The 69,908-nt window shown below is 50.9% G+C and overlaps 3 protein-coding genes across 5 annotated transcripts in view; 2 read left to right on the top strand and 1 right to left on the bottom strand.

The window, feature by feature from the left end:
• LOC141998641 (CMRF35-like molecule 1) overlaps positions 1-2,643 on the top strand; it is a 12,450-nt gene extending 9,807 nt beyond the window's left edge. For both annotated transcript variants that reach the window (XM_074971497.1, XM_074971496.1), the window contains exon 6: positions 1-2,643. This exon is cut by the window's left edge and continues 1,488 nt beyond it. The gene's annotated coding sequence lies outside the window, so the exon portion shown is untranslated.
• Positions 2,644-9,403: 6,760 nt separating this feature from the next.
• Positions 9,404-24,128, bottom strand: HEATR9 (HEAT repeat containing 9). Its single transcript, XM_074971793.1, has 16 exons — positions 24,032-24,128; positions 23,633-23,682; positions 22,248-22,417; positions 20,830-20,944; positions 20,512-20,568; positions 18,776-18,832; positions 18,093-18,153; positions 14,372-14,500; positions 14,022-14,245; positions 13,505-13,597; positions 12,776-12,895; positions 12,119-12,192; positions 11,081-11,132; positions 10,076-10,162; positions 9,898-9,989; positions 9,404-9,488 (listed from the first exon to the last, which is right to left on the bottom strand). The coding sequence occupies exons 1-16, from the start codon at positions 24,126-24,128 to the stop codon at positions 9,404-9,406; spliced, it is 1,563 nt and encodes a 520-aa protein (XP_074827894.1).
• A 6,018-nt stretch (positions 24,129-30,146) lies between these two features.
• XYLT2 (xylosyltransferase 2) lies at positions 30,147-55,332 on the top strand. 2 transcript variants are annotated; one of them, XM_074971579.1, is made up of 11 exons: positions 30,147-30,354; positions 41,935-42,406; positions 42,982-43,157; positions 45,384-45,586; positions 46,242-46,322; positions 46,686-46,902; positions 48,387-48,563; positions 49,357-49,619; positions 49,717-49,912; positions 50,924-51,257; positions 52,467-55,332. In XM_074971579.1, exons 1-11 carry the CDS (start codon positions 30,220-30,222, stop codon positions 52,787-52,789), a joined length of 2,577 nt encoding a protein of 858 aa, XP_074827680.1. In that variant the 5' UTR covers positions 30,147-30,219; the 3' UTR covers positions 52,790-55,332. The 2 variants fall into 2 exon arrangements, with proteins under 2 accessions (XP_074827680.1, XP_074827679.1); XM_074971578.1 differs by having other exon boundaries at positions 41,932-42,406.
• The last annotated feature ends 14,576 nt before the right edge of the window (positions 55,333-69,908 follow it).

Genomic DNA, 69,908 nt, shown 5'->3' with positions numbered 1-69,908 from the left:
TTAAGCCTCTTTCTTCTTGCAAAGGGAATTTGTGACCATCCAGAAACAATGGATTATTATAAATTATGTCTCACTGGCATCAATCATTTATACTGCATGACTAGCGTTAATCAGGCTTCCTACAGAAAGCCCAATGAGGGTGAGAGGGTCAAAAAGCAACTAAACATTGCCGCACTTGTTAATAAACATCTGGAGCCAGCCATGAATTTCATGCATTGCTGTGAACCGTGGGAAACAAAGGCTCCTGGAAACAGAAAGCATAATAAAAAAAGAAGATCTGGCTTGCGTTGGAGGTGCTGAGCTAAGGTGTATAAGATCTAGATTAAATTCCCATGTCCACCACAGACTTCCTCTGTAACTATGGGAAAATCACTTATCTCTGGGTGTCAGTTCCTCATCTACAAAACAGAAGTACTGCTACTTCCCAAAGATTTTGTGAGAGTAAATTAATGAATGTCTGAAACGCTCACTTACTATAAGGAGTGGGGTTGTAACAGTGTCAGCACCCATCTCTTGCGAGCGCCCCCTTCTGGGCAACGTATGCCTGTAATTACTCAGTTTTTTCACAGGGCAGCACCCACCTCTTCTCACAGGCACCCACTTTTTAGTTAGGTGTGAGCCCTGCTTTTCTTTGGGTTCTTACACCAGGGTAGCACCCGCCTCTCACGAGTGTCCCCCGGCCACTGGTTGTATCAGCGACTCAGCCCTCCAGCCAAGTCACACATACCATCCCCCCTTCCGGGGTATACAGTCTCTCTTTCTCACGGTCCTGGTAGGGGGCCCAAGCACCAAGGCTTCCTCCCCAGGGACACCTTCTTCTTTTACAGCCCAACAGGGGCCCATCTCAGCACCCATAGTTGGTGTCCTTACAGCAACCCTTGCTTGGGCTCAGTCTTCAACCAAACCAGCACGGTACCCTCGCCTGGTCTGGCTAAGTTCTGGGCTCAGTCCCCTGAGCTCAGCCTGTCCACAGTCCTGCTGCTCTTCCAGCAACCCAGACCTACATCCTCAAGCTCTAGGCAACACACTGCTCTCCTGCTGCTGCTTCCTTTTTTATGGCCCTTCTAGCCCCTGATTGGTTCCTCCAGCAGCCCCTCTGATTGGCTGCTTCTCTGCAGCCACTCTAGGCCACCTGGCGGACTTCTCTGCTTTTTGGAGGGGGCAGGGCAAAGCAGGGCCAGGAGGTCTTCAGCAGGGGGCCTCTAGAGCTAGTCCACCCCATCACAGAGGTCAATAAAAGTATCTAGATAGATAATTTGCATGCCACGAGGGATTAAATTAGTTTCTTAAACTAAGAACCCCTCAGCACTGTTAAAAATAACATCTCAAGTGCATGGATCATGTGACAGTCAGCAATGCTGATCTCTTGATATAACTGATTTTAAAAAAAGCATACAAGGTCTCTGTTAAGGTTTTGCGTTAGGCTGCAAGTTTGATAAAGTTTGGTACATGTCACGTCTTTGGTACCTGTTGGACTTGGAAGTGAAAGCCTTATGGAGTGTCGACGTGCATTATTGAGAGTGTTCTAGGCAATGTGAAAGTGGAAAGGAATGCAAAAGACATCTTTTTATTTCCATGCTCTAAAGGGGGAGGAGGGGAGGTGTCCTGATGCAATATTACCTGCCACTAAATATAGTTTTTCTTTGCTAATTATTTCTAGTACAGCAGCACTCAGAAGCCCAAATCAAGATCAGGGCCCGGTTGCACTGAAAGTTGTACAAATACAAAATATGAGCTTGTCCCTTCTCCAAAGTGCTTACAATTCAACTATGGGCAGGATGTGATAGGTGGATGTAGGGCAAAGCAGTGCTGGTCACAGACTAGACATTTTTCCCCATGAAAAATTTCAAACATAGACTTTGTTTGAACTTCTCCAAATTTCCCACAGGAAGCTTCAAACTGATTCAAAACAAGAATTTTCATTTTCAAATCAACAGTTTGTTCAACTAAAAGTGTCATTTGTTTGGTTTTTCTGAAAAAAAATCTAATTAAAAGGACATTTTAAGCAAAAGCAAAATTAAAATTTCTCTTTTCCTTTGAAATGTCCATTCAAAGTAAAAAATTTCATTTTGAATTTTACTGAAGAAACTGAAATCTTTCATTGGACTTTTCCTGTTACAAAACAGGATGTTAACATAACCCGCAGCCATCTTGTACACTTAGCCACTATAAGCTGGAAGCAAGGACACCACGTAGTCAGGAATAGTTTGACCTGGGTACAACCAAAGCAGACAAAATAGCCCCACAGCTTCAGTGTTTGTCTGTGAGGGTGAGAAAGTGACAGGGTCATGGGAATGAAAGGGAGTGTGAAGAACTGATCTTGGCTCTGGGTGTCTGTGATTATAAGTTTTGTTTTTTGCTGAGAGCGGCTTTACGGATAAGTAGAAATTATGAGGGATTTTTTTTTGTTGTGTTTTTTTAAACTGTTGCTAGAGAAATGGTCAGCCTATTAGAGATGTTCTGAGTTATTTGCCTTAAGTAAGGTATAAAAAGATTAGCAAATCTTCCCCATGGCTAGGAGGAAGGCTGGCCGCTGGAGACCTGCTACTGGACACCACCTCAGACTTTGGGTAACTATATCTGGGGTGCTCGCAACTATTGCTATTTTGTGTGTGTGCTGTAGACTCAATAAAAATAAGGCTTTGGGGATGAAAGCACTCGTTTGTACCAATCATTTATCAGACGGAGGAGCTGTATCCCCATTGATTGATTTCCTGCCAAGTGGATGTTTTCCCCCACAAGAGGCATAGTGCTTATGTCAATGTAGTTAGTGTGATGCCGTATCTGTGTAGACACTGCGTTACTTACATTGGCTGTCAGCTCTGAATGGGGTTACAGCTTAAGCCCTTCCCGCACCCCCAGCGCTGACAACCTGAGCAGTCCACCAGGCTCATAGCTGTGAGCCCCTGCTCTGGCCCTGACAGCCGGGGAGGCAGCTGTGAGCCCTGTACCTACAACTGAGGCTGTCAGCCTCAGGGCTGCAGGGCTCCAGCTGTCAGTGTCCCACAATGCCCCATTTCAGCCAGTGGAAAGCGCTCCTGGTGACGATGTGCTTGCACCAATGGAAGGAGCACGTGTGGACATGAACCATCGCTTTAATTACTACAGTGCTGTATGTCAACTTAACTCAAGTTGACTGAATTTTGTAGTCGAGACAAGCCCTCAGTCAGAGTTACTGCCCTCCCAGCCTTTCCCAAGAGAAGTGAGGCAGCTGAGACACTGAGAACCCTTACAACAAAGGAAGTGGTTAGGCAGCCACAAAGTTTCATTGCAAAGTCCTACTGAAGAAAAAGGGGCCCAGTTCTTTCTAGTAATACAAATAAAGATTTTCCTGCAGAGAGACTCACCTGGAGTTGACGTCCCGCCACCCTGCAGCGAGAGGCAGAACAATGAGAATTCTCCAAATTCTGGGTTGGATGTTTTTCCCAGGTAAGGCAGCAATGAGCTGCGTATGCACCAGCAGAAACCACCAGCGTTGTTCCTCCTCGGGCCCGTCGCACACGCACGTGTGTGTTATCGGAGAGCGGCTGCTGAGAATGGAAGAGGAATTCCAGGAATGGTCCTTGAGGCTTCCAATAAACCTGCAGGAGCCCCAATGCACTGCTCCTGGAGACTTGGATTTTGTACCTGCTTCTCCGGTGGGCCATGTATCATCTGAACTGCTCCTTACAGTTTATGCAGGAACTAAAGCTGCTCATTCACTAGGAGTTTTTTCCAGAGTACACCTATTGGTAAATTTACTGCAGGTTGGGCCTTCACATTTGTAAGTCACCAAAACATCCTAACCCCGCAGGGGAGAACAGGAGGGTCCTAAAGTCTCTGTTTGGCAATGAAGAGTTTGCCCACAGATGTCTTCCTGCAATGCTCTATTTTTGTCAGCAGGAGTCTGGGGGCATCCAGAAAGGGCAGCAGCCTGCAGGCCCCTTTTTCCCCCTTTTTTTTTTTAGCTCTAAGCGCCAGTTGCCAGGAGACTGGGATGTTCTCTCAGTGCAGAGCAGATACTTCTCTCTGGCTCAGTAATTAGGAGTTGGGGGAACTCCACTAGTGTCTCTCTCCCCTTAAGCTAGAGATGATGGATCTGCCATCAACCAGCATGAAAAAACAGGGACAGGGATCCCACTTACCCAGTTTCACATCATGGAATCAGAGAGGAGGGGAAGAGTAATGGATGTCTGCCCTTGACTGTGTGGGCAAGACCACAGGGTCGGCGGACGAGGTGAAGCAGGGCAGAGTCTCCAACAGAGACAATCACACCCCACCACTCATTCCCTGTGACTACGAAGAACCTGACACTGGGAGACATGGGGACCTACTGGTGATGGGGCCTACCCTCTACTCCAGGTTCCATCTTAGGGACCATCTAATCAGAAGCCAAGGTCTGTTCCCTCCTGAACCCTGCTGCCTTTCCCTGAGCTCTCTCCTACCTTCTCCTGAGTCTGCCAGCCCAAACTCCCTCCACCCAGGGAGGACAATTACTTCCCTGCAGGCCCCTTCTCTGGCTTTGTGAGGGACAGGCAAGGCCTCTACAGGTGATCTACTCTCAAATTAGCTGCTGCCAGCCTAAATCTCCCCCATTTGCAGCCTAGCTGGCTGATGGGGCCCCATTTGTCCTAATTCAGCTCTTGCAGGGCCAGTGTGGGGAGTACACCCCATCACACATCCTAATTAGCTAGGCAGAAAGAGAAGAGCATGCCTGCATACATGAGCGACCATGTGCAACATTGTCCACAACTATAAATATCTCTTGTGATGGTGTTCAGCCTACATCCCTGCATGAGGACCAGATTCAGGTACCCTTACTCACACAGAGTAGCAGCTTACTCCACAAGTAGCTCATCATGGATGTCAAAGGGCCTACTTATGGAGAAAGGTGCTACTCAATGTGAGTAAAGGCACCAAAATCTGGCCCTGAATTTGTTACACTTCAGGATTTCACTTCCTCTACACTTAATGTGTCAGTACATAGGAGCGTGGCTTGAGAGCTCTGGTGAGCCAGCTCAGCTCTGATCAGCCTGGGATTAGTTATGTGTGGATACAGTTGGATCATCTCAGTGTCAGTCGGTCCCATGGGACCAGCCATTACTAAGCAAATCCTCTAGAGTACTCTGCAGTAATTTCCCCAAATATTCCAGCGCAGCAACTGTAAGCTGTGATGCATTGGACCACTCCTGTGCATTGGTCAGTGCATTTCCTATGGGCTATTTTGCTGACAAGGGTCATTTTGAGTTAGGCTGTTGTGCCAGGTGGTTGGATTTAGCTGCTATTCCAAATCAGGGTCCGTTCTGAAGGCTACATCTGCAACAAGTCTAAGGAGAAGAACAAGATTAGTTCAAAGGGCTGTGTCTGGGCGGCAGTGGAAAAAATTGTCACTGACCAGATTAATAGATGGGGTTTGGGTTGGCATCTAAAGTTACAGAGGAGTCCTGCCATTTAGATCTCTGTAGCTGTTAAATCAGCAATTGCTCCTTACCTGTTGCTGTAACTTTGTTCTGATCTGTTTTCTGTCTCATCCAGCTCTTGCAGGAGAATCTATACAGAGGGACAAGAACATCAACCTACCAAGTTGGTAAGGCAGATCCTAGTATGTCCTGTTACTGTCCCATCTTAAATTCTGTCCTAGGAAAGTGCATCACATGTAGACCTGGGCAAATAATGTAATCAATGTTTTGCAGATACTCATTCAAACTTTTAAATTATTTTGCTTCAGATAGGTGAAGCAATGGAATGGGTTACATAGGGAGGTGGTGGAATCTCCATCCTTAGAGGTTTTTAAGGCCCAGCTTGAGATTGACAAAGCCCTGGCTGGGATGATTTAGTGGGGTTGGCCCTGCTTTGAGCAGAGGGTTGGACTAGATGACCTCCTGAGGTCTCTTCCAACCCTAATCTTCTATGATTCTATGTTCATGTCCCTTTAGCATTTGCTTTCTGCAAATATTCCAGGGATCAAGTTTACTACCAGGAATCTTTGACTAAAGATTGACTTTTAGCAAATGTCACAGACTATTCACAGAAAGCACATTTTGAATGAGCACTCCCAGACTTGCACCATGCACCCACCAGGATACACAACGCTGGATCCTTGGCAACACAGAACGTGATCACCAAACCATGGCGATGTGTAGGACAGCTCTCCAGTCACTAGGAAGTGTGCCAGATGTCTGCGCTTGTAAACAAACCATGTCCCAGGGCTCTGAGCCCAGCAGCCCACAGGACCTCACATCATGTCAGAGATGCTGGCGCATTCAACAGGGAACATTTCCCCATAACTTTACTGAATTGCATCAGAGCACCCCGCTCATTTCCAGCGAGAGAAATTGCAGAATGGAGAAGCCTAGATTCACACAGGAAATAATTTGGTTACTTAGATTCTGTGGGAACAGTAAGTGTAAAAGAGAACAGCAAGCCACAACACGATGGATGTGTGGAGGCTACTGCTGCACACATGTTGGGCGTGTAAGTGGTTTCATGCTATCAGCTGCCAGTAACTCACAGCTATAGCCCCCACTGTGGCTTACTGCTATTACAAGCCCACTGGGCTCATGGAATGTACCTTTCTGTTGTAAGAAGCATGCACTAGGGACTAAACACCTTAGGCTCAATGCTCCATTCACCCCAATGTAAATTCTGGGTGACTCTATTAAGGTCAATGGGCAAGAGTCTCCACAACAGTATGGTATCTTTGTACTCCTCCGTCAGAGCAAAGCTGCCCCAAAGTCAGCTGATCTCACTGTTGGAAGGTCATCCCAGCACAGGGGAATTGTTAGGTGATGTCAAGCTTATATTGAAGTGTTCTTATATAGTGGCCCTGTAACAGCTCTCACCTCGGGTCTGGTTGGGGAGCATGGCTTAGTAGTCATGACTGCAACCCCTGACTACCAAGGGGACTGTGGGGAGGGGAGCCCAGACCTGCCCACTCCACTGGGCTCCAACGCAGGGCCCAGGTTACCAGTAGTCTAGCAACCAAAAATTAAGGCTGTCCCCGAGCCTCTTCCCCTCCTGGGGTCAGTTTAGTTCCAGGCTTTCCCCTGGTGCGGAAATCCAAACCAAAATAAGTAAGGGAGGTTACTAATGTCCAAGATCCACAGAATACTTCCCTCTCAGGTTGTCTCTGGGGTGGGTCCTCCCTTCCCTCAGGAAGGGCCCCTATGGGCAGCTATTCCAGAGCCTTTAGGCTTTGCTCTGCTGGAGCTGTGAGCTGCAGGTCTGCTTACCTCCAACTCTGCCACCCAAATAAACTAATTCGCTGTCTTTTAATTCCCCCAGAAGAAGGAGCATTTGCTACGGGTGTGGCGGGGCGGGGCTGGCTGAGCCCAAAATAATCCCTTAACCCCTTGTTGTCGAATGTGGGGGCTTTTATACCCCATCACAGGCTCCTATATCAGTTTTCCCCCATCTCATTGGCATTTTTATCCACCTATGAATCACAATGGACTGGACTTTCCAAATCTTCCTGCGGAGTTTGCCTGAACAATACAGCAACTGTGCACACAACTTAGGAACGTGCATGAGCAACAGTTGGACGTGTTGTGTAAGCAAGTGTAGTATGGAAAGCACAATTTAAGTGCAAAATTGTGCCTGCCTTTTCAGGTGTGCGCCTGGAGGGTTTGACCATCAATCAGACCCACAGGGGGCAGGGATTTAGGGGTTCTTTCAGGATGGTGAAATGCAAGGGCTGCCCTGCTGAGAATTGCTACATGGCTGTATCTTCAGTCAGAAGGCCCATCCACCCAGAATGTGGCAATGCAGGGGGATGGACAGAAATACCTGAGTCCTAGGGGCAGATCCGTATTTATTTAAGCTAGGTGTGTAAGAACCTATGCACATGCCCTGCGCTGCGAATCAACCCCTTGTGACCCAGGACCAGCTGCCCCCCAAACAAGTGTCTTTATTACACTATGATATGAGGAAATTCCTTGCCTTTAAAATCTCTTGCAACTTTTAACTGCCCTCATCAGGTGGATGGGTCCCATGAGGAGTCACTCTTCTCCAGCCCAGCATCCCTTCCGGCATCAGCACTTATAATCTGAGTAAGGTGGACTCTGGAGTGCATCTATCTCATTGTACTGAACTAAGCTCATCTTTGTCTCAGGCAGTTGGGAACAATGCAGCAGATGGCAGCCCGGAGCATATGGTTCTAGATCCTCCTGCAGTCACTGACCAAACCCACATGCTTTCTAATTCCGTGAACCCTGGCAGTCGCTACAAGGAAATCCAGCCCCACTGTTGGGTAAGAAGAAAATGCAACAGCTGGAGTGAAGAGCTCAGGGCTGCAGCTAATTTAATATCACCCACTCAGGGCTGGAGGAGTCCAACACTTAATGAGGGTATAGATGGAGGTTTCCTCCTGGTGGAACACTCCATTGCAGTGGGGGATGGGATCGCCTTTAACCCTGCAGTGAATACTTTGCAAAGCACTTGGACTGGTTCTTTGGATGTTAATACGCAGCCCTGGGAGGTCTCTCTCATGCTGCGGATGCCCCACGTTCAGTGCTCCCCGCACCCACCCCTCACGCTATAGACTCAGGCAATACGATCCTCACCTGGATGTCATCTCTGAATTGTGTCCTGATTTTCTGAAGACGGCCCCATTTTTCAACAGTCTGCCCCAGAAACATGTAGCCTTCCAAAAGATGCACATAAGCTTTACGCCCCTCAGCTGCCCTCAGGCCTCCTGCCTAGCAAGGGGAGCTGCTGCAGACTCTGGGAAGCCACTCTCCTCAGCCCCTGGGAGAGCGGGGGCAGCAGAGCTGCTAGGCAGAGGCACCGGGTTGGCACCACCACTGCCCTGTCCCTGTAGGCAGCGCCCCCAGGCTGTAGGAGCAGGGCCTGCCCAGCAGCAGCACTGGGGCCAGGCCAATGGTGGCACCAGCCCAGGAGGTGGTGCATTTGTACACATGCTTCCAGGCTGGCAGATAGATGGGTCCATACAGGTTCTCAGACAGAGCCCCTCACCGCAGGATCCGAGGGTCCCATTCAAGTGTAGACTGATAAATGAAAGGGCTGATTCTATCCCCCCACACCCTTCACTCCCTTTGAGTAGCACCTCACTCAGTGCATAGTCCCATTGAAATCAATCGGAGTAGCAAGGTACTATCTAGCATGGGTGTGGGTAGCAGACTCTAGCCTTAACTACATCCTGCCAAGCGAGAGAGACTGGCTGCTGACCATGGTACCAAGAGGACGGCCCCCTGCCTCTAGGAACGGAGAAACACGCTCTACAAATGAACGCGCACACACCTGAATATTCCAATCTCCCAGCTCTCTTAGGAGACAAGATGCAAAACACACAGTCCAGAAGAAACCCCGGCTACAGAGCCTGTGTTTTAAATCCCATGTTCTCTCCACGTTAGCTACTCCCTCTGAGCTCACAGACAGGGGCAGACCACCCCCAGACAGTAGGGCCTCAGGAGAGCTGAGAGATCTGACGCTCCAAGCCTCTTCTAGCACTGGGGAGCTTCTGGAGGATCTTCAAAGCTTTCACACATTCTCTAAAACCAGAGAGAAAACAGAACGGTGAGAGATTGGGATGGAAAGGAGGGGTGCTGGGGAGAATTTGATTAGCCTCCTCCTTGATTAGCCCTCTATCCACACTGCGGAGATGTGCACCCTGCCTTTGGAGGCCACTCTTTTCATGTCCTTCATGTGTTCCCTGAAGCAACATGCACTTCTTCTGGGCTGGCATATGCCTTGCCCATTTCTTACCTAGCTCAATCCAGCTGAGTTTATTCACATCAATCCTGGTGCTTCATAGACCTGCCTCGCCACCCCAAAACAGGCAGAGGTGACCTGGAGAAGCGTCGCTGCACAACTCCAGCAGATCAACTCCTGAGGCACCTCACCCCGCAAAATCTCAACCCACTTTGGTCATTACCTCTGATCCCTCAATCTGCACTGTACCTGGCTAGAGCCCCATCTGTCTGTTCCTTGAGCATCAGGGTTTTCAGCACATGATTGTTGTTCATTCCCAGGGTGCAAAACGCTCTAATGACCTGCAGTGAGAAGTGACACACACAGAGGTGAGGCCTTTGCTCCTGGACACCAAGAACCACACACATTGCTGGAGAACATCACTAACCTGTATGCGAATGGCTGGACTGCTGTCTACCTCCAGCATTTCCAGCAGGGTAAAGAACACATGCTTATTGCGAAGACCAAGGACCCCCTAGTGAAAAGAGATGTGGAAGCAGAGCGTCACAGAGCATTTTGAAAGATCAAAATCCGGAGCAGTTTGATAAAAGAATCTAACAACATGATGATGTTTCCAAAGCTGATTAGGCACCACACTGTGCTTATAACTGGCACAAGTCTATAGTGCTCAGTAACATTACACCAGGGCTATTTTAATGAGTGACTGTAATGCTGGCGTGAGGCGTGAGATGGCCAGCTCTGGAGACCAAAGTCTTCTGTTTGTTCCCAAGACAGCTACAGCAAGGGCTGCATCCGTGCAAGATCCCCAGCATTGCTCTACCAGCGCACCTCAGTCCTCACCAGGGCCCACCTCCAGGGCTGAGGGGGTCAGCCCGTCTCCACAGCCAGGCAATATCTGGACTCTGCCAATGTAGGGGACAGTTCTGGAGGCAGTCTGAGATGTGGACAGTGTCCAGAAGAAAATGAACAGCCAGCTAACCGGCCAATGGATGGTAACAACTTTCACTAGCCAGTCGCCTAGGCTGTATTTTGTACCCTCAGGAGGCTCCACAACACAACTGGCCATTTCCGGAGCAAATCAGCCCCGCTGTGGTCTGGCCGAGCTGCTCTGAAAGCAGACAGGCTGCAGGCCAAGAGAAGGAAGCAGTGATGTACCAAGAGATTAAAACATGGCTCCCAAGTTAAAGGAAGTCATGTAGGGAGGGTGGAGCCCTAGTATGAGGAACCTAAGAGAAAGGAAGAGAGAGAACAGACTGGACAGCAAGTAGAGAAGGGATTGGAGCTGGAAACACAGGGAAGTGATGGCCAAATGAAAAGGCAGGTGGGGATCCAGCCCAGAGAGAGATTGCACAGCCCACTCATCACCCACACGCTGTGTCTAGGGTAATGTATGTCAGACATGTCTAGTGGTTCAGGACAGAACATGACTTACCAAGGAAACCACAGCCTGTCTTCGGCTCACCTCGCTCTTCTCCTTCAGCTGCCTGCCACGATGCATACGGCATTACCGGAGAGAAATGAGGCTATTTTGCCCCTCCCGCAGGGTTTAAAGGGAGGCACTCCCACTATGCTTTTGTCTTCTGCCTCCACTGTGAGGGGATGCAGTTCCCATCCTCTCTACATAAGGGGTCACTGTGGGCCTTTAAAACCCTGGTTTTCCAGCCTATGCTGGCTACCCTTTAGATTACACCGGAGAGTTAAAAGCCTGAGAAAGTCTGATCCTTTCCCCAGCCTTGTGTGTGGAGGGGAAGAAATCCGCTTAGCGTTCTCCAGCAATCTCAGCCCACTTTCTGTGGGGTTCCTGGATCTGGGCCTTAGATGGCTCCTTACTTTGGGGTAGCCCCCAGCCTCTCTGACAGCCACCCCCCTTCTGCCTGAGCTGCAGCCTTTCCTCCTGCTGTTGTTAGCCAGGTCAGTAGGAGCAGGTGAGGAGGTAGCTGCTCTGTACATTAAGCCCTCTGGGAGGAGATGCTTGGGAGGGGCGTGTCTTTAATGTGGTCTCAGATCATCCAAAGTGAAATTTCCCCCAGTTTGGTGACGTCCACCAACGTGATAATCAGAGATTTCCCCAGCCCCAACCCTGAAGGCTTGTGCTGTAACTCTGGGTGGGGCTAAATTTCACCACACATCCCCTGGGGAAAGAGGAAGAACCTGGCTGGAGGGCCAAGGCTGTCCCACCCGGGCCACCATGTCTGTGCTTTCCCTGGGCTTCTGCCTTGAAGTCCAGTCACCACTAGCCGCCGTCTGGCCTGGAGGAAAGGCTAAGCCTTGGAACCGTGGGAACCAGGAGAGAAGTGAATGAGCCAGTGAAAATTAGCCCACCAGGCAGGTTCCTAAAGATGTGGGCCCAGGGAAAATATCCTGGAATCAAACCCAGACCACGCCAGCGGCCTTTGGGCTTTGTTCAGCACGCGTGGTTGGACGGAAGCAGGAGAGGACTGGATCTCTGGCTCTTCTGCCAGCCACTTACTTCTCCACAATATCCCAGATTCGCCCCTTCATCTGCAGAGCTGCCGCAGTCATTGCCACAGTCTGTCTCACTACCTGTGAGCGGGAGAGAGATGTGGGTCAGGGAGAGAGATGCAGCGCAGGGCAAGGTGAGAACATTTCAGAGCAGGCGGCATGGTGAGGAAGGGGCTGTGTGTGCATGGCAGGGTCTTTATCGGTCAGCCTCAGCCCCAACATCTTTTCAGTGTTTTGTCGACCCCACATGAATCCAGAGTAAAGAACAATAAGATCAAGACTAAGATTAGCCTGAATCAAAGAGTAAAGAACAATAAGATCAAGACTAAGATTAGCCTGAATCAAAACCTGGCTCTGGGTTCTGGTGATCTGGATCCAAACCTCTTGGCTGGTCTCTGACTAAACCCCAGATTCAAATACTGCTGGATTTTGGATCCTGACTGTGTCTTGGGCCCATGTTTAAATGGAAGTGAATTCACTAGCACATTCTCATTACTGATGGCCCATTGGAGAGGAAGGTAGTTGGGGTGAAAGCTCCATTAATATCCCTTCTTTGGAGCAGAGAAAGCCAGGGGGTGGGTTCCTGGCCCTGACACGCTCTCTTGGAAAGAGACTCTGCTATTTAATTTCATTGTGATTAAATCCTCCATGCCCTGAGCCTCACCAGAAATGGCTCCTGGTGCAGCTTTTCCACCAGCAGCTGGAACACCTCCTCTTCCAAGCCTTCCTGTTGGATCGACTCCAGCCCGATGGTGCTCAGCAAATTGGCGGCATCAGCGCGATGCTGTGGGGAAGCAGCATGAAGAGAGCGTGCTGGATCAGCCACTCGTAGGCCCTTGGTGGCACACAAGCGGGAAGTGTTTGTGTGCACATGTTGGGGAGGAGCGGGAGGGGTCTGTGTTACAAGTCTCTCCAGGCTGCAGGTAGCAGTGCCCAGGCTACAAATCCTTGCTGGCCGTGCCACCAGTCAGAGAGGGCATTGCTGGGCCTTTCGCCCAGAAGGAGAAGCTGAGGCGGTGCCATCCTTGGAAGAATGGAGGCCCACTCTGGGTGTCCCGCTAAGCAGGAATCCAAGAGTCTCTCTGATTACAAAAGACTAGGAGATGTGGATGCCCCACTGGGCAATTAGGCACCAGGACAACAGCAACCAGATGTTTAGGCATGACCCTTAGGGGACCCTTAGGCATGGGGACAGCCAAAGCAATACCTGCTGGCCACTGGACACATAGCCAGAGTAACCAAGCCCCTACATATGGACACCTGGAGGCTCGCAGTGGGGCTCCTGAATATAGGACCCTGGAAATGGGTGGATTGGGAGGGAAAGAAACATTGGCAGTGGGTTAGAGTTCCTGACTCCCAGAGGATAAGAATGGTGGTAGCTTAGCCTCCTTACCTTGTACACTGGAGAATGGCGAAGCTGATCTATAACGGCCTGGATGATATCGGTGCTGACCACCATCACGTGCTTCACCAGCATGAGCAAAGCCTGCAGGGGATCAAGAGAGAAGGATCATAGACTCCGAGGAAGAATTTGGGCCTCATGTCTAAACCCGTGTATCAAGAACACCCCTCCAGTTTTGTACTTTGCGCTGTAACAGACTCTCCCATCCAAAGCCGAGGCAACCATTGGTAAAGGGGACCCTTTGGGAGGGGAGCGGCTACACGTCTGCAGAGAATGCAGAGAGGGGCGCAGCTGAGCAGATGTGCCTGTTGAGACAGACTGAGAGACTCCGAGGCAGTGGTGTCTTTGGATCCCCATCCTGAACCAGGTCATGGGTGAGGGAACAGTCTGGGACAACCCCGCCTCTGTTTTCATCTTCCCCAGGTAATGGAAGCCAATGGGCAAAGCATCTGGGAAAGGTTCATGGGTGGTCCTGGAGTGGACTGAGGAGAGGATGGAGGACAGAGACACAAATTCTCCTTATGTGATCAGGCAGGATCCGCACCTGCATTTTCTTCTTCATGTTCTCCTGGGTGAGGCACCTCAGCAGCGCGTCCAGGGCAGCGGGATTGGATGCATCCAGATACACCAAGCAGGTGGCTGCAGACAGGACCGAGTCATCTGTGCGGTCCTGTGAGGCTGCCAGCTGCTCTAGGGTCCCGATGAGCCTGGACTGGGCACCCACCACACTCCCTTGGGACAGAAAGGAAGAGCAGTGGTGTTGATTGTGTTTTATTTCATACTGGGGCTGGCGGGACTGGCACTTGGAAAAGGCAGAGCCTGAGCCCCTTGGTCCAGTTTCAGCAGGAGCCGTGACCTTGGATTCGGGCACTGCAGCCCACGCGTGCAAAGCCACCGCCAGAGCAGTGAGGAGATCCTTTCTCTGAGTCGGGCTTCCCTTCTTCAGGTGTCTGATCAGTTCCTTCACCATAGCAGCATCCAGGCAACCTGTCCCAAGCACAGCACAAAACCAGAAGGCAATGACCAACTCTGAACGCCAGAGCCCAGACAGCTGGCAGCTCGCTGGGAATTGGGTGCCAGGGGCAAACTCAGCAGAACAGCAGGATGGCACACCACTGATTACTGCCCATGAGCCATCTGACGCAGTAGGCTCTGGATGGCTCCTTGTGCAGGAATATTAAAAGGACTCAGGAGCAGGAAAAAGACAAGGGCCTCTCCAGCATGGGCTGGGGGGTACTGTCTGTGGAGAGGGGCTTAGGCTTGAAGGCTAGAGGCAGACCAGGGAACCTGCCAGATTTTGGTGGATGCAGGCCTCTCTCATCCTCAGTCCAAGCCTGCCTGGCAGCATGAACCCCATTCCCTTGTATGACTTTTCTACAGAGATGGGCCCAACGGCAGAGTGCATCTGGACCTGATCCGAACGTGGTGGCTCTGGCCTTTCTCTGTAATTAAACAGCAGCCACCAGACAGAGGGAACAGGCCTTCCTCAAGGCTGGCCCCTTTCACAATTCCCTCCTATCATGGGCCCAGTCTGCGTCAGGGGGAACCCTAGTCAGATGAGTCCCCTGCATGACCCCCTCGGGGATCCCCTCAAGGAGAAAAGGATGCGCACCATCCTGCACATTTCTTCCACACATACAGACTCCCCCCGCCCCTTCTGTGTTCTCCCTGCATCCCTCCTTCCTTTCCCTCCTCCATTCTATCCTTCCCTGTGTCCCTCCACCCATCTCCCATGCCCCGTCACCAGCTGGCCAGTTTCTACACACACGTATTCCCCTCTGTGCTCCTGGCAAACAAGGAGTGAAAAGCAGCACGTCTTGTCCTGTCCTGGCTCTCTAAGGGCAGGAAGGGAGCAGCCCTGCTTCGAGCCCCGCACTGGCTCCCAGGTTATAGTCTCCGAGCCAGATCTGATCCCACACAGCCATCCTGTGGTAAGGATGCATCAGCTCACTTCCCGGACCCTGCTCTGATGTGCGTCTCTGCAGGCAGGACAGCCTCTCTCCCTGTAACACAGTGATGGAGAAATCCTCCCATTCAGTCCCACAGAGCTACAAATGCTCCAGCCATAGGAGGGTGTGAGGGCAGGGAGCCTGCCCTGTCCAACAGCACCAGGGGCTGTAACACAGGCAGACAGGACTCACATTCCAGAGCGAATAAGAGCATCTGCAGCCTCCCCTGCCAACCTCCTGCAGAAGTTTTCCTAACCCACTCCAGGGGCTTTTCTCTCACCCGCTGACATCCTGCTCTCCGGCTTCCCCCGGTTACTCTGCTACAGATCCTGCCCCACGACCCTTTCGCAGACCTCCCAAATCCTAGTCCACAGCTCTCCTCACTCCCCCTAACAGGTACCACAGCATTCACACACCCCATCCCTAGACCTGCCTATTCACGTCTCCTGGAACAGACCTCTGGGAGCCACAGACTGATACAATATCAAGGATTCTACATGCATATAATGTAATTTAGTTAGCCCAAGAAATGTTCCTGAGGTACCTAAACCTCTCTTCCCTGGTCTCAGAGAGAAGGGCTGACTGGATGGAGAATATGTAGAGAGAAAGTGTAAGACATGTCATGTTCTTTGGGGGTGGCTAGTCACAACCAGCTTCTCTTTGCCTCTTGAGAATTTTGTGGCAGATCCCTGATCCACAAAGACAAAACACATGCCATTGTCCCAAATTCACCTGTATACACCCCTATGCTTAATAAATACCACTTAATACTTACATAGTTGTTGTCATCTTCAAAACACTGTATGGACAATAACTAGTTAACAGGCACAACACCTCTGGGAGGGAAATGTTATCCCCATTTTACAGATTGGAAAAATGAGTCCAGGAATGATTTGCACAAAATCATACAAGGAGTTGATGATGGAATTTAAAAGGGTTCCTGGCTCTTGCCCTTGTGTTTAGGCAACGGCACCATTCTGCCCACGTATTACAAAGAGACTCGTCTCTCCAGAGTGAAGGGTGAAATCAGAGTTCAATTATAAGCCCAATGGTTACCCCCACTTCTCTAAACTCGGGGAGGGAAAGCACTGTTGGCTGAAAAATGTGGATGATCGGAGATAGGGTGGAGTAAAACTTTGTCCATGAATGCCAAGTAATTTAATGAGATGATAGTCAAGTTACAACTAGATGAAAGTTAGTCTCTGCACAATTGCACGAGTATCTCATGGTTCTTCAGCCCTTTAACTTCCTAACAGCAACGTTTACACACAGCAGTTGTAGATCTCATTTCAATAACAGTTCAGACTCGTTTTCCCTAGTGAAAAAGGCTGATCAGAAATCTTGTCTAAACCAGTGGTATGACACAGGAAAGGCTGGGTAAGAAGGATCAATAATACAAGTGGTTTGTGTTGTTCTGTGGATACAGGGATGGAGCCGCAGTTGGTGTGAATCAGCTCCCCTGGAGGGAGGCCGATTTCCACCTCCTGTATTCTCAATGCAGTAACAGGAAGATATTACTTACACAACAGTATTAGGTACCAGACTGTTCTTTATGTGAGGTCTCCTTAATCTGATAATTAAAATGTTACCATTCTGCGGTTAGAAGAGGTGTGTGTGCAACAGACCTTGAAGGGTATTGTTCTGGAGCTTGGTGCCAGGCAGCTGTAGTTGCTATAGAGATATTAGTGCCGTGAATATGGAAACAAGCCTTTGTTAAAAAGTTTCTCCCTGGAACTCAGAGGCTGGAGCGCTGTACTGTGTTTTTAGTGGCTACATTTTAGGGGTCAGTGTAGAATTAGAATGTTCACATGTCTAGATGTGTGTCGGTGCATGTATGAACTATGTGGGCTTTAGGGACCATAATAACACTAACGTGTCTTTATAATAAAACATAGCTCAAACGTATGGTTATAGTACGGCATCGCTCCAGGGCAGAGTTAAGGTTGGGTGCCTTAACTGTGCATGTCTTTTACGTGTAACCATGACTCTGAATTTCCTGCGTTTGTAAAGCTTGGTTGCACAATAAGTACCAGTTACATTCCTATAATATTTCGTATCTTTAATTTACTGACACATACTCTCAGCCTTAACTCCATCTTAACGTAGTTTGTTTTTACCTTGGAATTGCCGTAAGTTTTCATTTCCAGACCTTTGCACTAGGTAAGTGTTGCTGATTGGATTTAAGCAAACATTTCTTGGTGTTCATGATTTCTGACATGTATATTACTTACTGTAACAACCTTAATTTTAAGTTACCTACGTTTTTTGGCTGGGCGCATTGGCCCTGTACTGTCTAATGACGTTGCTGTGCTCTGCAAGACACTTCACCGACATCACGCACACAGCTTCATTAGCATGCACAGCAAGTTAAGAGGGCTGCATTCCTTTGCATAGTTACATGTATGGATTACAGCCATTGAGCATTACACTGGACAGCCTGAGACTGTGAAGACTGATGCTGTCAGAGGGAATGAAAGAGCAGGCAGATCTTCCTCTCGCTGTAGAGGGATTTATGCCCAGTAGGTGCCAACAGGCCAATACCCCAGCGTCTAATCACCTTCCCTGATCCCTGGGTCAAAGAGCTTGGAGCTGCTGCATTGACAAGAAAAGTGACTAGAAGAATCACTCACCAAATAAAACCAGGGTCCTAGTTACTTCATATCGCACAGGCTGACTCCTGCATACCTGGAGCTAGAAAAAACAGATCCCTTTAGCAGGCCGGACAAAAGCCACTTAGCACCGCACTTCCTACCCCTGCAATTCTAACCTTTTACACAAGTTTTCTATATTAATTTGGGCATCAATATCCCAACGACTGAATCTCTCCCCACCCTAATAAATCTAGTCTGCGTGCCCTAGGGTCTGCTGTCTCCCTTTCCCTGATAAATCACTCTCCCATTTCCTGAACTCTGGACTAATCTAGTCACGAGAGTGCAGCCCATGCACCAGCCTGGGGGATCCAGCGCCAGCTCAGGGATGTTATGTAATAAGCGATGCTGGCTGAGCCATCTTCCTCCCCTCGGCCCTGAGTTTCAGATCATCTCCTGCGCAGCGCGCCTCCCCTTCCCACACCAGCTGTGTCAATCCCGTGACTTTGCAGTGCCACGAGTCTGTTCCTCTGACCCAGACCCACATTATGAACTGGGCAGCAGAGTGCATGTGAATGGCACTTTAGCCATGAGTCGGCTCTCAGGAGGAGGAAAAGGTCAGGCCCACTTCTTGGTAATGCAGCGACAGCGTGAGGCACTAAAGCTGAAGTCATTATTAAAAACACATTATAAAGAGAATGAACGTCCCTACGGGTTATACCTACAGTGTTGTGAAGTGCAGACAGCACAAACTCATCAGTGATCCTAAGGCAGCCCAGGGCCTAAAGAGACAAATGGCAGAGAAACAAATCTTCACATCGGAGCAATCATTAGAGACGTCTGACCCAACTCCCAGTGACACTCAGCCCAGCCCAGTGTAAAATCAGAGACGACAGACAGTACGACAGCGGCCTTGAGTTGAGCACACAGCAGACTGCAGTGCAGGTCTCTCACGAGGCCCAGGGGATGGGAAGTCAAGGGTCTCCTGGCAGTCATCGTGGCCTAGAAAGAAGCCTTGAGAGTGGGGTAACATTCATCAGTTACCAGGACCTTGGAGAATGCTTCCAGGGGTACGTCTGCATGGCAATAAAAGACCCACAACATGGCTGCGGCTGGCCCAGGTCTGGTGACTGCGGCTCATGGGGCCCAGGTTGCGGGGCTAAAAATTGCAGTGTAGACATTTGGGCTCAGGCTGGATCCTGGGCTCTGAGACCTCACAAGGTTGGGCGGCAGGGGGGAGCGTCTCAGAGCCTGGTCTCCAGCCCGAGCCTGAACATCTACACCGCAATTTTTAGCCCCACAGCCTGAGCCCTGCGAGCCCCAAACGATTGACCTGGGCTCTGAGACTCCGGCGGCGGGTGTTTTATTGCAGTGTGGACGCTCCCCAGGTGACTGCTGTGAGTGACTGCAGCTAAGCCACAATAAGACGAGTGTAGGAGGGATTCTGAGCATGTAAATAATATTGTTAGTCGGGATAACGATACTTCCCAGCCTCGTGTGGGGTAAGAGAAGTTATTTAATGATTATGACGGGCTGCCTTCTATGAATTGACGATTGACACATTGTTCAATTTGAGTCCTCCAGCCTGTCTTTGTGCCTGGGATTTCTCCTGCTAGCTGCAGGAATTGCGGGGAACCTAGCAATTGCCAGCTCCTGCTGGGTGAATGATATTACCTGCTACTTGTAGGGCCATCAGAGGGATTCTCCCTGTCTCTGCCACCCGTGCTGATTAACTTCATTACAATGCAACGTGATCTATATTAATGGCACAAAGAAAGACCCCTGGGAATTCCAGGGCTCTACTCCGCGCTGATAAGGCCGCAGCTGGAGTATTGCATCCAGTTCTGGGCACCACATTTCAGGAAAGATGTGGCCAAATCGGAGAAAGTCCTGAGAAGAGCAACAATGATTAAAGGTCTAGAAAACATGACCTCTGATTGAAAAAATTGGTTTAGTCTGGAGAAGAGATGACTGAGGGGGGGCCATGAAAACAGTTTTCAAGTACATAAAAGGTTGCTACAAGGAGGAAGGAGGTAAATTGTTCTCGTTAGCCTCTGAGGATAGGACAAGAAGCAATGGGTTTAAATTGCAGTAAGGGAGGTTTAGGTTGCACATTAGGAAATCTTCCTGTCAGGGTAGTTAAGCCCTGGAATAAATTGCCTAGGGAGGTTGTGGAATCTCCATCACTGGAGATTTTTAAGAGCAAGTCAGACAAACACCTGTCAGGGATGGTCTAGAGATAATACTTAGTCCTGCCATGAGTGCAGGGGACTGGCCTAGAAGAACTCTTCAGATATCTTCCAGTCCTACACTTCTCTGATTCCCCCTCCCCCTCTCACTGCCTGGAGGCTTGTGATTTGCTCCAGCCATAGCTTCTATAGGACTCAGCTGGAGTGGTTTATGAAACATGACTGAGGTTAGTTACACCCTAGACAGTGAGGAACGAAGTCCCGTACGTCACCTGAGCAGCGTAGATTTGCTCTTGTTCCACAGAAGAAGCCAAGCTCTCTGTGAGCTCCTGTGGGCACACAAAGGCAAGAGAGCTCTGATGTGTTAATGGATTCACAGCCCTCCTGCGAATGTTAGCTACATACTGCAGAACCTCTCATCCCTTCTTGTGGAGTATCTGTACCCCGGATGGAACATGGTCATTCGCACCACCAAGTACTAGTGGTGACTGGTAAGGAGAGGAAGGAAGGTCTGGTGGCTAAGACACAGGACTGGGATAGGGAGACCTGGCTGGCACCCCTTTTGTAAGCCATGATTTTTAGTGCCTGACCTTTATTCTTTCCAACTGCAGCATCTTGATCCTAGGATCTGTGTCCTTCCATTTAATCTTCGCTGGGTATAAACTGTGGATGGACTTTAGCAACTTTGAGAGGACAAAGTCAGGCCTGGCCACAGAGAAGAGGAGAAATCACAGGTTATTTCTCTGCTGAATTTCAAGCATATGTAACACCTGTTGTGTTTCACACCTGGCTTATGGAGTCATGGTATCTGGAGGATCCATGCAGCAAAAATCCATACCTGTCCTGGGTGCAGAGCTCCTAATTACATCCCATCTGACACATCCGTGATCTTGGGGTGGGATTAATTAATTGTATTAGAGCAGTGACTGGAGGCTAAGATCAAGCCTCCACTGTGCTAGGTGCTGTACATTCACATAATGATGAAAGAATCCCTGCCCAAAGGTAAATAACTGAGACAGAAAAATCAAGTCTTATTCCCCCCTCCTCTCTGTAGAATGGGAGAGCATCTCCCTCCGACATAGCTACTGTTGCTTGTTGAGGGTGGTACAATTATGTTGATGGGAGAGCTCTATGTCGGCATAGAGCGGCTACACAAGAGATCTTACAGAGGCACAGCTGCATCGGTACAGCTGTGCCTCTGTAAGCGCTCTAGTGTAGACATGGCCTAAAACAGGGGGCACATTTGACCGGACAAGTGTCCCGTTAACATCTGTTCCATTGCCAGAAGAGCCTTGGGATCTTTAACCCCCACAGAGATGTTGGCTTCACATCAGATCCAGCAGCCATAGCACTCTGGATCCCCTTAACGCCAGGCTGGAGCAGGGGTTGAGTACTGACTCCGAAGAAAGAATGCTACCCACCAAGTTCTCCCACAGCACACCACACACCAGTGCCCAGGACGGCTCCAGCTGGTGAGGCACAAAGAACCCTGGAATACGCCCCCAGGAATGCTAGTGGCAAACTTGTGTGAGGCATGGGCATATGGGGTTTGGAGGGTGCGTGGCTCAGTCAGCAACGTGGATTTTGGAAGGCAGGCTTGGCTAACACACCCCTGCCAGGCAGGATGTAGGCACACACTGCAGTGTAGATACACCTTAAGTCACTAACATCATATCCCGTGGTTCACAGCAGTTCCCTAGAGCACTGGTTCTCAACCTTTTTGATACTAGGGGCCGGCTTGCTGCCTTCCGAAGCTGGGTGAGGGAGAGCTCAGGGACTGGCGCCCGGACATTGAGAGACCCTGCCCTAGAGGTCTCCTCTCTAAGTACAGCCCCAGCCTAACTCTTCTCAACTTGCGAGACCACATGGTAGTGAGTGAAGAACACTGGAACCACAAGCGGAAGTTAGACAGGCAGAATGTAACTGCTCAGGCTGGAATAGGTCCAGAGCACAGGTCAGATAAACTGAGCTCTGCTGGAAAGTTAAAACCTGCCATTGTGTCTCTTACTTTTTCTTCTCCATCATTGACTTCTTCCTTTGGGCCATAATCTGGTATGCAGATCGCTGCCTCAGGCTAGCCAGCCCAGGCTGCTCCACTATGGAAGGCTGGTTAAAGCCATGCCGGAGGGGACTTTTCCTCCACACGGATGGGGGAAGTGGGAGAATTTCACAAGGAGTCTGAGGAAGGAGAGAATGTTGTTTAATAAACCCCCAATCGATTTCATCACCAGGATGACGAGTTACATGAAAATGCCCAGTTGAGCCATAGGAACAAAGCAAACAGCCCCAGTTGTCTGAAACGTATTTCACAGGCTGGTGCAATATTTCTGCATCTGTGACTGTGGACTGGGGCTTCTAATACTAAGCGCTTTTATAAACTCCTTCCGCCTGAGGCTCTAAGAGCAATTTACAGACAATAACTAACTCTAACTCTCCCAATACCCTTGGGAGGGAAAATGTTGTGTTCATTTTCATGGTGCCCTCTGCCCGGAATGCCATCTGGGATCCTCTGGGCCTCTCAGCTTCATTCTCCTCCTTTAAATCCCTCATCAGGACTCACTTTTTGAGTCAGCTTTTCCACACTGATCTCAAATGTGGTGTCGTGCACGCCTGCCTGCTGGCCAGAGTTCGCTCCCTTAAAATTATAAGCTTACATAGATATGCAGAGGGCTGAGTTCCATTGACTTCCAGTGGGACGACACCTCTTCCCACCCGCTGAGGATTTGCCTTACCGTACCTACAAATCCTATACACCAACCACAGATATATATTTTAAAAGACATTACTAGGATGTAAATGTAACAGGTGCTCCATTCCCATGATGAAGAGCTGAATGTAAATCACTACACAGATGCCAAATCCTGCCTCATGATCTTTTACCATCATAGTCTTTGTCCTTCTCACCCGCCTCGCCCTGCACACCCCTTCTGTTTGTCCTCCCTTGCTGTGGTAAGTCTACCCAGATTGTAAGCTTCTCAGGGTAAAAATATCTCTTTTCTCCATCTGTGAAGCACTGGACACTTGTGATGCTTTAGAAATAATACCAAGTTTTAGGTACAGGTAAACTGAGGCACAGAGCGGCTAAATAACGTGTTCACAGACACTCAGCAAGTCAATGGCAAGGGCAGGAATGGAACTCAGGAGTCCGGTCAGTCCGTCTGATCAAACAAGTATGCGCCCATGGTGTTATCACTGCACGGGTGAAAACAAGACTCACTGGTACACTATTCTTTTCTCCGGTATTTTGCTCCAGCCCCCACCAGGAGGGAAGCCAGAGAACTCTTCCTGTGGGTAGGGAAGGAACTTTAGGAAGAGACCCATGAATGAGGCCAATTCTCTTCTCTGCAACCATGAGATCTAAGCAGGCACCAAGAGCAGCAACAAGGACCATACCTGGTGGCAGGAGGGCTTTAATACCCTGAACTCCAGCTCCTTCTTGCCAGCTGAGAAAAGGAAAAATATTAAATTACCAGGATAGCGGCTGGATGTTGGGCTCCAGTCAAGACCCAACCCCTCCGTCAAGACTTATCACATGACCTCCTGGTCCTCAAGTCCTCACCTGCTCCAGCCTAATGTAGCTAATCCCCATAGTAAGTGACAAAAGTATACATTACATGAAGTAGCAAATACACTAGTGCTAAGACCACATTGGTTCTCCCCATCCCTGGCAGAGCCCAGCCCTGAGAATTTACTCCTTATCTTTGTTTAGTATCTATACAGGGGAAATCCAGCACCACACCACAGAACAACCCTGGGTCTCATCCATGCTCTTTTCCCAACAATGTAATTCACCTGTTGTCTCTTCTCGCTCAGTCATGGGGCTGCAGGACACCTTTCCTAAGCTACTGGCGCCTTGAAGCCTCTTTAAGGGCATCTTTATACCTCCCATTTCTGATCCTCCCTGGGAGCCTCAAAGCAGCTCCAGAGAAGTCCCTGCCATTGATCTAGTGCGCCATAGGCTTATGCTGTGGGAGAGGCAACTGATGGACAGAAATGCAGTGACGGGACCCCATAATGCTGCTGGGGATTCGCTTCTGGGCAAGAATCCCTGGAGATGGCTTTAGGATGATGTCATAAGAAGTGGTTACGATGACATCATCACATTCCTCCACCTCCTTAGTCTCATCCAGCAGGGTCTCTTCCAGGGACCATGCAGGCAAAAGATATTGGCAAGTAATAGCAGATATGAGAGAGAGAGAGAGAGAGAGAGAGCGCAAATCCTAAGTAACTAGGGGTCAAGGAGCAGTCAAAGCAAGAGGAGGGAGGCATGGTAGCCACCAGGATTTCGATACTCATTATATGGAATGTGTTCTCACAGCTCCCATTGTCATTTGCCAATATGGGGGTTGTGGGGGCGGGGTACAATGGTATCTGTAGAAATATAGACTATAGAATATAGAAATGTAGAGGCATCACTGTCTAGGAATGACACATGGGACTGTAAACGCCTGAATTCTAACCTCTTGGGCAAGACGCTGCACCTCTCTGCAACTCAGTTGCTCTGTGTGTAAAAGGGGAATAATGGGCCATGAAAAGCGAGTTCTAACACAGCTGGACAGCATTTCTCTGTTTGTAGTGCAACAACTTTGAAATGCCAAATCTGATCGATTCCAAAATGTCAGGGAATGTGGTAGGCATCAGTGGTGACAAGCCTATTGATCTGAGTGCAAAGCAGAGTCCTTGAAAAGCCTGATTCACAGGCAAATCAGGGCCCCCAGACAGCTTGGTTCTGCAGGCAGAGGAATCTCTGCTGCCCCCTGCTGCTGTCTATATATTCAGAGGCAGCAGTTTACCTTGTGGCATGGGGAGATTATCTGTTGCCTGAACTCTGTAACAGAAATAAGGGAGCCTTACAAGGAGGATTTGTAGCCTTTTTAGACCCATTTTGCACTTGCTTTGCACTAGTGCAAATTACTGCATTAGGAGCAGGGCAGCAGAGGATCAGCCTCCCTGTCTGTAACAAAGCCAGCTTCTCGTGCATGCTTTCACCAGCCCCTTCACTGCACTCTCTCAAAATAGGAGACAGCAGCCTCCCTTGCCCTAATCAGAATACTCTTTGGCCCTCTCCTGACTCGGCTTCCCCCCAGGTCAGAGCCCAGTGTGTGTCCTCCAAGGGGCTAATTGCGGGTGATGAGTTCCCAGCCCACAGCTCCGGCTCTGAAGAAAAGCAGAGTACGGACACAGTACGGAGGAAAGCACATGGTGAAGTTGGATAAACAAGAACAGACCTAACATGGGCTCCGATCCAGTTCCCACTGAAGTCAGGGGTGGGGGAAGCTACAAGTGACTTTAATAGGCCCAGGCATAGGCTGTAGAAACACCCTTAAGACTGCCCCCAACCTGTGTCACAGAATATTGCTTAAGAAACCTGAACACCTTAGATAAGAGCGACTCCTCTTTGGGGCTCCCAGCTGCAAGCTTTTGTATGGGGTCGTGAGCCTCACATCCCAGGCTGCATTGCAAACCCCCTGGACGGCTCTGCATTCATCCAAGCTCTCTCCCGGTCCCAGGGAAGAGAGTTCTTTGTTTGCCCAGCAACCCAGCTGGGCTCCTGAGGTGACTGGTTACATGTTACATCACCTCTCCCAGAGCTGCTCACTCTGACCTGTGCTTTACCATCCTCTACCTCCTCTGGAAATAGCTCCTTCCAAAGGGGGTTCTCTTAACTGCACTCTTCCTCCCACCAGGGGTGGGCAGTTTCCCTTTCTCCCCCTCCCTGCCTGGCTTCTAGGGTCTTAACAACCCCACCATAACACCTTTGAGACTGGCTTTTGTTTGACATAATTATTCTCAAACCAAGCTTGTCTGGGCTTGTCTCCATACATTACCCTTGGAGACAGCCTGCTGCTGCAGGATACCAGAGAAGCATAACCATAAATCAGCAAGTATTTGTAAGCAGGAGGACAGGTCTGTCAGCATAATGAAAGCAGTACCCTAGAGCAATGATCCACCCCAGTAATTCTCACAGGGAAAAGAGCCCCACCAGCTGATGGTGGAAAGATATGGGGGTTAAATCCAAGCTGTCCATGTGCACCTGAATAAATCAGCTGCAGCCAAGCCTGCTTAGAATCAAATCCTTTAAGGCGCTGGGGGCTCCCTTCAGAAACAAAGCAACAGGTGTCTGCTAATCAGAGTGGAGGTGAGGGCATGCTGGGAACATGAGCTGTGCACTGGTGCAGAATATCCTTGTTTGCTGTTTATAGACTGTTAAATTGTATGAAGGGCTTGCGATGAGAGATTTTGCTGCTTTATGTAACACTGGGTATAATAGAAAAGGAAAATCTGGTAAGTAAACCTGAAACCCCAGGGAGGGTTTGGTTCTTGTTTAACGTGGGCCAGACTTGTCAGTGCTCAGCTCCCGCAACTGGGACTAGCTTTGCAACAGCTCTTGGCTTCTGTTGGTGGGCCCCGTGCCTTCTGAGTGCACCCTGCCAGGTCTTGGGCCCTGAGTTTTCACCTTTCTGGGGCAGAATCTTGTGATTCTCACTCTCCGACTGGGCCCAGCCCCCTGTGTAGCAACCGTGACTGCTCAGCAGGTCCGAATGGGTTTGGCTACCTGTGGTTCTTCCCTTTGGGAGCTGTGACCCAAAACAGCCTTCTTAACACAACATAGGGTTTACTCTTAACAGTGGCAGCACAGCATAACATGAGAAAGGGGCTTTTTAAAACAATAGACGTCTGTATGCATCTCTTACCTAAAGGTTTAGGTAGGTTTATTTTACCCCTGGCCTTTAAAGGCTCGGGGGTAGACTGCTCCCCAATGGTCTGACTCAGTTTCCCCATTAATTGCCTGACCTCCTCAAGAGAGTGTCTGTATCTTTAAACCCTTGAGAGGCTTTTCATCCTCTTCCCCCTGCCTCACAGGGGTTGAACTCTCCTGGGCAAAGTTTGTCTGGCAGGCCCTGCAGGGGACCAAGCTATGGTACCATAGCTTGGGGTAGTGATCAATGGCTCCATGTCTAGTTGGCAGCCGGTGTCAAGTGGAGTGCCCCAGGGGTCGGTCCTGGGGCCGGTTTTGTTCAATATCTTCATAAATGATCTGGAGGATGGTGTGGATTGCACTCTCAGCAAATTTGCGGATGATACTAAACTGGGAGGAGTGGTAGATACGCTGGAGTGGAGGGGAGGGATAGGATGCAGAAGGACCTAGACAAATTGGAGGATTGGGCCAAAAGAAATCTGATGAGGTTCAATAAGGATAAGTGCAGGGTCCTGCACTTAGGATGGAAGAATCCAATGCACCGCTACAGACTAGGGACCGAATGGCTAGGCAGCAGTTCTGCGGAAAAGGATCTAGGGGTGACAGTGGACGAGAAGCTGGATATGAGTCAACAGTGTGCCCTTGTTGCCAAGAAGGCCAATGGCATTTTGGGATGTATAAGTAGGGGCATAGCGAGCAGATCGAGGGACGTGATCATTCCCCTCTATTCGACACTGGTGAGGCCTCATCTGGAGTACTGTGTCCAGTTTTGGGCCCCACACTACAAGAAGGATGTGGATAAATTGGAGAGAGTCCAGCGAAGGGCAACAAAAATGATTAGGGGTCTAGAGCACATGACTTATGAAGAGAGGCTGAGGGAGCTGGGATTGTTTAGTCTGCAGAAGAGAAGAATGAGGGGGGATTTGATAGCTGCTTTCAACTACCTGAAAGGGGGTTCCAAAGAGGATGGCTCTAGACTGTTCTCAATGGTAGCAGATGACAGAACGAGGAGTAATGGTCTCAAGTTGCAATGGGGGAGGTTTAGATTGGATATTAGGAAAAACTTTTTCACTAAGAGGGTGGTGAAACACTGGAATGCGTTACCTAGGGAGGTGGTAGAATCTCCTTCCTTAGAGGTTTTTAAGGTCAGGCTTGACAAAGCCCTGGCTGGGATGATTTAACTGGGAATTGGTCCTGCTTCGAGCAGGGGGTTGGACTAGATGACCTTCTGGGGTCCCTTCCAACCCTGATATTCTATGATTCTATGATACCAGTGTGAATCTCTTCATTGTTTGCCAAGAGCTGTGAATATCAGGCACCATCCCACCTCCTGGAAAACCTGACAGGGAATTAATAGAATGCATACAGTAAACAACAAGCACCCAGATCAGATGCAGGATTCATCCCATATCGCCAGCTCCAAATCTATCACATTCTCAATAGCCAGTAAAAAGAAAAGGAGTACTTGTGCCACAAGTCCTCCTTTTCTGTTTGCGGATACAGACTAACATGGCTGCTACTCTGAAACCCGTCAATAGCCAGTGTGCATGTATATTTTTCCCCAGTGATCTTGTACCTGCCCAGTAAGTAGTTTATGGGCCAAGTGCTCTTGTATTTTGAGCAGACAGCAGAGGAAAGTGAATGCCAATGTCCGAAACCATGGTGGAAATGCTTGAATGTCTTGCTATCTAAGTATTTCTAATATGCTTATCATCATAGCATCTAGGCTGCAATGTGCAAATAAGGCCAGACCAAGCAAAACTAAATACACAGCAAGCAGAGGGTGCTGGTATGCAAAGGGGATTGTTGCAAAAATCCAGTCGCAAGTCGATGGTCCATTCACTTCTGATCCCTACACTATGTGCTTCTCTAATGCACAGTGCAAACGGGATCAATGGCTGTAGGAGGGCTGTTACACACGTTAACAAGTGATGTGCTGGGTTCCTTAGAGACATAAAGACTGCATTATTTTACTCTCTGGGCTTCTTCTGTTGAGGGTGTAGTGCTCTGCCTCTTCCCTGACATCATGCCTGCCCCTTTAGCCTTGAAGCCATCCTGCTGTGGACTCGGACGCTGAGAGCCAAATCCTGCTTGCGTCGACATCAACGTAAACTGGGAGTTAATGCCACTGGAGTCAGTGGAGTAACGTTGGTGTAAAGGTGATGGAACTGAGAGGAGAATCCAGCCCAGGGGATCTAAACTCTGATTTGTTCTATGTTGTACAAGCTGCTTCTCAGGAATATTTCTGTGGGTTTTGGCCAATTGCACATTTTTCTGCAAAAGGTTGTGTTAGGGCTTCGTGACTTTTCAAAATTAATTGCCACTCGTTCAGCACGATGCCCAGCTAAAGTTCAGTAGGTTCATTAGCGAGTTTCCCTAAAGGGCTTGGTATGCTTCCGAGACAGATGTGCTGATGGGTAGATAGTCAATTTTCCCAATTATTCCCTTACCTGCTGTTCATCAACACCTCCTCTGACACCGTCTTCATTACTCCTGTGCTTTATTTTTTCTTGCTCAGGAACAACTTTGCCAAAGCCTCTTGCAGCATTTGGCCTCAGAATGGCGGAGGACCAACCCATGCCCTGCTAAGTAAAAGAGCATGGGAGACTGATCGTGAAGCAGAAATGTCTGGAAATGTTCACTTCAGGAGTTCCTGACGGATTGCTCCAGCAAGGAGCAGAATCCCGACTGGAAGCGGGAATTCTGACTCCCAGACCCATGATCTAACTTGCAGTCAACACTGTTGCTCATTGGTCATTATTACTTTGGAGGGACAGAGTGGCCCTCCAACCCCACAGGTATCCCAAGATCTGCAGGAAAATCCCATCGCTCTCGGGCAACAAGCATGGGGTTGGAGAGGGTGACCGGACAGCAAGTGTGAAAAATCGGGACAGGGGAGGGGGGGTAATAGGAGCCTATATAAGAAAAAGACCCCAGAATCGGGACTGTCCCTATAAAATCGGGACATCTGGTCACCCTAGGGTTGGATAATCTATGCAGAGGACCCATCCCTATGTGCTGCTGCTTATCTGCCTCCTCCCTGAGGAGCTACACGGCGTCCTTTCCCCACCCCCCGGCAGTCCCTGATCCCGGGCACGACTCGCCAGCCCCTTTAAGGCCTTGGGTGGAGGGGGGAGGAATCACATGCATCCCCCTCCCTTTCCCCAGTTCCCCCAGCGTGCTCGCGCCCGCCGCCGCTGTGCGTGCTCGCGCCCGCCGTCTGCAGGGCTGGCTGGCTGGCTGGCGCGCTCCCGCCCGTGCCCCGCCGCCTGGAAGGAAGATGGTGGCGAGCGCCCGGCTGCAGAAGCTGGCCCGCCGCTACAAGCTGGCGATCGCCACCGCGCTGGCCATCCTGCTCATCCAGGGCCTGGTGGTGTGGAGCTTCAGCAGCCTGGAGGAGGACGACCACGGCGAGGTAAGGGAAGGGCGGGAGGGGGCTCGGCTGGGGCGGGAGGGCAGGGGAAGGGGGCGAAGCCTGGGGGAGCGGGGGCAGGGCAGATATGGGGTGGGAGGGGTGCATTCGGGGCGGGGTGGGGGGCAGTGTTGCTGTGCGTCTGGGCGAGGGGTGGGGTGTGACAGTACATTAGGCACTGGGGTGGCTGATGTGGGGGAGATGGTGCTTTGGGATCTGGGGCATCTGCTAGGGGGAAGAGAGCGCTCTAGGGTCTGGGTGGGGGGGCTGCAGTACATTAGGATCTAGGGCTAGCTGGCATGGGGTGATTGCATCAGGCTGCGGGAGGTTGGGTGTTACAGCGCCGATGGTGTATTAGGGTCTTGGTGGGTTGGACGTTACAGTGCATTAGAGCCTGGGGGTGTCTGAGCTGGAAATGTCTAGTTCTCCCTGTATCCTGATACTTTGCAGCACAGTGCATCAGGGTCTGGGAGCGTTGATGTGGGGGGTTGACCGTGCATTAGGATCTAGGGTGACTAATATGGAAACTTGCTGTAGTGCATTAGGTCTTGGGGGCTAGATGGGGTTGCTGCTGTGTATTAGGATCTGAGGGAGTGATATGGGGCGGGGGTGCTCTAGTGATTTAGGATAAGTGGGTGGGACCTGGCTTGGGGTAGGTAGAACTGAGAGTCTGGCGTAGGGGGTATGTTAGGGTGCAATAGGGTCTGGGGGACGTTACAGTAAGTTAAGACTCAGAAGGTCTGATCCAGAGAAATATTACCATATATTATGATATAGAGGATCAGATGTAGTGAGACTGTCAGAAATCAGGGCTCTGATGTAAGAGCAGGGCTGTTAATATACCATTAGTTGGAATCTTACATTGTCCAAGCAAGGGGGGAGTTCACCATGAATCTTGTTCTGCGAGGCTGATATGGGGAGGAATATTAGTATGTATCATGATGGTATCATAATACCTTGCAGTTATATGTTGCCTTTCATCTGAGATGTTCAAAGTGCTTTATGAATCCAAGTGAACTTCCCTCATCCCCTTTTTACATCTGGGGACACTGAGGCAAGGACAGGTGAAGTGGTTTGCCCAAGGTCACGTACTAAGCTGGCGGAGAATAGAAGCCCGTTCTCTGGACCAGACTGTCTCATCCTTCACATGAAGGTTTTGACCTCTGGGTCACTCATTCAGATGGGTCTATTTCTTACAAGAGGATGGATTGTGTGTCTGCCTGTTGTATCTGGTCAAACCCAGATCAGGTCAGTTGTGACTAAATCCCAGTTGTGTCAGACACCTGTGATTGAGTTGATGGTCTCAGTGTAGTTTCACACAGCCAAGTGTCTGCCTGAGAACTGAGCACCTTGCTGGCCGTCTCATTTGGGAGGCCTGGAACTGTATAGGCCACAGAGACTTAACCAGCCTCTTCGCCGTTTAGATCTAAGGATGAAGCGTATCTGGGTCAACCTGAGAAAGTGCTTGCACTTGCTGTCTGTTGTTGTGTTCCTGTTATACAGCTGATTAGCGGTTGTCTGTCCAGGCCTGTCAATCCGACACCTTTTACAAGTACTAAATTCGCTGTGGGGAGGACCAATATACTATGATTTAGTGGTAAAATCTGGGATGGGGGAGATTTGAGGGAGGGCAGGCTGAAGAACTGTGTAGTGCCCCAAGGACGAAGGGCGTGAGCTGGGGATCATGGGTGTATGCTGCGGTTGAATTACAGCATAGCAGCATTCTGGGGACAGCAGAAATTAGAAAGCTGTGATATCTGGGGGCACTAGGATTCCACCTTTTCTTTAAGGAATGGATTTTGTGCCTTTTCTGGTGCTTGGTGGGGTGGAAGTGGAGGGGAAGTTTTCCAGGAGTTCACAGTTTTTCATGGGACTAGCAAAGACGTGGTCAGCTGTCCTTGGGACTTAGCAAAGACATGGGCACTGGGCAGAGATGCAGAAATAGTTGTAGGATCTGCAATGGTACATGAGAGATGTATGGATCAAAGTATTTTTGGAAGGTAAGCATGGCTTACAGTTGTCACACTTCCAGCAGTCTAACTTGCAGCTGTGCGTGCCCTGTCGTGAGTGATGCTGGTTGATTTGATGGGTGGACGGACAGGAAGTGAGACCCCTTCATGTGCTGCATCTACCATGCATTATTATCTCCATGTGCCAGAAAACCAAGTGGCTTCTGGAGCCTTATGGCCCAGAAAGACTTAATTGAAGCTATGGAATAAAAGTTAGTGAAAGAAAAATCTCCCATGCTACTAAGACATTGGGAGCCTTGCGAGGTGGGGAGCGGGAGAGATTGGGACAGAATTGGGGATTCTTGAGCTGCAGATTTGGCTCTGCCTTTTTGGTCTTTTCTTAACGAGCTAATGCTTGTAAAGCACTCTGAGAACTCCCTAGTGTTAATAATATCCTGTGTCTGTCTGTCTTGTGCCTTTCTCCGGAAAGAAATGTTTAGTCTCCATTCCTTCCAGAAGCCTCTTCTCTTGGCTTTTATACTGGGTCAGAATTTACCTGATTCCTGTACATCCCTTCCCAAAATCAGACTGGGAAATTGGCAGGTTTTGCTGATGCCCAGGGTCGTCTTGTCTGGAAACGTGAGGTGTGGTTGGCTCAGTGGTCTGGTGTGATGGACATTAGGGGACAGGTGATCTAGTTCAGGGGAAGCAAAAGCCGTCCTGAGCCTTTGCTCAAAACCTGAACCTGTTAGCAGGTTCCAGGGTAGTTCAGTTAACTTTTCTTAAAAAAAGCTTTTCACTTCCACACGCCTCTGCACTTCCTGGTCGTGGCTGACACTGGAGGAGCCACAATACCAGGGTATTTCTGGCAAAGCTGAAAGCAACAGAAATCTTCCAGGAGATCCTGTGCTCCTAAGATTACCAGCCAATTTTTCAGACCTGAAGGGCTTGGAGAGTATGGGTTCTTCTAGTTGCTTAATCAATTAAAACCTTTTCATTCTCCCAGTCCCTAATGAATGTTCTGTCCCAGTATTGCTGGCCCTGTCCACATCTGCCAGTGGTTGTTTGCTTTGGTCCTTAAAATGCCCTGGAGCATCGGGAGCTGTTTATTGCAGCAGCAAGAATCAGACTGTTTGCAGCCGAAGCCCGAATGTGAAGCAGCGTTTTCCCCCCCCCGCCCCCTGATGAGTCTGAGTTTACCCAGGTTTCAGAGTAACAGCCGTGTTAGTCTGTATTCGCAAAAAGAAAAGGAGTACTTGTGGCACTTTAGAGACTAACCAATTTATTTGAGCATGAGCTTTCGTGAGCTACAGCTCACTTCAGTGAGCTGTAGCTCACGAAAGCTCATGCTCAAATAAATTGGTTAGTCTCTAAAGTGCCACAAGTACTCCTTTTCTTTTTGAGTTTACCCACTGTGCCATCTAGCTGCTCTCAAAGCAGCTGCTTATAGCTGTGGTTGTTCTGGCAGGAAGCTTCCCTTGATGTCTCTTTCCTCTCTCCTTCCTTCCCAGCTCTTTTTGCTCTGTTTTTCAGAGAAGGTGTCACACAGATAACTCTAAATACAGGGCATGGGGGAGGTCTCAGCCAGAGACTCAATATGCAAACAAGGTCGCTGGCTTTTACTGAATCTGTCTGTTCAGGGGTCCAGTACGGCCATCTTTACAGCTCGCTGACAGGGGTGCAGGTGTGAGTGGCTGTGTAGGGAAAAGGGAAGGAGAGCAGCCCGGCCAAGACATTCCCATAAAGAGTTTGCCCAGGGAGGGAAATAGCCCTAATCTCAAAGTGACTTACCCAAATGAGCCAACGCTGTGGCTGTTTGCTGTTTTCTGCTGGGGAGAACAAGAGGGCTGCGGCTCTTGTTGCTGATCCCAGGGATGCACAGTCAGCCAAGAGCTATAGCATAAGCACTCAGTGTTCAGTTCCTGTCTATGTCCAAAAGCAACATATAAGGCACAGCCCCCTAGTATGAAGGCCCTACATCACCCAGGGAGCCAGCAGACCCCTTCCCAGAGCTTTGTTACCCCTCTGGCTAGATGGCAGCTGCAGTTACTGTCTTCCACACTTTTCCAATCAGACCCAGAGTAAGGTTTTGTCATTGTTGCCCACCCTGAAATTGCAGTGCTCACGGAAGGTGTTGGGTTGACAGCTGTGGGCACTGAGGGGCTCTGTGCACACAGCAGCTACTGTACAGTGCTGAGAACAGCAGTGACAGCTTCCTCCAGGCCACCTGGCCTGCATTCCTCAACCCTGGGTAGGAACAACTGTAAACTGAAAAATGACAGGTTTCAGAGTAGCAGCTGTGTCAGTCTGTATCCGCAAAAAGAACAGGAGGACTTGTGGCACCTTAGAGACTAACCAATTTATTGGAGCATAAGCTTTCGTGAGCTACAGCTCACTTCATCCGATGCATTGGGTCATTCCAGATATTGAATCTATTTCCCCATGTTAAGTATCCTCACACCTTCTTGTGAACTGTCTAAATGGGCCATCTTGATTATCGCTCCAAAAGTTTTTTTTCTCCTGCTGATAATAGCTCATCTTAATTAATTAGCCTCTTACAGTTTGTATGGCAACTTCCACCTTCTCTGTGTGTGTGTGATATATATATATATATACATCTTCTTACTATATGTTCCATTCTTTGCATCCGATGAAGTGGGCTGTAGCCCACGAAAACTTATGCTCTAATAAATTTGTTAGTCTCTAAGGTGCCACAAGTACTCCTGTTTTTTTTTTTTTTTTTGTAAACTGAAAAGTTAGCTTGGCCTCCGTAGCACGTGCAGTCCTTGGCTTCTAAGCAGGGCCTAGCCACAAGGGATTGCAGAGATGACTGTCACGATGTGGGTATCTGTCTGCTAGGAACTGGGCCAAGACCACCTCCTTTCACATGGGCCACTGAACAGCCTGGGCTCCATGCAAACGAGAGGTTTAGAGATGAAAAGCCTTGTACTCTGTTCCCACTCCCTGGGCAGCTCCCTGTCACATTCCCAACCCACTGAGTATCTAACCCACTCAAGTATGTATCCTTCTATGGGCATCATGCAGCTCTCTGGATTATTATATTTACTTGGGATTCCTCCAAATTGCAATGCAGATGCAGCTGAAGTATTGCTCTTAAAGTCACAGTCTGCCCTTGGATGCACATACACGTTTCCCCTAAAGTTAACTGGGGACTATGTGCATACAGGTCGACGGCAGGGTGGCCCCTTTAGGAGAGTTCAGGCTTGAATGTGTGGAAGGCTTGGGTAAGCCACAGAACATCCTTGTAAATGCGGAGGAGGAAATGTGATTTGGGAAAGGTCCATTATGTCTGATTCATTTATTTAATCTTCCCTCTTGGCTTGATAATCCTCAATCCAAATGGATCTAGGCTTTGACTAAACAAGGTGTTTGTCTCACACCCAGCACAGTGAGATCAGGAAAAAGCTCTGTCTAAAATGTCCTTCTCTGTCAGTGCACTTATAACAATCGCACAGATCTTCTCCAAAGAGCTTGCTTTTAAAGAGACACAGCGGAGCCCATTTTAGGCATAAGATTGAGGGGTTCAGAGTCGTATACATTAATGGGAATTGGGTTCTCAAATGTCCTTGGTAGCTTTGAAAAATTTCAGCATAGGATTTTAGTTCTGTAGTGGAAAAAAAAACCCCTCCCTCCCGCCTTTGTATTTAATTCTTTCCCTGTAGTGGCTGCAACCCAAATGCAACGTCACAGGAGGCTTAAAAATGGACCAGTCCTGTTTTCATTGCCCAAACTGAAGGGAACGCACCAAATAAAATAAAAACGAACAGTTGGCATCAATGGTGAAAAGTAAATTAAATTTGAAATCAAACATTTCTTTAAACCATAATGATGTTCGTAATCCAGGGGAGGAAATGTGTTTACAAATGGTTTTCTAAGCTGACTGTTTTCCTCTAAATCTCAGAATGCAAAAGACCCTTTCTAGGAATATTTCTGCGTCAGCAGTTCTCATGACATATTTGTGAATGACCTGAAGAAATGCGGAGCAGAATTGAATTGCTCCCCTGCTCTGACCATATGCAAATTGTTCAGCCTCCAGAACCCCCAAGCTGTGGAACAGATGAGGAACGTGGGTCTTGTGCAGGTTCTGGAATCTGGGGAGTTATCAGAGCAGGTGTGCCTAGGCTAGTAAATGTCTTTTGTGATGGATCTCCAATCCTCATCCAGTATTAGCTTGCCTCGTGGGGGTACGTATTTCAAAGCAGGCAGGCCCAGAAGCAGGAGGGGCAGAAGTCAGTTGTGCTACTGATATCAGGACTTGTGCAGACTGAAGAGCTGTAATTGTCTTATTATATTCCAGTAGTGTCTAGAGGCTTCAACTGAGATCAGGGCCCTGTTGTGCCAGGTGCTGAACATACACACAGTAAGAGAGAATCCCAGCCCCAAAGATCTCACAATGCAAATAGGCTAGACAGACAAAGGGGAGCAGAGTGATTATCCCTTTTCCTGTTCCCCCAGGAACAGAGGATGATCAGAAGGGAATGAGACAAGGAAAAATCAATCCTTTGAAATACCAAGTTGAAACAAGATCTTTATTTCCTTAGTCATTCCGCCACTGCAGTATCTTTCTGTCGCTCTGGAGGAGGGGAGTTCCTTGTGGGCAGTTTCCATGCCGCTCTGGATTTTGTAGGTGTCGTGTAGATAGCTTGGCAAGGGATGTGCTAGAAACGAGCCTGAGAGACTGTCCCTTTGTCAGCCTTTCGTCGTACCGGTCTCGCTGGCATCGCGGGTCGTGATCTACTACAGCACCAAGCGCTCTGCTCCTTCACACGCCAGCCTCACAGCATGTAGGTTGATGAGAAAGAAGCCTAGACCCAGAAGGTGGGGGGGTGGGGATCCTAGGGAAATGACCTCCTGGCAGGGTACAGGAATTTTGGAGAGGGGGGGCATAGACAAGGAGCTCATTCTGGGAACTGTGCCAAAAGTTCTGCCGAAGTTTTAAATACAGTCGAGTGACATGACTGGAGTAATCTCCTCCTTTTCACTTCCTGGCTGGGGTGGAAGGATCACTTCAGTATGGTGCAGTAATTAGGGACTGTTGGGTTCATTAACTGGCCCCTCGAGGAAGGACAGGGGCATTTCTTCTTATTTCTGCTATTGAGAAGGAGAGCTGGGCACGCTCTGTCAGCCGTGGGCCAGACCACAGGCTCCTTCTGGCCGGGATGAATCCGACTGTAACTATGTGGTGGCATTTCATGAGGTCTGTGCTGAAAGCACAGGAGGAGGAGAGGAAGAAATGGGGGGAGCAGTGGACAGATGTCTCAGCAACATCTCCGCTCCCTGCCGTGTCACTGGAGCTCTAGTGTGCAAGGTATGAAAAACAGCTCCATCCTGAAGGGCATAATCAGTCGGAAGGTGATACTCAGGGCCCGGGTGTGGGAGACTGAAGGGAGCATGGCTGGGAACAGAGATGGTTCCACGGATGCTGCTGGGAGCTCAAATCTCAGAGTAAACAGAATGATTTTGCTCCTGATGCCTTGAAAGGGGAAAAGGAAAATTCAAGCCAGTCTGGGCAAGAAGTTCTGAAATCTGCCCTGCACGCATTCCTCTGCCTTACCCTCATCCCAGCCAGTTCCAGGTGCGTCTCCTTCCCTGCTTGCTGGGTGCCAATGCTTTCTCTGGCCTCCTGGAAGCAGAGCATCAACTCTAGAATGTGGAACACCTTTGCTCTTCGCTTGTCAGTCTCCTCCCGGACTCTCCGCTCCTGTGACTCTTGTACAGAGAAAACAGGCTTTTAACTCTCCGAACAGATGGTCCTGCGTGGTGACTAATGAACTGTTATCTCTGCCTGTTCTGGGCTCTCAGTGATGCATGCTTGGAGTGGGAGATGGGGAAGTTTTAAACCTTCCTCGCGCTCATCTTGCTGAAAGAGCATTGCCGACAGATGCATGTTAGAACTGACCAGTTGGTCAGCGCCTCTGATCTTTTTACTAGCCGTGTGATCCCTGCGTGGCTGGGGAACAGTCTCGCTCAGAGAACTGGTTAGTGAAACAAAGTGGCTTGTTGATACGAGTGAGACCTCGGGGCTTTACTTCAGCTGATTTAGGAACTGACATTTGCATAGCCAGGTCTTGGAAGCTGCTTGGGTTTCCAAGCCCCCATCTTTGTTCCCCCCATCTCCCTTGGGTTGGCCCTTCCCAGCAGACTACTCCAAGTAAGGAAGCTGTTAAAGGACACTGCTTGCATGAAGTAATTTGTTTGATCTCTCAGCCTGGTGACGAACCAATGCATCAGCTCGGCAATGCTCTTCCCACACGTCAGCGCACAACATGTCTGTAGCTGCCCCACTGCATTCTGGGTCTCCTGAAGCATCTGTCCTGTTGCACCTGGCTCTGTGGATGGGAGATGCAGCGTTGGGGTAACTTTCAAATACAAAGCAAAGTCTTGTGGGGTCACACCGGGACTGGCGGAACTGGGACAGCTGCAGCGCTTCAGGCTGCCTGTCCATGCCCTTATCAGCCAGACCTGAGCTCATGACCTTACTCTGAGGTGTAATCAATACTTGCCAAATGCCGAGGCAGCTGCTGTTGTGGGTGGAGTTGAGGCATTGTCCAGGCACTGCAGACTCCGCGTGTTCCAGCCAAAAGGCTTCAGCAAAGCTCACTGGCCTGTGGTAGCCAAGGAAAGTGTGTCCAGTCGCTCCAGTTGTGACTCCCCTAGCACAGCAGAGCTCGATGGTGGACCCACTGATTCACCCGCTCTCTCTCTTGCTGTTACACCGGCAATCCATCGTTTCCTTGGCACAGGAAGTATTGCTAACAGACTTGTGTCCCCTGTCCGCATCCTGCACTGACATCCCTTTACCTTCAAATGTGGTACAGCCTATCGAGACCTGACGGCTCTTGCAGTAGGCAGCTGCTTTAGCATTCACCTGGGAATGGCCCTGCTGGATCAGCCCAGTGGACTGTCTACTCTGGTGGCCGGTCTCTGACAGTGGCTAACATTGCAAAGCAGAGAGGCTGCCGTGGTTCTGGCTTCCCAGCCCTTATGTCTTATTCCCTGTTCTTACCATCAAACTTCACTGCCTCCAGGAGTGATTGCCTCCTCTCCCCAAGGCTAAATCATGTCTGCTAATCAGCCAGCATGGCAGAAATAACTCTGTGTAATTAACATCGCCCTTTACTCATCAGCTTGGCTCCTTGGGAAAGTTTGCTCTGGGGATTTTCAAAGCAGCTGGAGATCCCAGCTTAAAAGCTAGCTTCGGTGAGCCAGCGCTCCTAAAGAGAGGAAGTGTGGTTAAAGCACATGGGTTCTAATCCAGCATGGACAAACTGTGTGACCTTAGACACAGAGATCAAGTAATTGGCCCACTAGCCCATTGGTAAAATAATAACCCTTTGCCAGGGCTTTGTACCTGGAGATCTCCAAGGACACACTGCACGTTAGTATTATCTGCATGTAGACTCAGACTTTAAGGTCAGAAGGGACCATCATGATCATCTAGTGTGACCTGCATGTCACAAGCCAAAGAACCTCACCCATCCACTCCTGTAACAGACTCCTAACCTCTGGCAGAGTTACTAAAGTCCCCAAATCATGATTTAAAGACTTCAAGTTACAGAGAATCCACCATTTACTCCAGTTCAAACCAGCAAGTGACCATGCCCCATGCTGCAGAGAATGGCAGAGACCCTGAGGGGTTTTCGTCAGTCTGACCTGGGGGAAGATTTCTATGGTGATCAGCTAGACCCTGAGCATGTAGGTCAAAGCCACCATTCGGACCCTGGGAAATAATTCTCTATAGTAGCTCAGAGCCCTCCCCATCTAGTGTCCAATCTCCGGCTGCTGGAGCTAGCAGTCACAGATGAGCCGTATGCCATTGTAGGCAGGCTTGTGATATCATCCCCTCCATAAAGGTATCAATCTCAGTCTTGAAACAAGGTAGGCTTTTTGCCCCTGCTACTCCTCTGGGCAGGCTGTTCCAGAACTTCTTTTCTGATTATTAGAAACCTTCATCTAATTTCATGTAAGAGATGAGGAAACTGAGGCACTGTAAGAGTTGACTTGCCTGAGGCCCCCCTGGAAGTCGTGGCAGTGTTAGTTAGGAACAAAATCCACGCCTGCTGGCTCTGAGTTCTGCACGTCAACTCTGAGACCACAATGTATTTATAGTGTGTCCACCACAGCAGTTCCTGGATGCCTGCCTTCCCTGGTCCTGTCTCCCTTCTGACGGGATTGTGAGGGATGTTTAATGTCTGTTCAGCACATGGAAAATGCAATTGCTGTTTATGTGCAAAGCTGTGGTGGTGAGTGCTCAGAGGGGAAGGGTGGGCCTGTGGTTTTGCACTCGACTGGGACCTGAGAGATCTGGGTTGTGTTCCCGCTTCTGCCACAGACTCCCTGTGTGATCTGGCTGAGCCTCCATTCCCCGTCTGTACAATGGGGATAATAATACTTCCTTTGGCTAGCTGGATTGTAAGCTCTTAAGGGCAGGGACTGTCTCTCACTGAGGGCAGGTCTACACTACACACTTACTTCAGTATAACTGCATTGCTCAGGGGTGTGAAAAATCCACACCCCTGACCGACATAGTCATACCGACCTTAACCGCCCGTATAGGCAGCGCTGTGTTGGCTGGAGAGCTTCTCCTGGGCGACACCGCTGCCGCCTCTCACAGAGTTGGAGTTACTAAGCCGATGGGAGCGCTCTCCCGTCAGCTCGGAGTGTCTTCACCAGAAGTGCTGCAGTGGTGCCAATGCACGTTTGTCATGTGGGCCTGCCCCGAGAGTGTGTACAGCACCTTGCACAACGGGGCCCTCTAGGGGTATGTCTACACAGCACTGTAAACCCAGTTCTATGGGACCTGCCCTTGTTAAGTTGGTGCTTCCAAGCCCACGCTTGAGCATCCACACAGCGTTGTACACCTGGGCTTCCAGTTGCGGGACCCCGGGCCTCACAGCCTTGCTAAAGCATCCACGCTGCACTACGCAGACCTTCCGACTCGGGCGTGCAGTTGGAGCTGCGTCCACACTGCAAAATGACAGGGCTTGGACCCAGGTCTCAGCGCCACTCCCCTGGGTGGGTCCTAGGACCAGGTCCTGAGGACTTGCTGACCTGAGTCAAACTGATTTGTATGTGGACAGTAGGGGGGTTCAGACTCAAACCTGAGTCTGAGTAGACTCAGCATAGACATACCTTCGTGTTCCCATGGCACCTCATAATTATAATAACGAGAACAGGAGACTGGGTGTTGGGGCTCCGGAGTTCTGTTCCCCGTTCTGCCACTGACTTGCTTTGTGACCTCAGGCCAGTCACTTATCCTCGACCTCAGGCCAGTCACTTATCCTCTTTGGACTTGGCTGTACTAAAGCTTTATCTCAAGGTCAAGATGGTCTTCCCCCACCCCCACTCCCAACACAAACATCCCTCAGCTGTGTGGGGCTCATGGCAGAAGTCAGAAGCGGTGCCTCAGTTTCCCTGTGTATCAGTGGGGCTGCTCAGTATTCACCCCCCTTGCAGGGGGGTGAGATAAGTGCATGTCTGCAGCATATGCTGGGGTGGAAGGCTCTGTAACAGGGTGAGCTGCTGCTCACAGTAAGGAAGCTGTTACAAGAGATATGGTGATGCCCAAGTTAACGTTTTCCCTCTGTTTTGTGTCCGATCAAACTTGGAGAAGGGACGGCAGAAGAAGGCCAGGCTGCCCGAAAACAGTGAAGGCTCCAAAGATTCAGACAGCTCAGCCAGTCGCCGGGGGAGCGCGAGCCGGAAGCATGGGCGGTGGAAGGGCCGCCCGGAAAGCCCTGGAGTGCTGGTGGCCAAGGTGGTGAGAACCGTCACCGCAAAACACAAACCTGGGCGAAGGCTCCCCGCCGCTCGGGACGACTCTGGCAGGAGGAACCGGACAGAGCTGCGTGGGGATGCCCAGCTGGCCGTCTTCCAGCACGGCGACACGGGCAGCGTGGAGGGGGCTCCCCAGCCCACCGAGAACAGCTTCGCCCCCAAGTGTGAGATCACGGGCAAAGACGCCCTCTCGGCGCTAGCGAGAGCCAGCACCAAGCAGTGCCAGCAGGAGATCGCCAACGTGGTGTGCCTGCACCAGGCAGGGAATCTGATGCCCCGCTCTGTGCCCCGGCACTGCCAGCTGTCAGGTGAGTCTCTCCGAGATTGCCGGTGAGCATCAGCAGAGCCCCCAAAGGTGGTAGGTAATCCAATGCCAGCCTATTCGCCTAAGGGATCTCCCTCCTAAGCGACGCTACTTTTGTCTGGGTGGGTTCACTCACTACAAAGGAAAATCACAAATGCAGCCCACCGTGTTCTGCCTTGTGCCCATCCACCCCCATTGTTAATAGAGAAGATTGTCCCATGGAGATTACACATCCAAGCAGGCCGTGTTGTACTTACTCAGCATCCTGGCCACGTTGGATGATGGCACTCGGAGTCCTCACAGCCCACCTCCGGTAGTGGAGATGGGGTGTGATTGCAGCCTGCTCTTCTGGCAGATCAGGCGTGTCCCTGGGGACTGTGGCAATCTGAATTTGCAGCCCTAGGTTGGGAAGACGCTAACACCAGGGCTGGGCAGTAAGGGAACTCTGTAGTCTGCAGTAAGAGAACAAGTGGCAGAGGGGTCTTGAGCGGTGGCCGCTTCCCTTCCTCTCTCCCGCACCGAGAGGGTGAGCTGAGCCCAGCTGCTGGCTCAGTGAGCAGCTGCTCTCTGTCCCCGCAGGGAAGGTCAGCCCCGTGATCCAGTGGGACGAGAGCAAGACACAACAGGCCTCCGCGAGCAAGCCAGTGCGGGTCGCGTACATGCTGGTCGTTCACGGGAGGGCCGTCCGCCAGCTGAAGCGGCTCATCAAGGCTGTGTACCACAAACAGCACTTCTTCTACATCCACGTCGACCAGGTAGGAGACGGGGAGGGGGGTTCGCGGCTGGAGGGGGCGGGTGGAGGCGCTCGGGTGCAGCAGCTGTGCTGGCGGTGGAGGACGTGCCTGAAGTTGGCAGGACGCAATTGTAACGACGCCCTTGCTTGGATGGGCTGCAGGGACTGAACCCTGGACCTTGGGCTCTGAAAGCATCAGCCTCTACTGCTGGAGTTAAGGGTCAGGTCTGCTAGCTAGGGGGCAGAACAGACTTGGCTAAGCCTCTGTACATAGTGTAGCCAGTAAAGGGGGACAAAGAGCCCCACTGTATTAGCAGGGGTCACACAAGGCACCCCCAGGAGCACGCATGCTGCAGAGACGTCCCCAGGTGAGCCCACGGCAGGAGTGAGTGTGGGTAGCACATGGGTGGCAGGGCAAAGGGGAACATTGGTGCAGGCGGGGTTGGGGAGGACAAGGCACTGGGGTGGGCACAGAAGGCTTTTGTGCTAAGTCGGGAGGGGAGGAAGGAAGGGGTGAGGGGCCTGTGTGGGTAACGTGCTGGCCGCGTCTGCGGGGCACGGTGCCCTGGACCTTAAAGGAGAGGGAGGCCTGGCCACGTTCTCTTGCTCCTGATCACTGTAAAGCAGACTCTTGTGGGCAGAGCCATTGGGCCCCTCGCTGGCTGGAGGAACCAGCTCAGCAAAGCAGCAGGGTAGGAACAACTTTGTGGGATGCAAATGAAGATTGGAACGAAGCGTGTGACCTGGGACAGGGGCTGTCAGACTCCTAGCATGGAGCCCGTCTAAACAGAGAGAGTGCCGCGCAGGCCCCTTCTCCGCTCCTAACTCCCCATGGGCCTACGATAGCTCCCCTGGGAAATGAATTCGTGGGAAATTTGATCTGCCCTGTCACGTCTGCCCCGGACCCTGGGATCCATTCCCTTCCCCCCGCCCATGCCAGGGGGCTGGATCCATTCCTCCCGCCATGTTCCCCACCCCCATCTGTGGCAGGGGGGCTGGATCCATTCCTCCCCCTGTGTTCCCCCCATCTGTGCCAGAGGGGCTGGATCCATTTCCCTGTCCCTCCTACCTGCCTTGGGAAGGCAGTGATCTGTTCCCTGCCTCTCTCACAGCTGACCCTCCATGCTCTGCTCTCCTCCCACAGATCTGGCTGCCTGTCCTCACCAAACTCCCCTCGGGTGTCCTGTCAGCTTGGAGGTTTCCACTCCGACAGGAGACATTCCACCCCACTCTCCCCAGCTAGCCTGGGGCAGGCTCCCCTCCCCAAATCCCCCGGCCCTTTGCTCTCCAATGAGCCCTCCCTCCGTGGAGAAGGAGCCCACTGAGGAACTCTCCCCCTCCTGGAGAGGAAATGAGCATTTTCTTGCTCTGGTTCCTCTCCCCAGCCCTGGCAAAGTCCAATCAACATGCAAAACACTGGGCTGGAGGTGAAACACCAACCCCGCCCTCCCATCCCTCATAAACCACAAATGAGCCGAGCGGCTCAGCTCTTAGCACTGAGATGGGAGGTGAGAACTCCTGGTGCTGCAGGGGGGTTATTGGAGCATCCCCGCCTTGCTGCCCTCCCTGCCCAGGGAGCACCGAGGGTTGACTCGACCGATGTTCCCATCCTTTCTGGTCCCATCCCAGCGGGCTTTCAGACCTGTCCTAGCTTCCCAGTCGGTTGTCTGTGCCCTGAGTCCAAGCTCCACCGTGAGACTTCTCCAAGCCCTGGTCCTGCTTCTGATCATGGGGCTGAGGTTTGGAGCCGACCCAAACGTCGCTGCTGATTAGAGCGTGCCCAGGGGAGTAGGAGGCAGGGCTCAGTGGCCCAGCACAGAGACTTGTCATGAAGGCAGATTGGGAGGCCCATGGTACCAGCCATAAGAGACTGAAGTACCAAGCAGGCAAAATTGGTCTAATGGTTAGAGCAGGAGACCAGGAGTCAGGACTCCTGAGTTCTATTCCTGCCTCTGCTGCTGGTTTGCTGTGAGACCTCGGGCAAGTCGCTTAGTCTCTGTGTGCCTCAGTTTCCCCATCTGTACAATGGGGCAGTAATACCGGCTTTGGTGACATGCTTGGATTCTCAGAAGCACCGAGCAGCTCTGGTGGAAGTCAGCGGGGGCTTTAGACCCCCCAGCACCTCAGCGAATCAGACCCCACGTAACTAGGCAGTACAGTGCAGAGTCCCAGCGTTGCTGGTTTCCCGTTGCTGGGTGCCAGTGCTCTAGAAAGCCCCGTTCCTGAGCTGCAGCCTCTGCCCTTGCAGCGCTCCAACTACCTGCACCGCGAGGCCCTGGAGCTGGCCCAGCACTACCCCAACATCCGGGTCACGCCCTGGCGCATGGTCACCATCTGGGGTGGCGCCAGCTTGCTGAAGATGTACCTGCGCAGCATGAAGGACCTGCTGGAGATCACGGACTGGCCCTGGGACTACTTCATCAACCTGAGCGCCACTGACTACCCAACCAGGTCAGCAGGGGGAAGGGAGGGTTCCTGGGGTGGGGGGAAGAGAGCCAGGAGGGAAGGAGCCATGGAGCAGGAGCTGGAATCTCTGCACCCGGCCTGGTCTCCCCCCCGGTAGACACTGGAGATCCCCACTGCCGCATGGGAGGGGGAAAAGAGGAGAGAGCTAAGGGGCAACGAGGGGTGGAAATGGAACCCACGTGCCAGAGAAGGGTTTTGGGGAGCCCTGTCTGCACTGACCCCGTCAGCTGGTGAATGAGAAGCCATGTGGGGTGTGGGAGGCCCATTGGCAACAGTGGGCAGCGTGCGGCTGGGGGATGGGGCAGTGCAGCTTTGCTCCAGCCCCAGGCCTGATCCCATCTCTGCAGGAGAGCAGAGTGTCCGGCTGGGAATCATAGAATATCAGGGTTGGAAGGGACCTCAGGAGGTCATCTAGTCCAACCCCCTGCTCAAAGCAGGACTGATCCCCGAGGGCAGTACCTTTGCTGGGAGTCTCTAGTGTGAATCACTCTGTCCCTTGCCCTGTGACTGCTACAAGGGGGAAACGCATCTGGTGGCTCTGCAAATCGCAGCCTCTCCATCTGAGCATTTAGCCCTGGCAGCTGCGGCTCCCGCTCCAGCGCCGCTAACGTGCTCTCGTTCGTATCGCTGCTCCCTGCAGGACCAACGAGGAGCTGGTGACGTTCCTGTCCAAATACCGAGATAAGAACTTCCTGAAGTCTCACGGCCGAGACAACGCCAGGTAACCCGTGTGGGGGGGCAGAGCGGCGCTTGGCACTGGGGTCGGGATAGAGATCGGCGGGGGGGTGAACTCTGAGAAGACGCGGGCAATAGGCCAATTATACCAAGCCTGAAAAAACAAGGCCTACCTCCATACGTCCCTGTAACAGCAGTACAAACAATGAGCCAGGTCAGCCACCGTGTAAATCGGCGTTGGCTGTAATGGAGCTCCCCTGAGTCACGCCAGCCGAGGATCTGCCCTCGGCCTTGTCGTTGCACACTGGGAAATGCCCCCGCTCCTGATAGCGAGGTGACCTGTCAGCAGTCGGGAATGTGTGTTCCTCTAGAGACCACGCGCTGTTGACCCCGCCCTGTCCCTACGCAGGTTCATTAAGAAGCAGGGCCTGGACCGCCTCTTCCACGAGTGCGACTCCCACATGTGGCGGCTGGGCGAGCGGCAGATCCCGGAGGGCATCGTGGTGGACGGTGGCTCGGACTGGTTCGCGCTGACACGGAGTTTTGTGGAGTACGTGGTCTACACGGAGGACCAGCTGGTGTCCCAGCTGCGGCAGTTCTACACCTACACGCTTCTGCCAGCCGAGGTGGGTGGGCGGGGAGGTTCCCCGGGGCGGGGGGCTCAGAGCTGGCTTCACAGGAGTCTCTCCCGTTTTGAATCATGTTCCTCCTTTTGGGGACGTTATCCTGCCTTGGGGCCCGATCCTGTTCTCATTGATGTCGAAGCTCCCAGCAGCTTTGAGGGCAGCAGGATAAAGCCCTTGAACTGTTTCCCATTCACGTCCTGTCATTGGAAGATCCTTTGAGTGTGGACGAGACTCTTTGTGTGTGTGTGTGTGTGTGTGTGTGAGAGACTGACTGGAACAGGGTGTGTGGTGGGCATGGGGGCGTGGAAGTTTCGGAGACCTTGCCAAGCACAGCTGGAAATCCCCTGCAATCCCCCATTGCTAAGCTCACCCCTGGCGTGCTGGGCCCTGGCGGAAGTGACATAGGCCCCAAGCCCTCTGGCTCTTACTGGTGGCAGGCTCGCAGGCTCCACGGCCGACCCATCTCGGTTACCTGTGTTAGGTGCCTCCAGCCCCTGCTCAGCGGCTCTCACGGTGCTGAGGATCTTGATGCCTTTTCGCACAGAAGCTTGAATGCGGAGCCACCGCGGCCAGATCAGTGACCGCGTAGCTGCCGTCAGAAGGTTCCACGTTTCTCTCTCCTAACGATGTGTCAGAAGCAACGAGCTGCCCCCAGAGCCGCAGCTGCTTTGTGTTTTGATTTCCCTGCCTGCCCACACCACACACACAGTCTGGGCCCCAGCTCTGCCTTTCCCTGTTCCACCAGCCCCAGGAATAAAGGCCCTGCAAGGGGAGCTCCTGCACAGAGGTTGCTGGGGATAATCCTTGAGGTTTACTGGACTGGAGCTTTGCTGGCTCCGCAGGGCGAACGGGAGCCAAGGCTCGTGTGCGTCCGTGACGCGCCGTACAGGGTCTGATGCCCCAGGTCCCGCACCTGTGGAGCCATTGAGACCTTTGCAAAGGGGGTGTGAAGTGCTGCCCTTCTGCCTTGGTAACACTTCCCTCCTGCTTTGCACGGGTACCCATGGCTGCACAGCGTGTGGGGCAGGGGAGTCGGACCCACAGCAAGCAGACGTGCTGAATAAGAAAGTGCCTTTGTTTTTTCCACTCCCTTTTTTAAATTCTATCCACCTTCCATCAGTTGCAAAGACCCCTGGATACGAGCCGCTGGAGGGCGTGATGGTCTGTTTCGGGGGAGTGTGTTGGGAATCTGTATGGAGTGAGTGTGGAACAGCCTGCTCTCTGGATCCGTTATGGGAGGGGGACAGCTGGGAATCCCAGGGGTTTGCAGACTGGAAACATTAGGGGCTTTTGTCCCATTTAAACCCACAGAGTTCTGTTTGTTTAAACAGCTGATGCCTGAAGTGTCCTCCGGCTGGGATGAGGCACAAAGGGGTGGGCTGGAGGTGCGTGTTTGGGAAGGGGGGGATGGGACTAGCAGTGATCTCCATCATCTGGGCTTGCTGCATCTCTGGTGGGTTTTGCCCTTTTCTCTGTCTGTGCAGTCCTTTTTCCACACCATCCTGGAGAACAGCCATGCCTGCGAGACTCTTGTCGACAACAACCTCCGGGTGACAAACTGGAACCGCAAGCTGGGCTGTAAGTGCCAATATAAACACATAGTCGACTGGTGTGGGTGCTCCCCAAATGACTTCAAACCCCAGGACTTCCTGCGGCTACAGGTGAAAATGACACCCTCCCTCCCCTCTCCTTTCTCTCCGCTAACACCCTCCCCTTTCTTTAGTCCTGCAAGCGGTTCCCTTCCCAGTCCTAGATCTCCTGCCTCCCCCCCCGTCACTCCCCCCCACACTCTCCTCGAAACAGATCTCATGCTTGGGCAGCAGCTCATCTTACCTTTCCCCCACAGGCTTTGGTTAAGCAAAAATATCATTTAAAACCTTAATTGTTCTTAGGAGAAATGTTATTCAATGTGGTGCTGATCTGTCTCCTTTGCAAACGTGAGGCTGACCAGGGCAAGTCAGAGATCTTCTGAAGAAATGCATGCAGTCCTCCCAAATGCAGTTAATCTCTGCTAACCATGCACTAAGATCCTGGCTCTGTGCTATCGAAGGTCCTGATCCAGCCGTCTGAACCATGCAGGCAGAATTTTGTACCCAGGCAGAGCCCCATTAGGGCTCTGTGAGGAGTTCACCTGTGGACTCCTAAGTTGCAGGGCTAAGTGATTGGAAATAAGGCCTGTCAGTAACAGGCTTCTCCTGGAGAAGCCTGTTACTAATTGCAAATATTTCTGGAAAACAAACTGATCTGCCTTACGAGCAGCGTTTTCATTGATTACGGTGCGAAGAATTTTCATCAATCTAATTCATGATTTAGGCCGTTGGCTCTTTGCTTTCTCTTGGCTTGCGCAGTAGAAATAGACTGGCTGCATTTCCTGCTGTTTGTCAGCCTCGAGTCCATTTCTCTGTTGCTCTAGCCATTGCCAATGCTGTCGGGAACACCTGTCTCTTTTTTCAGCAACTCTCCAGACCCACATTCTTTGCCAGGAAGTTTGAGTCGACAGTGAATCAGGAAGTTCTGGAGATCTTGGACTCTCACCTCTACGGTAACTACCCACCCAACACGCCAGCCCTCAAGGCCTATTGGGAGAACATCTATGATCGTGTGGACAGGCAGAGCGGGCTCAGTGATCTCATCCTGACTGTGTACACATCCTTCTCCAGGCTAGGGCTGCAGAAAATGACCTCATCCCAGACGCAGAAGGCAGAGAGAAACTGCAGGTAGGAGACCCTGAGATCCCGGGTCTGGGCTCTGAGCGGTAGGGCCGCCTTTCAGCACTGTGGGATTGTGAGCGTGTCAATGGTCCCTTCTCTCTAGATTTGAGCTCCATGGCTTCCCATCCAGCGTGCACCTGTATTTCTACGACGACCGTTTCCAGGGTTACTTGGTGATGCAGGAGGTGCAGAACTCTGGGACGGGGCAGGTGGAGTCTCTGGAGTTGTGGATGATGCCGCGAGGGGCTCTGAAGCTGGCAGGTCACGGAGGACAAACTAACCGGCTACAGAACCTGGAGGTAGGACACCTACGCGCTCCCCTCTCCAGCCTTGGTCATCCCTCTCCCTTCCATTGCCACCAAACCCTCCAGCTCCCCTGTTCTCCCTCGCACAAAATTCGCCTACCTTGGATTTATCTTAATGTTTAAACCAAGATTGGGTGTTTTTTCTAAAAGTTCTGCCCCAGGGATTGTTCAGGGGCGTTCCCTGGCCTGTGTTATACTGGAGGTCAGACTAGATGACAGTGGACCCTTCTGACCTTGGAATGTGTAACTGTTAACAACAAGTGGGGCAGGGGATCAGCTGGAGATGGCCTCTTTATAAAGTCGTAAGCCCTGGCCCAGCCGTTCGGTCTCTGATCTGGGAGCGTCTCGCTGGATGGGAACGAAGGCGAAAGACTCCAGTGTGGAAATACTGAGCCAGGGAGTGGGAAACGGCTGCTTGGGCAGGAGTGGGGTCTGAAGCCCCCTCGGGAAGGGGCTAGGGCTATCGCTGCCCAGCTTTGTGAGTTTGTAGCTGATTGGCAGCTTTGTTGCAGTGTCTAATGCAATTGTATATCTCTGGCTCCTCTAAGGGAGGCAGGGAGCGTGGATGGGACAGCACGGTGCAGGGATAAGTGTGGGTTTTCTGTTGGGGTCTCTACCTGAGCAGAAGGGAGGGCACAGGAGGCTGGGATGTGGCACCCGGAACCCGTTGGCAGTGCTGTCCCACAGTCATGCTCTCCAGCAAGGGAAATGCCCTGAGGTGGGGTGGCTGAGGCAACACACCCTATTTACTGAGGGGCTGGGCTGGCAGCCACAATTGCTGTGAGCTTGGCTGCTTTCTCTGAGTGTTTGAGCTCCTTCCGGCATCTGAGGCCCAGCCCAGGCCGGTGGGGGAGAGACTGTGTTGCCTTCTCCTGCCAGTCTGGTGGAACACGTTCTCTGGAGTGTGATGTAAGAACAGAGGTGGCCGAGGCTTCCTCACGCGCTGGCTGACTGTGGTCTGGTGCCACCCCATCCTGACTTCGCTCTCCCTCTCTCCCCTTGCAGGTGGGCACAGAGTGGGATCCCAAGGAGAGGATCTTCCGGAATTTCGGGGGCCTGATTGGGCCTTTTGACGAGCCAGTGGCCATGCAGAGATGGTCCCGGGGGCCCAACCTCACTGCCACCGTGGTTTGGATCGACCCCACCTACGTCATCGCCACGTCCTACGACATCACCGTGGATGCGGAAGCAGAGTTCACACAGTACAAGCCCCCTCTCAACCGGCCCCTGCGCCCCGGTGTCTGGACCATCCGCCTCCTTCAGTTTTGGGAGCCCCTCGGAGAGAACCAGTTCCTGGTGGTGCCACAGACCTTCAATCGCAAACAGCCTATCGGGAAAGGTAAGGGGAGGGGCTGCCTCCTGCTGGACACATCCTACGCCTAGTCAATCCAGCCCAGTCCAGGCTTCCTCAGGCTCCGTCTACAGCAGGGAGGGAGGCTCAGTCTCCGTGGCCTGTGGGACCCTTGTCCTCTGCTGAGACCAGCAACAAAGAGGGGTCAGTTGTACCTGGTGGCTTTTCCTTGACCACTGAAGACCACCAAGCCTGTTCCATACGGGCCACCAAGCAGCCATTGGTGGGCTGATCTGCGTCGGGATCTTAGGGGTTGGTCTACACAGCAAGCCACGGTGTGAATCTACAGTGTGCCAGCTTGCCGCGCACAAATGTCCCATGTGGATGCTGCTCCAGTGCAGTGAAAGCCCCGGAGGGCGGGTTGGGGTGCTGCGGGGTTCTTCAGACCTGTGACGGCACTGCCCACCTGGGACGTCACTGCGCAGCAAGCTGGCACACGGCAGATTCGCACCTGGCTTGCCGCGCAGTACCTCACCTTGTAGATGTGATCTGAGCCCACGACCTTGTGACAGAGCCTTCGCCACCTGTCACTGGGGAAATCTCGAGCCCTACTCTCGGCTGCTGCAAATGGGAGAGACTCCCCTGACACCAGTAGAGCTGCATCCATTTAGGCCAGGTTTGGCCCTGAGAATCCACATTGGCGTGAGCTAGCTTTAGACCTGCAGCTAAGGCTGCCCGGGAAATTGTCCATCCCAACCGAAAATGTCGTTTCTGTGAAAAGTTCTTACCTGGGAAATTTTGGGTTTTGGCGGGGGGGGGGGGGCAAACCTCCCCCCCCCACTTCCCCTGTCCTGACCAGCTCTCCACGCAGCCACGGCCCAACCAGTTGTTGAGGAAATGACCAACAAGCACCATGCAACGGCCAACTGCAAATGCGAGCCAGAGAACTCTGCCATGTGACCTGTGGCTTCCTCTCACTGTTAATGTGGAGCATTGGCCCATGGAGACCACAGGTCCCAGCATGCCATGCTCCATCTTGTTCTGAGCATCCTGGCCTAACCTGTTTCCCTATTTCTCGCATCCCCCTGTGATCCATCTGTGTGTGTCCGGCAGGGGTGGTCTCTGCTCCAATTGGGTGTGGCATGTTAAGGAACGGGCTGGTGAGCGCCTCTCCACTGTGTTCAAGGGGCATGGTGGGAGGTTTGGGGACTGTGTCTGCCTGTCTCTCAATCACCTCTCCCTCTGTGTTTTGCCCAGATGACAGCAGCTGGTTACATGGAGGTCCCCCCCGCAATGAGTATATGGAACAAAGCTTCCAGGGGCTGGGTGGGATTTTGAACCTGCCGCGCTCGGATGAGGTGGAGAAGGAGGCCCTGCAGAATGCGCAGCTGACGGGCAAGGCCCTGGAGGACTGGACGGACAGCAGCATCGGCAGCTTCTGGTCGGTGGCGGATCTCTGCGTGAGCAGCCCCTCCAGCTGCTCCTCCTTGGACTTGTGCAGCAAAACCTCCTGGAGTTCGCTTTCCCCAGACCCCAAATCAGAACTGGGGGCCATCAAACCTGATGGGCGACTGAGGTAGCAGGGGCAACCTGGGGCAGATAAAACGGAACAAGAGAGCGTCCCCCACGGCAAACGTGGGGGAGGGAAGCGCACATGCCCCCAGGGGGGATTCTCTTGACTGTCATCCCGTCAGATGGCACCTTATTCACTCGGGGAAGAAAGAGAGGAACCTTCAGGCTGCGGAAAAACTTTCCCATTTCATTTTGGGGGGAGGTGCTGGAACAGGAGTCCCACCCACCTCTCCCAGGAATGGGCACTGAGTGGCCGGAGAGAGCATGCGGAAGCGCCCATTGTCCGGGCACATGGAGGGTGCTGGCCTATGGGAGGAGCGGCGTATTTATTGAATCCGTGCAGGTGTGACTCGGGTGTTTGGGGGGAACCCAGCTGATCTGCCAGCTCTGGGTTACCCTCGGCACGCCCCCTGCCCTGCCCCTCCCCGTCCATGGCTGAATTTCTGCAGGATCAGGACTCCTGCTTCTGATCTTCCACATTCCTGAGCAATTGCTGGCAGAGGACTCTGGGGACAAGGGTCTGTGGGGAGCACCAGAGGCAGGGGCTGTCCTGCCCGTGTCCTTAGACGAGCTGCTGCTGGCTTGATGCCTGCATCTCATCCCCCTCCACCCTATCCCCTTAGTTTGTATTTTTATAAATATATAGATAAATATATATGAAGCAAAGTGCAATAGAGACAAAGGCCCTCATTGGCCAGGGAATCTGTGACTCATCTCCCCTTCGCTGTAATGTACTTTGTTCTTTTGGTGGCTTGGGGGCGGGGGGGGATTATTTCCTTGTGGTGGCTGCTGGGAATCAAACCTTGCCGTCCCTGGGTGAAGTCGGTTCCCCTCCCACTCGCCACAGGGCACTTCGTCAGTCGGGTTCTCTGTAGCAGCCGAGTGCCAAGGCTCCCTGGAGCAGGGCTGCCAACTGTGCCAAACGTTCGCACCTGCAGGTGTTTCTCGTGCGATGGCTGGAGCTTGGGAAGGGGGAAGCGAAGCCCCTGGGCTCACCCAAGTCACTCCTCTAGTGGCTGGAGTCTGAGAGGTCCCCAGTGACTCCACTGGCTTAGAGAGAGGCCCAGCAGGGGCTGCTTGGGTGGATGAATTAAGCCTCCCACCCCCATAAAGTGTCTGCCCTGCCCCAGATGGGTGTTCAGTGCTGTATCCAGTTAGCCCACTCGCTGGGTTCGGTGTGAATTTCCTTCCCCTGAGTTGGCAGAAACCCACAGCCTCTCCCCATACCTGCCGTGGCTTCCACCACGAAAAGCCGTGGGTTAGGCCAGCTTTGCCCAACCCCCTCCCTCCCGTTCGAGCCTGACTAAAGCAGAGTGCTATTTCCCCTTCTTCCATAGGGACTAGAGACTTCAGAGGCTGCCCAGACACTATGGGGATGGGGGGCCTTATAAGCTACCTATGTGACAACATCCTCCAAGGCCTGGGGCTCGTAGGATCCTCCTCTCATCTCCTCACAATGTTCACACCACTTTCAAGGCCCCCTTGCATATGCAATGTCACAACCTGAACCCATTTTGTTTGGTTCCTAACTCTGGGCTGATCTTAGCAGGTGGGCCCCAAAAGCTCAGACCCCCACTTGAATTCGCCCAGTTGAATGGTGGTGACGGGAGCTGGAGTAAGATGAATTCTCTGCCCTAGGGGTGAGCCTCTGTGTGCCATATTGTACTGCAGAGGGAATGCACGGACCGACTGAGTCAGGGTAAAGGAGCTGGACGCTGTTCAGTGAGAATGAGCCCGTGTTTCAAAGTTCTGACCCAGATACGAACTTACCCAGCGTTCAGGAACGTTCTGCTGGGGGTTGTCAATGTGACCCATTCTAGAGCAAGGGCTCGCTGGTATTTCTCCAAAACCTGGGGCATTTCTGGATCAGAGGGGCTAATCTAGGTTCATCTCTGGCTTTAACTTGATCATCTCCCCATCTCTAGTTTAAGTAGGGTGAAGGTGCTGACGGGAACATATTGTAAGATAAGTTCCTTCTCTGGCCAAATGGGCCTCTCAAGACTCACAGTGGTCAGAGACCTCCATACCCCTCTGGCAGATGATCCCAGTGAGGACTGAGACGATGCTTGTGCCTATGCCCCCCCCCCCGCCTCCATCCCCTCTCTTTTCGCTGGGTACGTGGGGCAGTAGCACTGGGGCTGGAAAGGGACTCGGCCTGGAAAGTGTTATACAGGTAAACCTGGTATTTGGAAATAAGTGGGAGAAACTATGCAGGGCTTGGACCATGTTCCAAAGAGGTAACACCGAAAGCTTTGTGTCAGAAGCATTATGTAAAGTTGTCTTAAATATGCAACACCATCACAAATATAGCTGTATCTCTATGGTACTGTGCGTCAGTTCTTCCCGCGCTTCCTGGAAATGCCGCCGGGGTTCCTATGGAGATGCGATCCAGAGCCAGATCAGCTGGCCCCATCCATCTTGCCTGTCCTGGGGAATCCCTTGAGGAACTGACACTCACTCCCTCTGTATCAGTTACCCTTTTTTAAACATCTGCTCACTCTCTTGACTGGGGCTGTAGGGGGCCACGGAAGAAAATGAAAGTCTGGAACAGCTTTGCACAGCAACCTCTGTTAACACCTTCCTCAAAGACTGGAAACTCACTGAGTGTTATTTAGGGAGTTTCAGCATCCATCAGTCACCCATTTCAGGAAGCCTCGTTCTGTAGTTCTCCCTGCTACCCATCCGGTGCTGTTTGCCTCCCCGTGTTTTGTTGGGTTTTTTTTATTACTGTTTTTTTCCCTGGGCAACTGTTGCTTCTGCATTGGCCATTGCTTGTGGCCTAATTTGAACCCAAGAGGCAAGCTGTATGTGGGGTTGGGCCCTTTGGAAGCCATGGGATGAAAATTGCTGGCCTTGAATGCCTCTGGGGGCAGAGGTGGAGATTTTATACCATGCAGTGTTTCCCCATTGCCATTTGATCCCTAATAAGAAGATTCAGTGGTGACAGGCACTATATAAAAACTTATATTCATAGAGTTGAGGGAGTACTGGCAGGATGTTGGGAGTGTTGGATTCTATTCTGCGCCATACACGGACTCCTTGGGACCTTGTACAGGTCATTTCACACGTTAGTGACTCGGTTTCCCTGAGCGTAGAAGGGCAATAATGCTCCTGACAATATTTCACTTGCAAGGGTGGAAGTGAGGCTTGATTCCTGAATATTTGTCAGCAGGTGGAACTTGTCCAAGGGAAGCGCTGGCTCCTATTAATACATTCATATCCCCTTTCTTAGCCACCCTGGGCGTTGCTACACCCGAGGGTGCATAGAACTAGCTGCCTGCCTGAACCGTGTCAGAACCATCTTTTAATGAGTCTAAGGAGAGCTGATAGAGGAAATGTTCCATGGTTTCAAAGCATTCAGGAAACAGACTGTGTAACAGCACTACAGAGCCCATTCGCATTTAATGGGTAAATAACATCAGATGCATTAAACAAAAGCTGCTTCTATGTTTTTCTCACGTATTTGTTCGATCTTCTGTGCATAGCTACAGCCATGCCTACTCTGCCCCAGCGTATCCTTGTGTTCCTTCCTGGTTTTGAATGGGAACTAATTCAAGAGTGCTGTCCTTTTAAACATGCTGCCCACGTTCACTCTGGCGAAGATGTGGAGGAAGTTTCTTCGGTGGATTTTAAAATCCTCTGGGGTGGATTTTCTCTGCTAGTGTTGTGACTTCATTTTTATTATTTGTGTTACAGCAGCACCAAGTGGCCTTAACTGAGATCAGAGCCCCAGTGTGCCAAGTGCTTTAGTGTGGGTTTGTACAAGCAGACCCTGCCCTGAAGATCTTGCAGTCTAACTAGGCAGACACAGGGTGGGAGGAGAAGCAGAAGCACAGGGAGGTGAAGTGACTTGCCCAAGGTCACACAGCAGGTCAGTGGCAAGCCAGGAATAGATCCCAGGTCTCCTGAGGCCTACTCCTGTTCCCTGTGTGCTGGACTGGAAGACTTCTTCCATGTTTTTTTTTTTTTTTCCCCACTGAATGCATCCGATGAAGTGAGCTGTAGCTCACGAAAGCTTGTGGTCAAATAAATTGGTTAGTCTCTAAGGGGCCACAAGTCCTCCTTTTCTTTTTGCGAATACAGACTAACACGGCTGCTACTCTAAAACCATTCTTCCATGCTGCCATTTATGTGTGGCAGGCTCTCCCTGAACTGATCTCTCAAGTCCTACACGCAGCACTGTCATGACACCTTAAAGAAACCAGCCAGCTAGTGATAGGGGCAGATGGGGACATTGGCACTTAATTTATTTTTGTACTGCAAATGCATCTCTTTGATTGTGTGTGTCTTTCTTTCTCCCACTCTGGGTTTTGCTTATTGGCTTTAGGCTGGAAGAGTTTCAGTGTGGGGATCTGGGTTTGTACGTGTTTCTGAAGGACCTGATGCAATGGAGCCCCTTTCCATGCTGGGGCCTCTCTGTGCTACTGCAACAGAAATATGAAATAATACTTACCGAGAACATAGAATAGAACATTGTTACTTCTCCTTCTTTCATCTTCCCCAGGAGCATCTTACAAACATCAAGACTTCTATGAGCTCAAGGAAAATAATAAGGGTATTGAGTTGTTGTGAAAGGTGCTGGTCAATCGCTCTGATGTTTCCCCAGCATCTCCTCCCAAGGTGTCTGAATCCTAACAGAGAAGGACTCCTTTCTAGGAGCAAGAGGGAAGCTCGAACTCTTTTGCAGACATTTGGAAAGAATCTGGTTCTTAGGTACAATGAATGGGGTAAGTTTACAGTGGTGGCAACTTGTAGTAGCTGATGGCTTTTTTTTTTTTTTCTTTTTTTTTAGTCCTGCAATTTCGTGAACCTCTTGCTTCTAAAATAGAGAGCTTAAGTTTTCTAGCCCGAGGGTTTGTGGAGAAAAGCTGGAGAACATGAACCCTAAAGGCCTGAAGCAGAAGCCACACTATTTAAAAAACACACACACAAAAAACAACCCTCATGATTTCACAAAAAGAAAAGGAGGACTTGTGGCACCTTAGAGACTAACAAATTTATTTGCGCATAAGCTTTCGTGAGCTGCAGCTCACTTCACCTCATGATTTGTGGGGCTTGACTCACGATTTTTAAATGTTTGAGGCTGATGATAATACGCAGCCTTATCCTGCGTGTAAGACCATTTGCAGAAACAATGACCTGTGCACCGTGGTCTGATTGGTTACTTAACATTTGCTCGGTGGTTTGAGGATTGGCCTGCTAAACCGAGGGTTGTGAGTTCAATCCTTGAGGGGGCCATTTAGGGATCTGGGGCAAAAACTGGGGATTGGTCCTGCTTTGAGCAGGGGGTTGGACTAGATGACCTCCTGAGGTCCCTTCCAACCCTGATATTCTATGATTTGTACAGCACTTGTGTTCCAACATTAACCAGTGACTATTTCTGTGTCTGTTCTGTTACCCATACGGTGTAGCTCCAGCAGAGGGAGCTCTGTGCATCCATTGCAAACCCTAAAATTTCTTTAAAGGAGCAGCCTCCTTTCCAAGGGCAATGAGGATTTCTGGGGACTTGGGGGGGGTGGATTAACATATCGAAAAGCAGCTCTTAAGAGTCCTGGGGAGACGTCCTCCTTTCCTTTCCAATACGGATGTAAGTTAAGGGCTCATCTGACGGGTCTCATTCAGCTGGAGAGAGAGACGGGTATTTTTAAAGCATCTCTCGATGTAGGAGGATTTTGTCATGGGTTTCAGTGAGACACTTAGTATGTCATGCTTTTGTATGTTCCCCTCCTTTATTTAAACAGAGCTTGCACTGGGGAAGGCCATTATAGAAAGGGGATCCAAAGTATTTGCGGCAAGGAGGATAATATGTTTAGATGTTTCCAATATAGCTGCAGCAGAATCTTCCTCTTGAACCCTGCATGGACTGAAGAGGTGCTGCTAGCTGAGGCTGCATTACACCTAAGGGGAGATCAGTGCAGCTGTAACCTACAGGCTGATCGCTGCACCAAGATGCACAATAAAATCCATTGATAATGGGGAGCTGGAGGCGTGGAACAGCTTCTCTCTTCCTCCCCACGTGCTGCGTCTCCATGGCAACCGCCGACACAAGGTTCCATTGGGAGAATGTAGCAATTTTCACTTTGAACCAATCAAAGCCCAGCGGGATGATTCAGCAGCCAATGAGGAGAGAGCCGGAGTGGGGCAAGAGGTGGAAGGTGCAAAGATCTACGCGTGAGCCTGGTGGTACCTGGTCGAGCCTGGCCCGGAGCCCAGGAGGCTGGTTCGGTTCGGTCTGGTCCAGTCCGTGAGGTATCAGCTGCCGGTGAGTCTGACTATCCCGAGACTGATCCAGCGCCTGAAGTTCGCTCATGTGGGAGAGAGATGCGCTGCTCGGTCCAAGATGAGGTGCCAGAACAAATCGGCCCGGCCCAGAAGTTATTGAACCTTTGAAGGGCTTCCCCAAGGACGGACTACCGGTTCCGAGCCGAACCGGGCCATATAACGTTATTTGGAGAAAGAAGGTGAGGCCCAATTCAAACACTGCTGACAGCAAATAACTTTCTCCAGGAAAAGGGGAGACCAGAACCCAGCAGAGCCAGGCCAGTGCATCAAGCGAAGGAGAGATCAGAAGCAGAGGGCCAGGAGGAGGAGACTCCAGAAGCCATTAGAAACAGGTCAAAATACAAAAAGGAAAAAGCAACTGGAATCCACCAGGAACTGGTCACGCTACCAAGGGAAGAAGGCACCAGAACTCGGCCGAACCAAGTTCAGGGGCCAAGGAAAGGAGAGAGCAGAACCCAGCCACCTTATCAAGGAGCTGTGTAATTAGGACCCACCACAGACCTGGGTCTGCTTATTAGAGGAAGGGGAAAACATGACTCGAGAACCGGGTCACATTAGCAGATGAGAACAAAATGGACTGAATGGCAGAAGACAGCAACAGTTGACAGGGTTGATTGTTGTGGAGAAAATAAGGCCAGGTCAACTTGCTTTGAGAGACTGGATTCAGCCGAGAAGTGAGTGCGGCTAATTAGGAGGTGGCTGAGCCAAGGCCAGAGGGGGCTCGTTCCAAAGCCTGGTTGGGGTTTCTACATGTAACCACGTCTGGTTTGTGTGAGGAGCCAGGAAGCAGAAGGAGATATCACGTCGGACAATGCCAGAGATGACCCAGCCCAGCGATGTGCTAACACCTCCTCCCACAGCCAGCACTTCCATGGAGGCCAATGTAGTGGCCATCATCATAGCTGCAAGTGAGTACCCGTCTGTCTCTTTGTGTTCCCTTCGTCTGTCTCTTTGTGTTCCCTTCGCTGGGGTGGGAAGTGAGGAGCAGTTCTTACTGCAGCCCCTTGCGGAGAACAACAAAACTCTCAAACGTGCCCCCCTCCCCCAAGGAAAAATCCCTTTTGTTCCCTTCTTCCTGGGCTTTCCAGGCTCCATTATCATCTCTTCAGCACTGGGGTCGGCGGGAGCAGGGGGACTCATTTCTCCCCAAGTGCTGCATTTACCTTGTTGTGCCATGTCTGTGCAATCAGGGTCGGGAAATGCTACTTTCTTGAGTTGCTGTGAAAGGTACTTTGGGGGAGGGTGGGGGAGAGAGGGAGAGCACCTTCCCCTCCCCCTACATAGCCAGATTTTCAGAGGGACCAAGCACCCCTCACTCCTGTTGATTTAATCAGAACTACAAGTGCACAGCACCTCTGAAAAACCAGTGATGTGCATGGAGAGTGTGTGTGTGAGGGGCAAGCTCCACCAGGTGCTTTTCTTTTGGGAACATTCAGGGTTTTTCCCCCTTTCTCTGATACACTTTTTGAGAGGCCTCAGTTAGGGGGAGAGAACTTTGCCTTTCCCTATGCCAGCTTGGGGCAGCTGTGCTTGCGTTAATTGATCTGCCTTGAAATGACCATCTGCTTACCTGGGTTTTATCATGTGGCCATCACATATTGTTCAGAACAAGTAGCATTGAAGTGCCCGGTTTCCAGGTGACCCATTAAAAAGCAGACACACTATTCCAGCCCATAAAGAAAAGGCAGGCAGCCCGTTCTGTCAATCTGTATTGACTCCATATGGTGGAGTGGGAAATAATTCCCTCTTGCCAGCTGACATGTTCCATAAAGTCTCCATCCGGGAGGAAGATTGGATCCTTTTGTCCACGTGGGAGTGTGATCTCTGAGTCAGGGGGTCTCACCTGAAATGTTTCACAAATAAAATCTGTTGCAGATCCCAGAGATAGACTGGATGAGACGCTACACTTTCTAAACATCGTATGTGGAAATAAATCCCTTTTTAACGTGCCTGCCAAGACCCGAGTCCTGAATCCCATATTTTTTGCTACTACATTGGCAAACATCTAAAGCTGCTTAATAGCAATACTAAGCCCTTCTAGGGCACCTTTCGCCAGATGATCTCACAAGGGCTTTACAAACACAACTGTATTACGGTAAATTTCACAGCATCCTTGCGGGGTAGGGAAATATTACCCTCTGAATCCACAGAATGCGGGGATGGAGGAGGGGACTAAATGACTCACTTGAGGCCACGCAGCCTGTCAGTGTCAGAGCTGGGAATAGAACTCAGAAGTCCTGGTCTAGTGGTTTACCTCTCTTGAGGACTGTGGGAAATGCTCCTTCTTGTCCTGTGCTTTATGTGTCAGTGATCTAGCCAGGGAGATGCAGAGCCCTGAGCTCTGATCCTGGCCAGTGTGTCAGTTCTCTACTAATGTGCTGTGCTAGTCAGCCTCTCCTGCTGTCTTGTGACCTCAACCCTTCTGCCCCTGTGTAATTAACACAAGATCTCACCTTCCAGCCCTCTCCAGGTTGCAGGCATGGAAGTAAGGGAGAGAGAGAGAGAGCCCTTGTGTGAAAGCTAGAGCAGGAATGTGGTCTGATAGAGCAGGGGACTGTGGGGCCACGCTCTGGGCTTCTACTCCTGGCTCTCTTCTGCTGATGCACTTCTTGACTTTGAGTAACTTGCTCATCCCGTTCCCTTGCATGCAAACAGCCTGTTATGAGCTGGGAGAATGAATGAGAATTAATAATAATTAATTAATTTAATAATACCTAGCTCTTATACCGTGCTTTTCATCAGGAGCTGAAGGGGTGTGAGATCCTCAGCTGAAAGGCAATGGTTTACTTGCTTGTTCTGATCTGTATTAGGACTGGTTCCATTCTGCCAAAATGAAGGGTAAGTGGGCACGGAGTCAGTTTCAGTACAGGACCCCCCCACAGTGGCACAGAAGGGATGCTTGCAGACAGAGATACCACTCCCCAGTGGGGCTTTAAATGTCCTTGGAAAGGAGAGAGGCAGGTGCTCTTGGGAAACAGGCTGGCAGATAGTTATGTGTCGGCCACCTGGCTCCTTTCCTGGAGCGCCAGATAGAGAAAGAAAGGGGGAGGTTTAAGGAGCATCCAGGTTGGTTGTGACCTGCTGGGCGTTCCAGGCCGGGTGGTGAGCTTGCTTGTTCTCTCTTCTCTTGGCAGCTGTTTCTTCATCTGTGTTCGTAGTGGCGATATTGGTGCTGCTCCTGCTCTTGTACCACCGGGACCCCCTGTGCTGCCAGTTCCTCTGCTCCTGCCGTTTCTTTCAGAGTCCCAGCCACTATGTAAGTATCCTGCCCACCTGTCTGGCTGTCCAGCTAACACACTGTGCCCTGACCCTTGCTTGAATATGAAATCCCTGGCATCTCCGTGATGTGCTGGTTTGGAGATGAGCTGCGATTTGGAAACCATGCAGTAGCCTGGTTAGAGTACCCTGGTACGGCTTGGTCTACCAGCCAGTGTGGAAGGGCCTCGTTTTTTGCAGTGCGATGCCGGACGGTGGCTTGGCCCAGTTCATAGTCCTCTCTTGCTGAATGATCGCCGAGGACTCCCATCCTCTCTGCTAATCGCTCATTCTCTCTCCAAACAAAGTCCAGCTAGAGACCCTTGCGCCCAAACCTGCCTGACTGTAGAGTTAGTGATCAAAAGCAGCCCATCGGGGGCACACCATGGAGGTAGGAGATGAGTATCCGAGAACACTCTGAGTGATTGACCTCTGCAGTGGTTGATTTTCACAGAGTAACAGAGAGTTCCCTCTCCTCTGTCTTTCATGCATTCGTGTTCAGAGCCAGGCTTTGCTGCTCTCCTCTTCACAGGGAAAGGGCCATAGCAGGACACGCTACTGTGAAGCACAGTGGAAACAGAAGACAGGGCCACTCTCTGCCGCTGGTATGTCAACAACTTGCTTTATGCACCGCACAGCTTGTGCTGAGGGAGCCAGCCAGAGCCGGAACCCCATTGCTCATGTCTAATGTATACCTAGCTTCAGGGGACAGCTTTAGGTCTTGACCTCCAATGCCAGCAGGGCTTGGAGCTCCAGAGGAGGGGCAGTTTGGAAGGGTATGAGGCCGATACATACAGGGTAGGATGCAGATACACACATGGGTACCACATGCCAAGAAGTAATTTGAATTTTCCCCAGTCCTAGCTCCAAAGGGATGTCCGCTCAGGGGAGGAGGGGCCCTAGACTGAGAGAGAGAGAAACTTCTTCAGACAGTGAAAGGCAAATGCCAGAGTCCGACTGAAGTAAGTGCCATCACAGGCTGAACTCCCACTAGCAGATCATACTGGAAACAATGGCTGCTTTGCCGACTTTCCTGCACAGCAAGAGGGGGCCAGGAGACCCCAGCTGGATCACTTCACCCCTTTCCTCTCTGTTGTTCCGAGGAGGCGCGCTCCTGCTCGTGGAGGTTGGCCTCCTGTTGCCAGTGAGATGTGAATATTCAGCAGGCTTCAGCACACGCACCTGTCACACCTGCTCTTTGTGGAGTCTCCATGTTCCCCTGCAGGGGAGAGCCCCCAGGAGACCCCAGCAGAATGGGTTCCTCCCCACAGGTAGTGAGCAGCTGCCCTCATGCATGTCAAGCAGATGCCAGTACAGTTGTGGTGAGAAAAGTGATCATGGCACCATCTCACGCCACAGATCTGCTCTTTCTGGCGATTCAGAGCCCTGCTTGGGTGTTTCTGACCATTGAGGTGGATTAGGCTGGGTAATAGGTTCCCAAGGGAAGTGGTGGGAAACCCTCTGTTTGGGAATTGTCAAATCAGTGTATTGCAGGAGTAGCCCTGTGTTTTCGGGGATAGGGATCAGGTGACCTGTTAGTTTGGCTTTGGGAGAGTGAGCTGGATACTATTCTGGCTTGTGCATAATCTAGAGAACTAAATTCTACTTCCCTCTTCTGTTGTGACTGCAGAGTGGTGATATGCAATCCAGAAAGAGCCCGATGTGAACCGCAAAAGGCACTATTGCGTAGGGAGGGGCTGTTTGTGGTTTACATTTGAAATGTCACATCTTTTAGTACAGGACTTTAGAGGATCTTTGGAGGACCCCCAAATATGAGGCTGCACCTCTCCTTACCCACCTACTAAGAAGGGATGTGGATTCCTTTAGTCTGTATATGGCCTTGTCTTCACTACAAGAAAGGTGTGTCCTTATCTCAGGGTAAAAGCTTTTCGAAGAGAAGGCTGCACTTCAGTTATCAGGTCAAGTTGGTGACTAGGGTTTATCTTGATCTCCAAACTCATGTGAAAACTGCAGGCTGCCTTCTGTGCACTAGAATTCTACATCCGGTTAATGACACCACCTCCTTTTGTTTGTTTGTTTGTAGTGAAGACAAGGCTTGTATCTCTTCAGCTCTCCATGTGTTTTGTCAGGGTCCTCTGCAGAGACAGTAGAAGTGAGGAGCTGATATTTGCATGTAAACAAACAAGCAGGGAAATGTCTGGGGCCTTGTCCACACACACAAGTGGTACCACTTTAAGTCTACCACTCTGGCTAAAGCAATACCGTCCATCCCCCTTCCCCTACTGTGGACACAGTTATGTTGGTGAAAGGTACTTTCATATCAGTATAGCTTGCTGCCATATGGGAAAGGGGAATAAGCTATATGGGTGTAATGCACCTTTATAAGTGCAACCAACTAGGGGTTGTACCAATTTAACTATTTCAGTTTTTAAAAAATTGTACCCTGTACCAACATAGTTAAAGTGTACAAAAAGTATGTGTCGACCAGGTGAGATAGTCTTTATGAGCAATAAAGAGCAAAAGTAAATCTTTGGTTTGCTTTGCAGTTCACCTTTACAGATCCAGGGCTGATCTTGCAGGGCTGGCAATTAGGAGAAAAAAACATGTTGACTAGTAAACTATCAGATTTTCTCTGAAGTTATTAAGAGACAATGGGATCCCCACAATGTCCTTTCTGCAGAACCACTTTGTTGGAGAGAGAGCTGTAAATACGCTGATTCCAACAGGAAGAGAAACAAAGAGTGGATGAAACATAAAACCCTGACCACTTGTAATTGGTAAAGATCACATGACACTTTTCACAAGCGTGTGAGTGATTGGCCTGGGCCAAATTCCAGTGAGGGCAATTACAGTCTGCCTCCTCGCTTCACCTGGAGACTGTGTGGAGAAGTTATTCTTTGCTGGAAGAGATGGGTATAGTTGGAGCACATATCTGGGAACAGTAAACTGCCCGGAGCTCTAATTCTGGCCCTGCCACCAACGGCTTATTGGGGAAATTGACCAGAGTAGCTATTGCAGAATGGTGTCCTATGCCAATGTTCTTAGTCCAGAGTAAGGGTTTGTCTACACTTGAAAGTTATATCAGAGTAAGGTAGGGTGTGAATTTAAAGTGCAGTTGCTATTATGGAATAGCACCACATGTGGACACTTATGCCAGGATAAGAGTGCCTCATTCATGTGTGTTTAATCCATTTCCAAAGTGGATTAAGGAAAAGGAACTCTTGTTCTGGAGTAAGTGTGTCTATACCAGGAACTATCCAGAGTAACAATTGCACTTTAAATTCACGCTGTATCTTATTTTGAAATAGCTTTTCCTGTGTGGACAAGCAAATGACTTACCTCTCATACTGGTTTTATTTATGCTAGGGGAAAGGTGCTTCCCCTCCGCTCCCCACCCCAGGTAGCTCAGTCAAACTAGCTTAACTTGATTGAAAACTCCATTTACCACTACCGTACTAAACACAGGGCTTGTACCGGTTCAAGTTGAGTTAATCCGCTTCTAAAACACTAGTCTATGCATACTGCAAGGCCCCACAGCGCATTAACTCCACACTTACACAAACTCTGGAGTCCTCTTGCAAATGGACGAAGTTTGCTGCAAATGGAATTAGTTCAGTCTGTGGGTCGTGTGCACACAACAGCTGCGCCTCGCTGTTGGCGTTCTTCAAGCTATCCCTGTGCTGCTTTGCAGTCGACCATTCCTGACCTGTTTACCTGTGTGCCTTCCCCTGCCCTGGTGTCAAGTTCCCAGGATGACCCCTCCCTTGTTTAAAAGTTGCCCTCCCCTGCCCCCGAGGCCAAGCAACAGGGCTCATTGGAGAACGAGCCGGATGACACCTGAGAGCCAGGATCGGGTTGGGACTCGGACTGGGACTGAAAGCCAGGCCCATTGCTGCAGGGCAGGACTCCGGCTCAGTCCTAGCCAGCAACTCAGGCCAGGACCAAAGAGGGAAGAGCCTCTGGAGTGGAGCGAACTTTGGGGTGTAAATAGCGGCCTGTCCAGTGTGGTGGTGGTACTGTGTTAACTGAGCTAGCTTCTGTTCCGGGGGCCCCGTAGCTGCAGCGGATGTGAGCTAGGAAGCATTCCGAGTCTCCAGCCCCCGCCCCACTTCTCCGTTCTGCTTTTGCTCTCCGCTCCCCCCACCCCAGCCCCCCTCTATAGTCCCAAGATGGTGGCTGCTCCATGCAAGCACTTGGCCTCTGTTACATGCTAAAGCCCTGACCATCTGCCATTCCCAATCTACGCTATGGAGGGCACATACCCATCTGCCTGTTTTCCTTTCCCCTTTCCTCCGCTGTCCTGCCTGGGAAATTCCTGCTCCCCTCCCCTCAAAACACCTGTTCCTCATCTCAAAATGGTGGCTGGCAGCATTCCTCAGCCATAGCCTCTACACCCCCCTGCCCACAGCAAAGTCAAATAATGAAAATCCGGGGTATAGGGCCCTGCTGTAGCTCCATGTATTTCAGCACCTATCTCAAAAAAAGGGAGCCCTTCCCCTCCTGAAATTCTCTCGCTGGTCATCCCAGGTCTGCAGAGTGACCGCCTTCCTCTGATCCAAGCCCAGAGACGGCACTGCCCAGTGTGGGGCGGATCCAGGAACTGCTCCTCTGGTACCAATTGCTCAGTGTCCTCCTCTTCTTCCTCACCTTTGGCCTGCAGCCACTGAATCTCCTCCTGCTGCTGCCGTCACATCGGGCTCTCGGCGGTGAGCAGTCTCCACAGCCAAATGTGTCCGGCTGTGAGTTCTGAAATACAGCCCAAGCAGCTTCTATGTACTTGGGGCTGTCATCACAACGGGAGCATTGCTGGGTCCATGCTGGCCAACAGGAATCTGAAAATGGTGCTAGCCCACCCGCAAAGGAAACAGGGGGGTGAAGACATGGGAGTTTTCAAAAGACTTCCCACAGTTCACAGTGAAAACAATCCCAGGGTGCACCCTGCTGTGCAGTGATGCAGAAGACCACATTATACCCTGCAAGAATCATAGAAGTGTTAGCCTAGAAGGGACCTCGAGAAGTCATCTAATCTAGTTCCCTGCATTCAAGGCAGGACTGAGTAATAACTAGACCATTCCTGACAGGTGTTTGAATAACCTGTTCTTAAGTTCCTCCAATGAAAGAGATCCTACAACCTCCCTATGCAATTTGTTCCAGTGCTTCACCACCCTGATGGTTTAGGAAGCTTTTCCTAATGTCCAACCTAAACCTCCCTTGCTGCAATTTAAGCCCATTGCTTCTTGAATGCAACGCCCCCAGTGCACAACAAGCTGCTGCTGTGGGTACATGCGATGCAAACTGGAAAACCCAACAGGCGTTCCGTATGCACACTACTGGCACAGCTTACATACAGCACTTTATCAGACACACTGCAAAAAGCTTTTCATTTCCCACCCCATCATCCCCTATCCCCTCCTTCCCCATGTAGACAAGACCACAGATTAACACCTTTCACTTCATTTTATTCGGTTACGTTATAGCCTAGGGTAGCAGCACACATTATATTGTGCAGCCATGACGGGCAGGGAAATTTTGGCCAAGGGTTCTAGGGCAAACTGCTATTTTTTGTTAAGTGCCTTGAGGTCTTTAACATTCATAGAGAACAGACCCCAGGCTTTTAAAGTCATATCTTAAAGGCCCACACAGGGAACTCAACCTTTCCCCCTTGTAAGGACAATGGGTTGAGTCCACCTTGCTGAAGTGTGAACCAGAGTCTTCCATGGAGGCCAGATATTTCCACCCTGGAGATGATGGCTTAATGGTGTAGACATCAGGCTTAAAAGAAATAGGAATTAGGCTTGTCCTTTCTTATGGACAACTGGTTGCCAGCCCTAATTCTGCTGGCCTGACCAGATGTGTGAATGCTGCCAAAGGGAACACACTTGTGAATGGTGGACACAGGGAGCAATAGCAAGCACTGAGCTAGGGATGGGGTAGAGAGTAACTGGGCAGGAAAGCCAAACAGAATGGGAGACCCAGGGGGGAGATCTCAGGACTGTTTACAGAGCTGCACTGTTTCTTGCTGGGAGTGTGGAATGCCCTCTTAAGCCACAGGCCATAAGGTCTTGGTACTATAGTAGAGGTGGAAGTGTTATTGTCTGCGGTCAGCACACTGCGCGCCTCCCTAACCCCCGGCACGCACACCGAATGCCAGAGATGGGCTCTCACCTTGTATTCATTTCTCTTCCTTTCCCGTCCCCTCATGCCATATAGGATTGTCCTCCTCCATACTTCAGCAGTAACCAGCGGCTGGTGGGACCCCAATCAGGAACACAGCAATTGGAGAACTCTGCCGAGAATCCTGGGGTGCAGGTGAGGGTACGGTGTCTTCCCTGATGGGGTGGGTAAGAGTGCTTTGGGGAGAGGGCTGTTGTATTAATTTTGATGGAATAAATGGGCCCAGAGAATCAACAGTCTTAACGTGACCCTGTTGCTGCACCAACATTAAAGTTTTAAACTGGGTTCCGGGTGTGATATACAAAGAGCTCTGTCTGCTTAGTACCACGGCAAACACACCATTACAAATCTTTTTAACCCTTTATTAAAGATACAGAAAAGGAAAAACGGTGACAACATTTGCAATGTAAAGAACTAAGCGAGGCTTCCATTTTAACAACACCCCTTGTTCCCTTTCCCGTTAGCCACAGACAGGTTTTGGAAGGACCCCCTCCTATTTATGATGGCCTTTGAGGTGGTATGAATGATGATCATAACTGGAGCTGTTAAAGTCTGATCCCATTTTCCTGAAAGACACAAGATAAACACACACCAGAGGGGGGAGGAAAAACCTAACAAAGCTAGAAAAGGCAGTCATCCGGGTCCCTCTCACATCAGGACAGTTTTCAGGGTCAGGACAAGGCAGGCCCAACGGTGTAATGGTGGATCCTGGAGTCCCAGGAGAAGGTGGAGGTTGCAGCTTGATGGTAAAGCTCACTTCCTGTCCACCCATCTTCCAGCCAACAGTCGTCAGCAGACAGCTTCTGATTTCCCTCCCAAAGTCTTTGTCTTTTAAGGACCCCAAAAGGGAGTGATGGGCTGAATAGTCTATCCTCTCATTATTCAGCAATTAGGCCTAATTTCCAACACACCAATTTTGGCTCATTGATTTCCAGTCCCACACCCTTCTTGTGTGCCAGGCATGATCTTAACACGGTCCTTGTAGGCCTTTTTGTTTGTACCAATTCAGCCTGTTTCCCTTTTGCACCTTTTCCCAGCAACTCTTATGGGTTATTGTGGTATTTTATGCACTTTACTAACTTCTTACACTTGAATTTACAGTTAGGGTAAATTCCTAGGCCCAGTTATTACAACCGGGCTGCAAAGAGATCATGTCATATAGTGGAAGATGCTTTGGGTACGGAGGCCGGGGGAATCTTGGGGTGCAGGGGAGGGTATTCGGGTGTGGGGCAATTCCTGGGTGTAGGATCTGGATAAAATCCCCTTAGACGTGGATGCAGGATGCCAGAGAGAATTGTCCTATTACAAAAATGATTTGGGCATGAAGCTCCGGACAGAATCTCTTTGGTGTGGGTGCTGCAGGCCTGGGGTTGCAGTGAGAATTCTGGGGCACCATCACCATGGGGTGCTGGTGTGGGTGCGTTAGACACAGGGCTCCACAGACAGCTGTCTCTG

This window comes from Natator depressus, chromosome 14 (assembly GCF_965152275.1).
Source record: "Natator depressus isolate rNatDep1 chromosome 14, rNatDep2.hap1, whole genome shotgun sequence".
In the NCBI taxonomy this organism is placed as follows: domain Eukaryota; kingdom Metazoa; phylum Chordata; order Testudines; family Cheloniidae; genus Natator; species Natator depressus.
This window is presented reverse-complemented; position numbering and strand designations above follow the sequence as displayed.

Coding starts and splice junctions, on each gene's coding strand:
- HEATR9 (XM_074971793.1), bottom strand. CDS start 24,128: ATGGGAGGTATAAAGATGCCCTTAAAGAGGCTTCAAGGCGCCAGTAGC. Junction 23,683..24,031: donor TGAGCGAGAAGAGACAACAG/GTGAATTACATT, acceptor TCCTTTTCTCAG/CTGGCAAGAAGGAGCTGGAG. Junction 12,193..12,775: donor TGCACCAGGAGCCATTTCTG/GTGAGGCTCAGG, acceptor TCCCGCTCACAG/GTAGTGAGACAGACTGTGGC.
- XYLT2 (XM_074971578.1), top strand. CDS start 30,220: ATGGTGGCGAGCGCCCGGCTGCAGAAGCTGGCCCGCCGCTACAAGCTG. Junction 30,355..41,931: donor AGGAGGACGACCACGGCGAG/GTAAGGGAAGGG, acceptor TCAAACTTGGAG/AAGGGACGGCAGAAGAAGGC. Junction 49,620..49,716: donor AAGGCAGAGAGAAACTGCAG/GTAGGAGACCCT, acceptor CCTTCTCTCTAG/ATTTGAGCTCCATGGCTTCC.